Source organism: Triticum urartu, chromosome 5, assembly GCF_003073215.2.
Source record: "Triticum urartu cultivar G1812 chromosome 5, Tu2.1, whole genome shotgun sequence".
NCBI lineage: Eukaryota > Viridiplantae > Streptophyta > Magnoliopsida > Poales > Poaceae > Triticum > Triticum urartu.
Window position 1 is genome coordinate 365,076,823 of NC_053026.1, and position 70,699 is coordinate 365,147,521.

At 40.9% G+C, this 70,699-nt stretch overlaps 4 protein-coding genes across 8 annotated transcripts; 2 read left to right on the forward strand and 2 right to left on the reverse strand.

Moving 5' to 3' along the window:
• Nucleotides 1–25,694: 25,694 nt before the first annotated feature.
• LOC125509060 (mediator of RNA polymerase II transcription subunit 25) lies at nucleotides 25,695–35,086 on the forward strand. Its single transcript, XM_048673936.1, has 15 exons — nucleotides 25,695–25,958; nucleotides 26,840–26,870; nucleotides 26,972–27,035; nucleotides 27,163–27,293; nucleotides 27,965–28,174; nucleotides 28,274–28,339; nucleotides 28,832–29,042; nucleotides 30,263–30,309; nucleotides 30,393–31,169; nucleotides 31,925–31,978; nucleotides 33,075–33,103; nucleotides 33,742–33,810; nucleotides 33,924–34,008; nucleotides 34,132–34,218; nucleotides 34,309–35,086. The coding sequence occupies exons 1-15, from the start codon at nucleotides 25,846–25,848 to the stop codon at nucleotides 34,816–34,818; spliced, it is 2,484 nt and encodes an 827-aa protein (XP_048529893.1). The 5' UTR covers nucleotides 25,695–25,845; the 3' UTR covers nucleotides 34,819–35,086.
• A 708-nt stretch (nucleotides 35,087–35,794) lies between these two features.
• On the reverse strand, nucleotides 35,795–41,821 carry LOC125509061. Its single transcript, XM_048673937.1, has 14 exons — nucleotides 41,678–41,821; nucleotides 40,507–40,605; nucleotides 39,720–40,328; nucleotides 39,454–39,603; nucleotides 39,184–39,300; nucleotides 38,540–39,026; nucleotides 38,291–38,419; nucleotides 37,526–38,160; nucleotides 37,221–37,419; nucleotides 36,999–37,097; nucleotides 36,640–36,878; nucleotides 36,445–36,517; nucleotides 36,193–36,294; nucleotides 35,795–36,048 (listed from the first exon to the last, which is right to left on the reverse strand). The coding sequence occupies exons 8-14, from the start codon at nucleotides 37,933–37,935 to the stop codon at nucleotides 36,028–36,030; spliced, it is 1,143 nt and encodes a 380-aa protein (XP_048529894.1). The 5' UTR covers nucleotides 37,936–38,160; nucleotides 38,291–38,419; nucleotides 38,540–39,026; nucleotides 39,184–39,300; nucleotides 39,454–39,603; nucleotides 39,720–40,328; nucleotides 40,507–40,605; nucleotides 41,678–41,821; the 3' UTR covers nucleotides 35,795–36,027.
• Nucleotides 41,822–41,956: 135 nt separating this feature from the next.
• Nucleotides 41,957–46,641, forward strand: LOC125509062 (protein FAR1-RELATED SEQUENCE 1-like). 2 transcript variants are annotated; one of them, XM_048673938.1, is made up of 6 exons: nucleotides 41,957–42,195; nucleotides 43,138–43,257; nucleotides 43,416–43,481; nucleotides 43,586–43,758; nucleotides 43,862–43,999; nucleotides 44,266–46,641. In XM_048673938.1, exon 6 carries the CDS (start codon nucleotides 45,229–45,231, stop codon nucleotides 46,456–46,458), a length of 1,230 nt encoding a protein of 409 aa, XP_048529895.1. In that variant the 5' UTR covers nucleotides 41,957–42,195; nucleotides 43,138–43,257; nucleotides 43,416–43,481; nucleotides 43,586–43,758; nucleotides 43,862–43,999; nucleotides 44,266–45,228; the 3' UTR covers nucleotides 46,459–46,641. Both variants share the same exon structure in this region, with proteins under 2 accessions (XP_048529895.1, XP_048529896.1).
• A 4,694-nt stretch (nucleotides 46,642–51,335) lies between these two features.
• Nucleotides 51,336–57,445, reverse strand: LOC125509063. Of its 4 annotated transcripts, XR_007283941.1 has the most exons (11): nucleotides 57,188–57,443; nucleotides 56,327–56,431; nucleotides 55,879–55,971; nucleotides 54,827–55,509; nucleotides 54,526–54,687; nucleotides 54,340–54,411; nucleotides 54,097–54,246; nucleotides 53,788–53,856; nucleotides 53,420–53,634; nucleotides 53,150–53,283; nucleotides 52,889–53,075 (listed from the first exon to the last, which is right to left on the reverse strand). XR_007283941.1 is itself a non-coding variant. In XM_048673941.1 (10 exons), the coding sequence occupies exons 4-9, from the start codon at nucleotides 55,127–55,129 to the stop codon at nucleotides 53,491–53,493; spliced, it is 900 nt and encodes a 299-aa protein (XP_048529898.1). In that variant the 5' UTR covers nucleotides 55,130–55,509; nucleotides 55,879–55,971; nucleotides 56,327–56,431; nucleotides 57,188–57,445; the 3' UTR covers nucleotides 52,995–53,283; nucleotides 53,477–53,490. The 4 variants fall into 4 exon arrangements, 3 of the variants coding, with proteins under 3 accessions (XP_048529897.1, XP_048529899.1, XP_048529898.1); XM_048673941.1 differs by having other exon boundaries at nucleotides 52,995–53,283; nucleotides 53,477–53,634; nucleotides 57,188–57,445; XM_048673940.1 differs by lacking the exons at nucleotides 54,340–54,411; nucleotides 54,526–54,687; nucleotides 54,827–55,509; ... (1 more) ...; nucleotides 56,327–56,431; nucleotides 57,188–57,443 and adding exons at nucleotides 51,336–51,720; nucleotides 52,072–52,144; nucleotides 52,268–52,371; nucleotides 52,463–52,594; nucleotides 52,689–52,787 and having other exon boundaries at nucleotides 52,889–53,283; nucleotides 53,477–53,634; nucleotides 54,097–54,235.
• Between the last annotated feature and the right edge of the window lie 13,254 nt (nucleotides 57,446–70,699).

A 70,699-nucleotide genomic window follows, 5' to 3' on the forward strand; every position in this document is an offset into this window, starting at 1 on the left:
ACTTTTGCTGTAAACCAATTTTTTTACTCTAAACTAATTTTTGCTCTAACATCTACTACTTAACATCTTTTGCTCTAAACTAATTTTTTTGCTATAAACTAACTTTTTCTCTACTAATTTTTGCTCTAAAATGTAGAGAGAGAGGAGTGGTGGGGGGAGGGTGGGGGCTTACAGAGAGGAGAGAGACGGTGGCGGGGAGGTGCTCGGCGACGGAGGCAGGGGCGGGGAGGGCAGGCTCGGGCTCAGGCAGCAGCGGTCCTGGGCGGGCTCGGGCGGCGGTGAGGTCGAGGGCGGCCTCGGGCGGCGGCGGTGAGGCTGAGGGCGGCCTCAGGCGGCGGTGAGGATGAGGGCGGCCTCGGGGGGAGACGGTGAGGTTGCGGGCGTCCACACTGGCAGGAGACGGCGGCGAAGTGGGGCAAGGGATTTGGGGGAGAAGTGGTGGCCGGGGGGAGGGAAAGCGCTGGTTAAGTGAAACATAACGGTAGCGCGTTTCTAAAAACACGCTATAGCTAAGTTAGCTACAACGCGTTTTCAGAAACGCGCTGCAGCTATGCCTTTCTCCCTTTTTCCCTTTTTCATTTATTTTTCTTTACATTTTATTTGTTTCCTTTCTCCTTTTTCTATTTCTTTCATTTTCATTTACTTTTCTACTTGTTTTTCATTTCATTTTATTTTCGTTAGCAGTAGCGCCTTACACCTAAATGCTCGGCTACAACAATATTAGCGGTAGCGCTGTTTCTAAAAGACCGCTACTACTATGTGTAGCCTATCGGCTTAGTGGTGGGATTTTTAGTAGTAGCGCTTTTACCATGGGACGCGCTACTGCTATATATGTATCTGCAGCGCAGTTATTCTGCACGCGCTACTGCTGTGTAGCAGTAGCGTGCTTTTTTAACAAGCGCTAATGCTGAAGTTCTGTGTATAAGGTTTTCCTAGTAGTATATGGAGACCGCCGGGATGATGAAGATGGCCACCAGTGATGGTTTCCCCCTCCGACAGGGTGCCGAAACGGGCTCCCGATTGGTTTTTCATGGCTACAGAGGCTTGCGGCGGCGGAACTCCCGATCTAGGTTTATTTCTGGGGGTTTCTGGATTTATAGGAATTTTTGGCAGACAGAACTTTAGGGAAGATAGTGAGCCAAACCATCTTGAAGAGAGCGAGATGACCCCAAGGTCCTGTCTTGATGAAGACAGTGAGTCGAAGCTACTCACCAGCAGCTGTGAGACAACCTTTGTGAAGTTGCTGCCTCAATCAGTTTGACTTCTTTAGTCTCAACTTAAAGCGGAAAGGCTTGCTTCAGCTCAGCTCCGACTTGAAGTCAAAGATGCAATGAAGATCTCGGAGGACTGCTTTGCGCACTATGGTGCTATAAAGCTAGGGATGGAGCATCTAAGGTTGACACAACTGAGGTCTCATCAGCTTGTTCAGCTGCTTGTCGAGCCCGTCCTGGCCAGGCCTAGTGCCTTTTGAAGTGCTCTCAGTTTTGTATATTCTTTTGTTGGCGTGTTTATATGCACTAGTGGCGACCTTTGATACCCAGTGTATGTAATCCGCGGTCATGTTGCACTTTATTATCACCGCTAGCGAACTTTGATTCCCAGTGGATGTAATATGCCGTAATTTCTTTATTGTATAGTCTAGGTTTATTCTTGGTCAGTATGTTGTAATTTAGGCCGAAAGGTTCAGTGGATCTCAGTGTTGTCGGTCTTCAGGCCGGCCCGTTACTCATATGGGCCAAAACGTGGGCCTATAATCATCTTGGACCATTAGCAGGTCTAAACTTATAGTAGTTTCCCGCCTTTAACAGGTCGGGTAAAGTTCTGGCCAACTGGGCCAGAGAATACCATGGGCTTTTAACAGGCTAAAACGTAGACTGGGCTAGCGTTGAGCCGAAAAATTCATGAGCCAATACAGGACGAAACTGCCTAAGGCCCATGTTTGGCCCAAATAGGACGAGCAATTAACAAGCCAAAATATATCTCGGGCCTGTTTGGCCCAATAAAATTATGGGTTTTAAGCAGGCTGGTATCCACATGGGCCACAAGCCCAAAAGTTTCACGGGCCATTATCAGATGGGCTGTAAGCAGGCCAGATTCAACGCGGGCTGTAATTAGGCCCAACTGTTACATGGGCCATTAACAGGCCGATAGGCCAGTTGGGCTGAAATTTATCCACGAAGACTACGGGCCGTTAAGAGGCCTAAAGTTACTTCGGACAAGAAATAGTCCAGTTTCTGCATGGGAAGTTAAATGCCCTAAAGTTAAACCGGGCCGACAGTGTCCCAAATGCACCACGGGCCACTAATAGACCGAAACTATTATCGGGTTGAACTGGTAAACAGGCATTTAACAGGCTGAAATACAAACCTGTCTTAGAATGGGCCCAAAAGAATAGTGGCCTGTTAACGGGCCTGATCCGATATGGGCCGTAATTTGGCCCAAAACACGGCAAGCTGTGAACGGGCCTGATCTGATATGAGCCTCAATTTGACCCAAAACATGGCAGGGTGTTAACGGGCCAGCCCACTAGTGTCTGAAAAAACATGGTGGGCCTTTACCTGGGCCGGCCTTTTTACCTAAAATGGGCCATTGATGGGTTGTGCCACGTGTCGACATATTATAGGCGTCTTCCGTCCATTGTAGGAATGACATCTGTCCCAACGATTAGCTGACACATGCATTATCCAACGAATGAGAATTTTACACGTGGAAAATCCCCATTGGTCGGGGCTATTAACGGGTTATCGGATCCAAACCGGAACCCGATAGCTTAATGGCGACCCGTTACGGTGGATGCGATGTGTCGGTCACCCTTGACGAAAGCACTTCTATGACGTGTGATTTATCGTCATGGAAGTGGACACTTCCGTGATGATAATTTTGGTAATGTCATGGAACACTTCTACGACAAACAGGTATGACTATCTTGATTCTGTCATAAAATCGTCATGGATATACATACATGACAGAAAACGCGGCCTACTGTGACAAACACATATCATCACGGAAGTGTACCTTTTTTGTAGTGAAGCAATCTAGCACACAAGCAAACAAAAAACAAAAGAAAAGACGAACGAAAGAAGGCAATAAAATGGCAATTTTTTGGCGTTTTTTTGAAAACATTTTAGAAGTGGGGGAGAGGAAAACGAGAGGTAAATGGCAAATAATGTAAGTGCAAGAGATGAGAGTTCATGATAGGTACTTGGTAGGCTTGATGTAGAACCTCCCCGACAACGGCGCTAGAAATTCTTCCTACTACTTCTTGAGCTTTCGTTGATTTTTTCCTTGAAGAGGAAAGGGTGATGCAGCAAAGTAGAGATAAGTATTTCCCTCAGTTAAGAACCAAGGTATCAATCCAGTAGGAGGCACAAGCAAGTCCCTAATAGATGCACCTGCACAAACTAACAAACACTTGCACACAACGCGAAAAAGGGTTGTTAATCCCTTCACGGTCACTAGCGAGAGTGAGATCTAATAGAGATAGATATAAAAGATAAGTAAAAGGCAAAATAAAGTAAATATAAATAAATTGTAGCAAGATATTTTTGGGTTTTTGGTTTTATAGATCTAAAAGTATGTGATGAGAAATAGACCCGTGGACCATAGTTTTCACTAGAGGCTTCTCACTCGAAAGAACACATACGGTGGGTGAACAAATTACTTTTGAGCAATTGATAGAAAAGCGCATAGTTATGACGATGTCTGAGGCAATGATCATGAATTTAGGCATCACGTCCGTGACAAGTAGACTGACTTCTGCCTGCATCTACTACTATTACTCCACACATCGACCGCTATCCAGTATGCATCTAGTGTATTAAGTTATCAAGAATGGAGTAACGCCTTAAGGAATATGACATGATGTAGAGGGATAGATCCAATCAATATGGTAAAAATCCCATCTTTTTATCCTTAATGGCAACAATATAAATACATGCCTCGCTACCCCTACTGTCACTGGGTGAGGACACTTCAAGATTGAATCCATCACAAAGCACCTCTCCCATTGCAAGAAAAATCAATCTAGTCGGCCAAACCAAATCGATAGATCGGAAAGAAATACAAAGCTATCTTAATCATGCATAAAAGAGTTCAGAGAAGACTCAAATAATATTCATAGATAATCTGATCATAAATCCACAATTCATCGGATCTCAACAAATGCACCACAAAAGAAGATTACAACGAATAGATCTCCAAGAACATCGAGGAGAACATTGTATTGAAGATCAAAGAGAGAGAACAAGCCATCTAGCTACTAGCTATGGACACGTAGGTCTATGATAAACTACTCACACATCATCGGAAGGGCAGAAAGGTTGGTGTAGAGGCCCTCCGTGATCGAGTCCCCCTCCGGTAGAGTGCCATGAAAGGCCCCAAGATGGGATCTCACGAGAACAGAAGCTTTCGGCGGTGAAAAAGCATTTTTGGTGTGCCCTCTAACGTAAGGGGAATATTTGGGTATTTATAGAGCTGAGATTAGGGTTAGGAGGGCTAAGAGGGGCCCACAAGCCCTAAGGGCGCGCCCCCCTAGGGCGCGGCCAGGAGGCTTGTGGCCTCCTCATGGCTCTTCTGGCCTCCTCCCGAAGTTTCGTGTGTTGGGGATCGTAGCAGAAATTTAAAATTTTCTACGCATCACCAAGATCAATCTATGGAGTAATCTAGCAATGAGGGTAAGGGGAGTGCATCTACATACCCTTGTAGATCGCTAAGTGGAAGCGTTGCAAGAACGCGGATGAAGGAGTCGTACTCGCAGCGATTCAGATCGCGGTTGATTCCGATCTAAGCGCCGAACAACGGCGCCTCCGCGTTCAACACACGTGCAGCCCGGTGACGTCTCCCACGCCTTGATCCAGCAAGGGGAGAAGGAGAGGTTGGGGAAGACTCCATCCAGCAGCAGCACGACGGCGTGGTGGTGAAGGAGGAGCGTGGCAATCCTGGAGGGCTTCGCCAAGCACCGCGGGAGAGGAGGAGGACTTGGGAGAGGGGGAGGGCTGCGCCAGAACTTGGGTGTGGCTGCCCTCCCACCCCCACATATATATAGGGGCAAGGGAGAGGGGGGCCGGCCCCCTCAGATCCAATCTGAGGAGGGGGCAGCGGCCAAGGGGGTTGCCTTGCGCCCCAAGGCAAGGGGGCGCCCCCCTTTAGGGTTCCCCCAAACCCTAGGCGCCTGGGCCCTAGGGGGGAGGCGCCCAGCCCACTAAGGGGCTGGTCCCTCTCCACACACAGCCCATAGGGCCCTCCGGGGGAGGTGGACCCTCCCGGTGGACCCCCGGAACCCCTTCGGTGGTCCCGGTACAATACCGGTAACCCCCCCCCCCCCCGAATTGTTCCGATGACCGTATGATGACTTCCCATATATAAATCTTTACCTCCGGACCATTCCGGAACTCCTCGTGACGTCCGGGATCTCATCCGGGACTCCAAACAACATTCGGTAACCACGTACATCTATTCCCTATAACCCTAGCGTCATCGAACCTTAAGTGTGTAGACCCTACGGGCTCGGGAGTCATGCAGACATGGCCGAGACAACTCTCCGGTCAATAACCAACAGCGGGATCTGGATACCCATGTTGGCTCCCACATGCTCCACGATGATCTCATCGGATGAACCACGATGTCAAGGATTCAATCAATCCCGTATACAATTCCCTTTGTCTGTCGGTACGATACTTGCTCGAGATTCAATCGTCGGTATCCCGATACCTTGTTTAATATCATTACCGGCAAGTCTCTTTACTTGTTCCGTAACACATCATCCCGTGATCAACTCCTTGGTCACATTGTGCACATTATGATGATGTCCTACCGAGTGGGCCCAGAGATACCTCTCCGTTACACGGAGTGACAAATCCCAGTCTCGATTCGTGCCAACCCAACAGACACTTTCGGAGATACCCATAGTTCACCTTTATAGCCACCCAGTTACGTTGTGACGTTTGGCACACCCAAAGCACTCCTACGGTACCCGGGAGTTGCACAATCTCATGGTCTAAGGAAATGATACTTGACATTATAAAAGCTTTAGCATACGAACTACACGATCTTGTGCTAGGCTTAGGATTGGGTCTTGTCCATCACATCATTCTCCTAATGATGTGATCCCGTTATCAACGACATCCAATGTCCATGGTCAGGAAACCGTAACCATCTATTGATCAACGAGCTAGTCAACTAGAGGCTTACTAGGGACATGGTGTTGTCTATGTATCCACACATGTATCTGAGTTTCCTATCAATACAATTCTAGCATGGATAATAAATGATTATCATGAACAATGAAATATAATATAATAATAACTAATTTATTATTGCCTCTAGGGCATATTTCCAACAGTCTCCCACTTGCACTAGAGTCAATAATCTAGTTCACATCGCCATGTGATTAACACTCACAGGTCGCATCACCATGTGACCAACATCCAAAGAGTTTACTAGACTCAATAATCTAGTTCACATCACTATGTGATTAACACTCAATGAGTTCTGGGTTTGATCATGTTATGCTTGTGAGAGAGGTTGTAGTCAACGGGTCTGCAATATTCAGATCCCTATGTATTTCGCAAAACTTTATGTCATATCGTAGATGTTGCTACCACGTTCCACTTGGAGCTACTCCAAATTGTTGCTCCATTATACGTATCCGGTATAGGTGTTAAGCTTGCATCGACGTAACTCTTTACGTCGAACTCTTTATCACCTCCATAACCGAGAAACATTTCCTTATTCCTCTAAGAATAATTTTGACCGCTATCTGGTGATCCACTCCTAGATCACCTTTGTACCCTCTTGCCAGACATGTGGCAAGGCACACATCTGGTGCGGTACTCAGCATGGCATACCGTATAGAGCCTATGACAAAAGCATAGGGGACGACCTTCGTACTTCCTCTTTCTTCTGCTGTTGTCAATCTTTGAGTCTTACTCAACTTCACACCTTACAACTCAGGTAAGAATCCCTTCTTTGACTGATCTATTTTGAACTCCTTCAAGGTGTGCATTCTTTGAAAGTATCATCAGGCGTCTTGATCTATCTCTATAGATCTTGATGCCCAATATGTAAGCAGCTTTATCCAGGTCTTCCTTTGAAAATCACTCTTCAAACAACCGTTTATGCTTTCCAGAAATTATACATTATTTCGGATCAACAATATGTCATCCACATATACTTATCAGAAATGTTGTAGTGCTCCCACTCACTTTCTTGTAAATACAAGTTTCTAGCAAACATTGTATAAACCTAAAAGCTTTGATCACTCCATCAAAGCATATATTCTGACCCCGAGATGCTTGCTCTAGTCCATAGAAGGATCGCTGGAGCCAGCATACCTTTTAGCATCCTTAGGATCGACAAAACTTTGATTGTATCACATACAACTCTTTCTTATGAAAAACTGGTAAGAAAACTTGTTTTTGACATCCATCTGTCAGATTTCATAATAAAAAAATACAGCTAATGCTAACATGATTCCGACGGACTTAAGCATCGCTACGGGTGAGAAATTCTCATCGTAGTCAACTCCTTGAACTTGTGAAAAGACTCTTTCCCACAAGTCGAGCTTCATAGACGGTAACATTACCGCCCACGTCCGTCTTCTTCTTAAAGATCCATTTATCTCAATGGCTTGCCGATCATCGGGCAAGTCCACCAAAGTCCATACTTTGTTCTGATACATGGATCCTATCTCGGATTTCATGGCTTCTAACCATTTGTCAGAATACGGGCCCACCATCGCTTCTCCATAGCTCGTAGGTTCATTGTTGTCTAACAACATGATATCTAAGACAGGATTACCGTACCACTCAGGAGTAGTACATATCCTTGTCGACCTACGAGGTTCGATAGCAACTTGATCCGAAGCTTCATGATCACTATCATTAACTTCCTATTCAACAGACGTAGGCGCCACAGAAAACATCTTTCTGTGTTGCATCACTCTCTGGTTGAAGTAAAGGTTCGACAACCTCATCAAGTTCTATCTTCCTCCCACTCAATTCTTTCGAGAGAAACTCCTTCTCGAGAAAGGACCCATTCTTAGCGACAAACAATTTGCCCTCGGATCTGAGATAGAAGGTATACCCAACTGTCACCTTTGGGTATCCTATGAAGATGTGTTTGTCCGCTTTTGGGTTCGAGCTTCTCTGGCTGAAGCCTTAAGCATCGCAGCCCCAAACATTAAGAAACGACAACTTTGGTTTCTTGCCAAACCATATTCATACGACGTCATCTTAACAGACTTAGATGGTGTCCTATCTAAAGTGAATGCAGTTGTCTCTAATGCATAACCTCAAAATAATAGCGGTAGATCGGTAAGAGACATCATAGATCGCACCATATCTCATAAGGTTCAACTATGATGTCCGGACACACCATTACGCTATGGTGTTCCAGGTGGCTTCAACTGTGAAACAATTCCACAATGTCTCAAGTGATTGCCAAACTCATAACTCAAAAAATCCCCCTTTGATCAGATCGTAGGAACATGATCTTCTTGTTATGATGATTCTTAACTTCACTCTGAAATCGCTTGAACTTTTCAAACGTTTCAGACTTGCACTTCATTAAGTAAATATACCTATATCTACTCAAATCATCAATGAAGATGAGAAAATAGCGATATCCACCGCACGCTTCAATTCTCATTGGATCACACACATCAGCATGTATGATTTCCAACAAGTCAATTGCCCATTTCATTGTACCTGAAAACGGGGTCTTAGTCATCCTGCCCATGAAGCATGGCTCGCATGTGTCAAGCGATTCAAAATCAAGTGACTCCAAACATCCATCGACATGGAGTTTCTTCATGCATCTTACACCAATATGACCTAAGCGGCAGTTCCACAAGAAAGTGGTACTATCATTATTAACTCTACATCTTTTGGCGTGAACATGCGTATTACCACGACCGAGATTCAATGAACCATTCACATAGGGTGCATGACCATGAAAGGTATTATTCATGTAAACAGAATAACCATTATTCTCTAACTTAAATGAATAACCGTATTGCAATGAACATGATCTAATCATATTCATGCTCAACGTAGACACCTGATAACATTTATCTAGGTTCAATACTAATCCCAAAGGCAGATGGAGCGTGCGATGGTGATCTCATCAACTTTGGAAACACTTCCAACACACATCGTCACCTCGCCCTTAGCCAGTCTCCGTTTAGTCCGTAGCTTTTGCTTCAAGTCACCAATAATAGCAACTGAACCGGTATCCAGTACCTAGGTGCTACCAGGAGTACTAGTGAGGTACACATTAATAACACGTATATACTTTGTTGAAGTTGCCAGTCTTCTTATCTACCATGCATTTGGGGTAATTCCGCTACCAGTGACCATTCCCCTTACAATAGAAGCACTTAGTCTCAGGTTTGGGTTCAACCTTGGGTTCCTTCACTTGATCGGTAACTGGTTTGCCATTCATGAAGTTTCCCTTCTAGCCCTTGCCCTTCTTGAAACCAGTGGTCTTGTTAAACCATCAACACTTGATGCTCCTTCTTGATTTCTACCTTTTGCAGTTTTAAGCACCGCGAACAGCTCCGGGATCAACTCCATCCCTTGCATGTCATAGTTCATCACGAAGATCTAGTAGCTTAGTGATAGTGACTAGAGAACTCTATCAATCACTATCTTATCTGGAAGTTTAACTCCCACCTGATTTAAGTGATTGTAGCACCCAGACATTCTGAGCACATGCTCACTAGATGAGCTATTCTCCTCCATCTTGTTGTCAAAAGAACTTGTCAGAGGTCTCATACCTCTCAACACGGGCATGAGCCTGAAATCCCAATTTCAGCTCTTGGAACATCTCATATGTCTTATGGCGTTCAAAACGTCATTGGAATCCCGATTCTAAGCCGTAAAGTATGGTGCACTAAACTATCAAGTAGTCATCAGGATGTGTCTGTCAGGTGTTCACAACATCCACAAACGACGTTGTAGGGGTTTGCACATCGAGCGGTGCATCAAAGACGTAAGCCTTCTGTGTAGCAGTGAGGACACTCCTCAGACTACGGACCCAGTCCGCATCATTGCTTACCATATCTTTCAACTTAGTCTTTCTCTAGGAACATATTGAACCAGGGAGCTGTTGGAAATATGCCCTAGAGGCAATAATAAATTGATTATTATTATATTTCCTTGTTCATGATAATCGTTTATTATCCATGCTAGAATTGTATTGATAGGAAACTCAGATACATGTGTGGATACATAGACAACACCATGTCCCTAGTAAGCCTCTAGTTGACTAGCTCGTTGATCAATAGATGGTTACGGTTTCCTGACCATGGACATTGGATGTCGTTGATAACGGGATCACATCATTGGGAGAATGATGTGATGGACAAGACCCAATCCTAAGCCTAGCACAAAGATCGTGTAGTTCGTATGCTAAAGCTTTTCTAATGTCAAGTATCATTTCCTTAGAACATGAGATTGTGCAACTCCCGGATACCGTAGGAATACTTTGGGTGTGCCAAACGTCACAACATAACTGGGTGGCTATAAAAGTACACTACAGGTATCTCCGAAAGTGTCTGTTGGGTTGGCACGAATCGAGACTGGGATTTGTCACTCCGTGTAAACGGAGAGGTATCTCTGGGCCCACTCGGTAGGACATCATCATAATGTGCACAATGTGATCAAGGAGTTGATCACGGGATGATGTGTTACGGAACGAGTAAAAGAGACTTGCCGGTAACGAGATTGAACAAGGTATCGGGATACCGACGATCGAATCTCGGGCAAGTACAATACCGATAGACAAAGGGAATTGTATACGGGATTGATCGAATCCTCGACATCGTGGTTCATCCGATGAGATCATCATGGAACATGTGGGAACCAACATGGGTATCCAGATCCCGATGTTGGTTATTGACCGGAGAACGTCTCGGTCATGTCTGCATGGTTCTCGAACCCGTAGGGTCTACACACTTAAGGTTCGATGACGCTAGGGTTATAAAGGAAGTTTGTATGTGGTTACCGAATTGTTGTTCGGAGTCCCGGATGAGATCCCGGACGTCACGAGGAGTTCCGGAATGGTCCGGAGGTAAAGATTTATATATGGGAAGTCCTGTTTTGGTCACCGGAAAAGTTTCGGGTTTTACCGGTAGTGTACCGGGACCACCGGAGGGGTCCGGGGGTCCACCAAGTGGGGCCACCAGCCCCGGAGGGCTGCATGGGCCAAGTGTGGGAGGGGACCAGCCCCAGGTGGGCTGGTGCGCCCCCCCACCAAGGCCCAAGGCGCCTCCAAGAGGGAAGGGGGCAAACCCTAGGGCAGATGGGCCCTAAGGCCCACCCCAGGTGCGCCTCCCCCTCTCCCCCTTGTGGCCGCCACCCAGATGGGATCTGGGGGCTGCCGCCACCCCTAGGGAGGGAACCCTAGGTGGGGGCGCAGCCCCTCCCCTCCCCCTATATATACTTGAGGTTTGGGCTGCCCAAGACACACGAGTTCCTCTCCTTCTTGGCGCAGCCCTACCCCTCTCCCTCCTCGTCTCTTGCGATGCTTAGCGAAGCCCTGCTGGAGTACCACGCTCCTCCACCACCACCATGCCGTTGTGCTGCTGCTGGATGGAGTCTTCCTCAACCTCTCCCTCTCTCCTTGCTGGATCAAGGCATGGGAGACGTCGTCGGGCTGTACGTGTGTTGAACGCGGAGGTGCCGTCTGTTCAGCACTAGGATCTCTGGTGATTTGGATCACGACGAGTACAACTCCTTCAACCCCGTTCTCTTGAACGATTCCGCATAGAGATCTACAAGGGTATGTAGATGCACTCTCCTTCCCCTCGTTGCTGGTTTCTCCATAGATAGATCTTGGTGACACGTAGGAAAATTTTGAATTTCTGCTACGTTCCCCAACAGTGGCATCATGAGCTAGGTCTATTGCATAGATTCTATGCATGAGTAGAACACAAAGTAGTTGTGGGCATTGATTTTGTTCAATATGCTTACCGTTACTAGTACAATCTTGATTCGGCGGCATTGTGGGATGAAGCGGCCCGGACCGACCTTACACGTACTCTTACGTGAGATTGGTTCCACCGACTGACATGCACTAGTTGCATATGGTGGCTAGCGGGTGTCTGTCTCTCCCACTTCAGTCGAAACGGATTCGATGAAAAGGGTCCTTATGAAGGGTAAATAGCAATTGGCATATCACGTTGTGGTTTTGCGTAGGTAAGAAACGTTCTTGCTAGAAACCCATAGCAGCCACGTAAAACATGCAAACAACAATTAGAGGACGTCTAACTTGTTTTTGCAGGGTATGATATGTGATGTGATATGGCCAAGAAGAATGTGATGAATGATATGTGATGTATGAGATTGATCATGTTCTTGTAATAGGAATCACGACTTGCATGTCGATGAGTATGACAACCGGCAGGAGCCATAGGAGTTGTCTTTATTTATTTATGACCTGCGTGTCAACTTAAACGTCATGTAATTACTTTAATTTATTGCTAAAGCGTTAGCCATAGTAGTAGAAGTAATAGATGAAGAGACAACTTCAAGAAGACACGATGATGGAGATCATGATGATGGAGATCATGGTGTCATGCCGGTGACAAGATGATCATGGAGCCCCAAGATGGAGATCAAAGGAGCTATATGATATTGGCCATATCATGTCACTATTATTTGATTGCATGTGATGTTTATCATGTTTTTGCATCTTGTTTACTTAGAACGACGGTAGTAAATAAGATGATCCCTCATAATAATTTCAAGAAGGTGTTCCCCCTAACTGTGCACCGTTGCGACAGTTCGTTGTTTGGAAGCACCACATGATGATCGGGTGTGGTAGATTCTAACGTTCACATACAACGGGTGTAAGACAGATTTACACACGCGAAACACTTAGGTTGACTTGACGAGCCTAGCATGTACAGACATGGCCTCGGAACACAAGAGACCGAAAGGTCGAGCATGAGTCGTATGGTAGATACGATCAACATGAAGATGTTCACCGATGATGACTAGTCCGTCTCACATGATGATCGGACACGGCCTAGTTGACTCGGATCATGTAATCACTTAGATGACTAGAGGGATGTCTATCTGAGTGGGAGTTCATAAGATGAACTTAATTATCCTGAACATAGTCAAAAAGGTCTTCGCAAATTATGTCGTGGCTCGCGCTTTAGTTCTACTATTTAGATATGTTCCTAGAGAAAATTTAGTTGAAAGTTGGTAGTAGCAATTATGCGGACTAGGTCCCTAAACTGAGGATTGTCCTCATTGCTTCATAGAAGGCTTATGTCCTTAATGCACCGCTCAGTGTGCTGAACCTCGAACGTCGTCTGTGGATGTTGCGAACATCTGACATACACATTTTGATAACTACGTGATAGTTCAGTTAAACGGTTTAGAATTGAGGCACCGAAGACGTTTTTGAAACGTCGCGAAACATATGAGATGTTTCGAGGGCTGAAATTGGGATTTCAGGCTCGTGCCCACGTCAAGAGGTATGAGACCTCCGACGATTTTCTTAGCCTGCAAACTAAGGAGAAAAGCTCAATTGTTGAGCTTGTGCTTAGATTGTCTGAGTACAACAATCATTTGAATCGAGTGGGAGTTGATCTTCCAGATGAGATATTGATGTTTCTCTGAAGTCATTACCACCAAGCTGCTAGAGCTTCGTGATGAACTATAATGTATCATGGACATATATGATGATCCTTGAGATATTCGCGATGTTTGACACCACAAAAGTAGAAATCAAGAAGGAGCATCAATTGTTAATGGTTGGTGAAACCACTAGTTTCAAGAAGGGCAAGGGCAAAAAGGGATGCTTCATGAAACGGCAAATCAGCTGCTGCTCTAGTGAAGAAACCCAAGGTTGAACCCAAACCCGAGACTAAGTGCTTCTGTAATAAGGGGAACAGCCACTGGAGCAGAATTACCCTAGATACTTGGTAGATGAGAAGGCTGTCGATAGAAGTATATTGGATATACATTATGTTAACGTGTACTTTACTAGTACTCCTAGTAGCACCAGGGTATTAGATACCGGTTCGGTTACTAAGTGTTAGTAACTCGAAACAAAAGCTACGGAATAAACGGAGACTAGCTAAAGGTGAGATGACGATATGTGTTGGAAGTATTTCCAAGGTTGATCAAATATCGTACACTCCCTCTACCATCGAGATTGGTGTTTGCGTTGAGCATAGACATGATTGGATTATGTCTATCGCAATACGGTTATTCATTTAAGGAGAATAATGGTTACTCTGTTTATTTGAATAATACCTTTAATGGTCTTACACCTAAAATGAATGGTTTATTGAATCTCGATCGTAGTGATACACATGTTCATGCCAAAAGATAGTAATGATAGTACCACCTACTTGTGGCACTGCCACGTAAGTCATATCGGTATAAAACGCATGAAGAAGCTCCATGTTGATGGATCTTTGGGCTCACTCGTTTTTGAAAAGTTTGAGGCATGCGAACCATGTCTATTGGTGTATATGCATGAAGAAACTCCATGCAAATGGACCGTTTGGACTCACTTGATTTTGAATCACTTGAGACATGCAAATCATACCACATGGGCAAGATGACTGAAAGCCTCGTTTTTCAGTAAAATGGAACTAGAAAGCAACTTGTTGGAAGTAATACATTTTGATGTGTGCAGTCCAATGAGTGTTGAGGCGTGTAGTGGATATCGTTATGTTCTTACTTCACAGATGATTTGAGTAGATGTTGAGTACATTTACTTGATGAATCACGAGTCTGAATTATTGAAAGGTTCAAGTAATTTCAGGGTGAAGTTGAAAGATCGTCGTGACAAGAGGATAAAATATCTATGATATGATCATAGAGATGAATATCTGAATTACGAGTTTGGCACAGAATTAAGACATTGTGGAAATTGTTTCACAACTAATACAGCCTGAAACACCATAGTATGATGGTGTGTCCGAACATCATAACTGCACCCTATTGGATATGATGCATACTATGATGTCTCTTATCGAATTACCACGATAGTTTATGGGTTAGGCATTAGAGACAACCACATTCACTTTAAATAGGGCACCACGTAATTCTGATGAGATGACACCGTATGAACTATGGTTTAGAGAAACCTAAGATGTCATTTCTTAAAAGTTTGGGGCTGCGACGCTTATGTGAAAAAGTTTCAGGCTGATAAGCTCAAACCCAAAGCGGATAAATGCATCTTCATAGGACACCCAAAAACAGTTGGGTATACCTCCTGTCTCAGATCCGAAAGCAATAAGGGATTGTTTCTAGAATCGGGTCCTTTCTCGAGGAAAAGTTTCTCTCGAAAGAATTGAGTGGGAGGATGGTGGAGACTTGATGAGGTTGTTGAACTGTCTCTTCAACTAGTGTGTGGCAGGGCACAGGAAGTTGTTCCTGTGGAACCTACATCAATTGAAGTGGAAGCTTATGATAGTGATCATGAAACTTCAGATCAAGTCACTACCAAACCTCGTGGGATGACAAGGATGCGTACTACTTCAGAGTGGTACGTGATCCTGTCTTGGAAGTCATGTTGCTAGACAACAATGAACCTACGAGCTATGGAGAAGCGATGGTGGGCCCGGATTCCGATAAATGGCTCGAGGCCATAAAATCCGAGAGAGGATCCATGTATGAAAACAAAGTGTAGACTTTGGCAGAACGGCTCGATGGTCGTAAGGCTGTTGAGTACAGATGGATTTTAAAAGGAAGGCGGACAATGATGCTAAGTATCACCATCAAGAAAGCTCGACTTGTCGTTAAGATGTTTTCCGAAAAGTTCAAGGATTTGACTACGATGAGACTTTCTCACTCGTAGCGATGCTAAGAGTCTGTTGGAATTATATTAGCGATTACTGCATTGTTTATGAAATCTTGCAGATAGGATGTCAAAAACATTGTTTTCTCAACGATTTTCTTGAGGAAAGGTTGTATGTGATACAACTGGAAGGTTTTGTTAATCCTGAAAGATGCTAATAAGTATGCAAAGCTCCAGCAATCCTTCTAAGGACTGGAGTAAGCATCTCGGAGTTGGAATGTATGCTTTGATGAGATGATCAAAGATTTTGCGTGTATACAAAGTTTATGAGAAACTTGTATTTCCAAAGAAGTGAGTGGGAGCACTATAGAATTTCTGATCAATATATGTTGTTGACATGTTGATCAGAAATGACGTAGAATTTCTGGAAAGCATATAGGGTTATTTGGAAAGTGTTTTTCAATGGAAAGCCTGGATTAAGCTACTTGAACATTGAGCATCAAGATCTTTAAGGATAGATCAAAACGCTTAAGGATACTTTCAAATGAGCACATACCTTGACATGATCTTGAAGGTGTTCAAGATGGATCAGTCAAAGAAGGAGTACTTGCCTGAGTTGTAAGGTATGAAGTTAAGACTTAAAGCTCGACCACGGCAGAAGAAAGAGAAAGGACGAATGTCGTCCCCTATGCTTTTGTCATAGGCTCTATACGGTATGCCATGCTGAGTACCGCACCTGATGTGTGCCTTGCCACATGTCTGGCAAGAGGGTACAAAGGTGATCCAGGAGTGGATCACTAGACAGCGGTCAAAATTTTCCTTGGAGTAATAAGGACATGTTTCTCAATTATGGAGGTGATAAAGAGTTCGGCGTAAAGAGTTACGTCGATGCAAGCTTAACACCTATCCGGATAGCTCTGAGTAGAGATACCGGATACGTATAATGGAGCAACAATTTAGAATAGCTCCAAGTAGAACAGTTATTTGTAATGGCTCCAAATGTAGCGTAGTAGTTGCATCTACAAGATGACATAGAAATTTGCGAAGTACATATGAATCGAATGTTGCAGACCCGTTGACTAAAACCTCTCTCACAAGCAAAACATGATCAAACCCAGAACTCATTGAGTCTTAATCACATGATGATGTGAACTAGTTTAGACACTCTAGTAAACTCTTTGGATGTTGGTCACATGGCGATGTGACCTGTGAGTGTTAATCACATGGCGATGTGAACTAGATTATTGACTCTAGTGCAAGTGGGAGACTGTTGGAAATATGCCCTAGAGGCAATAATAAATTAGTTATTATTATATTTCCTTGTTCATGATAATCGTTTATTATCCATGCTAGAATTGTATTGATAGGAAACTCAGATACATGTGTGGATACATAGACAACACCATGTCCCTAGTAAGCCTCTAGTTGACTAGCTCGTTGATCAATAGATGGTTACGGTTTCCTGACCATGGACATTGGATGTCATTGATAACGGGATCACATCATTGGGAGAATGATGTGATGGACAAGACCCAATCCTAAGCCTAGCACAAAGATCGTGTAGTTCGTATGCTAAAGCTTTTCTAATGTCAAGTATCATTTCCTTAGACCATGAGATTGTGCAACTCCCGGATACCGTAGGAATACTTTGGGTGTGCCAAACGTCACAACGTAACTGGGTGGCTATAAAGGTACACTACAGGTATCTCCGAAAGTGTCTGTTGGGTTGGCACGAATCGAGACTGGGATTTGTCACTCCGTGTAAACGGAGAGGTATCTCTGGGCCCACTCGGTAGGACATCATCATAATGTGCACAATGTGATCAAGGAGTTGATCACGGGATGATGTGTTACGGAACGAGTAAAAGAGACTTGCCGGTAACGAGATTGAACAAGGTATCGGGATACCGACGATCGAATCTCGGGCAAGTACAATACCGATAGACAAAGGGAATTGTATACGGGATTGATCGAATCCTCGACATCGTGGTTCATCCGATGAGATCATCATGGAACATGTGGGAACCAACATGGGTATCCAGATCCCGATGTTGGTTATTGACCGGAGAACGTCTCGGTCATGTCTGCATGGTTCTCGAACCCGTAGGGTCTACACACTTAAGGTTCGATGACGCTAGGGTTATAAAGGAAGTTTGTATGTGGTTACCGAATGTTGTTCGGAGTCCCGGATGAGATCCCGGACGTCACGAGGAGTTCCGGAATGGTCCGGAGGTAAAGATTTATATATGGGAAGTCCTGTTTTGGTCACCGGAAAAGTTTCAGGTTTTACCGGTAGTGTACCGGGACCACCGGAGGGGTCCGGAGGTCCACCAAGTGGGGCCACCAGCCCCGGAGGGCTGAATGGGACAAGTGTGGGAGGGGACCAGCCCCAGGTGGGCTGGTGCGCCCCCCCACCAAGGCCCAAGGCGCCTCCAAGAGGGAAGGGGGGCAAACCCTAGGGCAGATGGGCCCTAAGGCCCACCCCAGGTGCGCCTCCCCCTCTCCCCCTTGTGGCCGCCACCCAGATGGGATCTGGGGGGCTGCCGCCACCCCTAAGGGAGGGAACCCTAGGTGGGGGCGCAGCCCCTCCCCTCCCCCTATATATACTTGAGGTTTGGGCTGCCCAAGACACACGAGTTCCTCTCCTTCTTGGCGCAGCCCTACTCCTCTCCCTCCTCGTCTCTTGCGATGCTTGGCGAAGCCCTGCTGGAGTACCACGCTCATCCACCACCACCATGCCGTTGTGCTGCTGTTGGATGGAGTCTTCCTCAACCTCTCCCTCTCTCCTTGCTGGATCAAGGCATGGGAGACATCGTCGGGCTGTACGTGTGTTGAACGCGGAGGTGCCGTCCATTCGGCACTAGGATCTCCGGTGATTTGGATCACGACGAGTATGACTCCTTCAACCCCGTTCTCTTGAACGCTTCTGCATAGCGATCTACAAGGGTATGTAGATGCACTCTCTTTCCCCTCGTTGCTGGTTTCTCCATAGATAGATCTTGGTGACACGTAGGAAAATTTTGAATTTCTGCTACGTTCCCCAACAGGAGCTACAACGTGAGCTATTTATCTACAACCTATTTGCAAATACAATTTAGACTATGTTCATGATAATTAAGTTCATTTAATCGAATTATTTAATGAACTCCCACTCAGATAGACATCCCTCTAGTCATTTAAGTGATACATGATCCGAGTCAACTAGGCCGTGTCCGATCATCTCGTGAGACGGACTAGTCATCATCAGTGAACATCTTCATGTTGATCGTATCTTCTATACGACTCATGTTCGACCTTTCGGTCTTCCGTGTTCCGAGGCCATGTTTGTACATGCTAGGCTCGTCAAGTCAACCTAAGTGTATTGCGTGTGTAAATTTGGCTTACACCCGTTGTATTCGAACGTTAGAATCTATCACACCCGATCATCACGTGGTGCTTCGAAACAACGAACCTTCGTAACGGTGAATAGTTAGGGGGAACACTTTCTTGAAATTATTGCGAGGGATCATCTTATTTAAGCTACCGTCGTTCTAAGAAAATAAGATGTAAAAACATGATAAACATCACATGCAATCAAATAGTGACATGATATGGCCAATATCATTTTGCTCCTTCTGATCTCCATCTTCGGGGCTCCATGATCATCATCGTCACCGGCATGACACCATGATCTTCATCATCATGATCTCCATCATCGTGTCTTCATGAAGTCGTCTCGTCAACTATTACTTCTACTACTATGGCTAACGGTTTAGCAATAAAGTAAAGTAATTACATGACGTTTAAGTTGACACGCAGGTCATAAATAAATTAAGACAACTCCTATGGCTCCTGCCGGTTGTCATACTCATCGACATGCAAGTCGTGATTCCTATTACAAGAACATGATCAATCTCACACATCACATATATCATTCATCACATCCTTTTGGCCATATCACATCACAAGGCATATGCTGCAAAAACAAGTTAGACGTCCTCTAATTGTTGTTGCAAATTTTTACGTGGCTGCTATAGGTTTCTAGCAAGAACATTTCTTACCTACGCCAAAACCACAACGTGATATGCCAATTTCTATTTACCCTTCATAAGGACCCTTTTCATCGAATCCGATCCGACTAAAGTGGGAGAGACAGACACCCGCTAGCCACCTTATGCAACTAGTGCATGTCAGTCAGTGGTACCAGTCTCACGTAAGAATATGTGTAAGGTCGGTCCGGGCCGCTTCATCCCACGATGCCGCCGAATCAAGATAAGATTAGTAACGGCAATTAAATTGACAAAATCGACGCCCACAACAACTTGTGTTCTACTCGTGCATAGAAACTATGCATAGACCTAGCTCATGATGCCACTTTTGGGGATCGTAGCAGAAATTTAAAATTTTCTACGCATCACCAAGATCAATCTATGGAGTAATCTAGCAACGAGGGTAAGGGGAGTGCATCTACATACCCTTGTAGATCGCTAAGCGGAAGCGTTGCAAGAACGCGGATGAAGGAGTCGTACTCGCAGCGATTCAGATCGCGGTTGATTCTGATCTAAGCGCCGAACAACGGCGCCTCCGCGTTCAACAGACGTGCAGCCCGGTGACGTCTCCCACGCCTTGATCCAGCAAGGGGAGAAGGAGAGGTTGGGGAAGACTCCATCCAGCAACAGCACGACGACGTGGTGGTGAAGGAGGAGCGTGGCAATCCTGCAGGGCTTCGCCAAGCACCGCGGGAGAGGAGGAGGACTTGGGAGAGGAGGAGGGCTGCGCTAGAACTTGGGTGCGGCTGCCCTCCCACCCCCACATATACATAGGGGCAAGGGAGAGGGGGCCGGTGAAGGAAATATGCCCTAGAGGCAATAATAAAGTTATTATTTATTTCCTTATATATCATGATAAAAGTTTATTATTCATGCTAGAATTGTATTAACCGGAAACATGATACATGTGTGAATACATAGACAAACAGAGTGTCACTAGTATGCCTCTACTAGACTAGCTTGTTAATCAAAGATGGTTATGTTTCCTAACCATGGACAAAGAGTTGTTATTTGATTAACGGGATCACATCATTAGTTGAATGATCTGATTGACATGACCCATTCCATTAGCTTAGCACCCGATCGTTCAGTATGTTGCTATTGCTTTCTTCATGACTTATACATGTTCCTATGACTATGAGATTATGCAACTCCCGTTTGCCAGAGGAACACTTTGTGTGCTACCAAACGTCACAACGTAACTGGGTGATTATAAAGGAGCTCTACAGGTGTCTCCAAAGGTACATGTTGGGTTGGCGTATTTCGAGATTAGGATTTGTCACTCCGATTGTCGGAGAGGTATCTCTGGGCCCTCTCGGTAATGCACATCACTTAAGCCTTGCAAGCATTGCAACTAATGAGTTAGTTGCGGGATGATGTATTACAGAACGAGTAAAGAGACTTGCCAGTAACGAGATTAAACTAGGTATGGGATACCGACGATCGAATCTCGGGCAAGTAACATACCGATGACAAAGGGAACAACGTATGTTGTTATGCGGTCTAACCGATAAAAGATCTTCGTAGAATATGTAGGAGCCAATATGAGCATCCAGGTTCCGCTATTGGTTATTGACCGGAGACGTGTCTCGGTCATGTCTACATTGTTCTCGAACCCGTAGGGTCCGCACGCTTAAGGTTACGATGACAGTTATATTATGAGTTTATGCATTTTGATGTACCGAAGGTTGTTCGGAGTCCCGGATGTGATCACGGACATGACGAGGAGTCTCGAAATGGTCAAGACATAAAGATTGATATATTGGAAGCCTATGTTTGGATATCGGAAGTGTTCCGGGTGAAATCGGGATTTTACCGGAATACCGGGAGGTTACCGGAACCCCCGGGAGGTATATGGGCCTTAGTGGGCCTTAGTGGAAGAAGAGAAGAGGTAGCCAGGGCTGGGCCGCGCGCCCCTCCACCCCTAGTCCGAATAGGACAAGGAGAGAGGGGGCCGGCGCCCCCCTCCTTCTCTCTCTCTCTCTCTCTCTCTCTTTTCCCACCCCACGAATCCTATTCCAACTAGGAAAGGGGGGAGTCCTACTCCCTCTGGGAGTAGGACTCCTCCTGGCGCGCCTCTCCTGGCCGGCCGGCCCCCTCCCTTTAACCTTTATATACGGAGGTAGGGGCACCCCCTAGAGATACAAGTTGATCCACGTGATCATATTCTTAGCCGTGTGCGGTGCCCCTTCCACCATAGCCCTCGATAATATTGTAGCGGTGCTTAGGCGAAGCCCTGCGACGGTAGTACATCAAGATCGTCACCACGCCGTCGTGCTGACGGAACTCTTCCCCGACACTTTGCTGGATCGGAGTCCGGGGATCGTCATCGAGCTGAACGTGTGCTAGAACTCGGAGGTGCCGTAGTTTCGGTGCTTGATCGGTCGGGCCGTGGAGACGTACGACTACGTCAACCGAGTTAACGCTTCCGTTGTCGATCTACAAGGGTACGTAGATCACACTCTCCCCCTCTCGTTGCTATGCATCACCATGATCCTGCGTGTGCGTAGGCATTTTTTTGAAATTACTACAAAACCCAACAGCCGGGCCCCTCAGATCCAATCTGAGGAGGGGGCGGCGGCCAAGGGGGTTGCCTTGCCCCCCAAGGCAAGGGGGGCGCCCCCCTTTAGGGTTCCCCCAAACCCTAGGCGCATGGGCCCTAGGGGGGAGGTGCCCAGCCCACTAAGGGGCTGGTCCCTCTCCACACACAGCCCATAGGGCCCTCCGGGGCAGGTGGACCCTCCCGGTGGACCCCCGGAACCCCTTCGGTGGTCCCGGTACAATACCGGTAACCCCCCGAATTGTTCCGGTGACCGTATGATGACTTCCCATATATAAATCTTTACCTCCGGGCCATTCCAGAACTCCTCGTGACGTCCGGGATCTCATCCGGGACTCCAAACAACATTCGTTAACCACGTACATCTATTCCCTATAACCCTAGCGTCATCGAACCTTAAGTGTGTAGACCCTACGGGCTCGGGAGTCATGCAGACATGGTCGAGACAACTCTCCAGTCAATAACCAATAGCGGGATCTGGATACCCATGTTGGCTCCCACATGCTCCAGGATGATCTCATCGGATGAAACACGATGTCAAGGATTCAATCAATCCCGTATACAATTCCCTTTGTCTATCGGTATGATACTTGCCTGAGATTCGATCATCGGTATCCCGATACCTTGTTCAATCTCGTTACCGGCAAGTCTCTTTACTCGTTCCGTAACACATCATCCCGTGATCAACTCCTTGGTCACATTGTGCACATTATGATGATGTCCTACCGAGTGGGCCCAGAGATACCTCTCCGTTACACGGAGTGACAAATCCCAGTCTCGATTCGTGCCAACCCAACAGACACTTTCGGAGATACCCATAGTGCACCTTTATAGCCACCCAGTTACGTTGTGACGTTTGGCACACCTAAAGCACTCCTACGGTATCCTGGGGTTGCACAATCTCATGGTCTAAGGAAATGATACTTGACATTAGAAAAGCTTTAGCATACGAACTACACGATCTTGTGCTAGGCTTAGGATTGGGTCTTGTCCATCACATCATTCTCCTAATGATGTGATCCCGTTATCAATGACATCCAATGTCCATGGTCAGGAAACCGTAACCATCTATTGATCAACGAGCTAGTCAACTAGAGGCTTACTAGGGATATGGTGTTGTCTATGTATCCACACATGTATCTGAGTTTCCTATCAATACAATTCTAGCATGGATAATAAACGATTATCATGAACAATGAAATATAATATAATAATAACTAATTTATTATTGCCTCTAGGGCATATTTCCAACATCGTGGTTGTCTTCTGGTCCAAGAAAATCCTCAAAAAAAATCATTCCGTTTGGTATTGATTTTTGGTAGAAGACAAAAATAAGGAAAAAACAGCAATTGGCACTGGGCACTAGGTTAATAGGTTAGTCCCCAAAAATGATATGAAATAGCATATTAATGCATCTAAAACATCCAAGATAGATATTATAATAGCATGGAACAATAAAAAAATTATAGATACGTTGGAGACGTATCAGTACCATCTCGAGTTGTTGCAAATCTTGCTAGGAGCTTGCCCAATTGGTGCCTTGATCATCTCTCATCCGAGCTCTCGAATAGCATACAAGACTTGCTTGAAATATTAGAAATGGTCTCAATTGATCTCCTGAACATGCTGTGAATAACCCTTAACATCTGATTATGACTTATAACATGAAGAAACATGGCAATTTGCTCGTCCACAAAGGTGTGGATGTTGTCTTCTATACGCCCCATGATCATAAACGTCTCCATACACTTGGCAAAAGGTGCTCTTCACATTCGAAGCATCTACAAAGCCTCCATGTCATGGCAGTTGTAGATGTAGTTCAGATTCGCTATCATATCTCTATCTCGGATTAACATTGGACCATAATGGAGGATAGGCTTATCACTCCGATGAACAACTGTCTTGTGGACCAACATGACCCAATTTTAAGTCACAACTATAAGTGTTGTTGCCTGAACAAGTAGCTTCATCCTTTCATCCATAAACCTAACAGTCGACATCAACGGTGCGGTGAACAATGGCAAAATTGACCATACACCTTATCTAATAATGACCAAACAAAGGAGAGGGGTTGCATGCTGCTTACCCTCTTTGGAGCCGACGACCCGCATATGGCGCAAACGAGGAGGACGAGACGGAGCCGGAGACGAAGGGGACAAAAGCAGGTCCTGCTGTCGAAGGTTGAAGTCGCCGCCACTGCTTCTACAGACATGAGTCACCGTCACCAACCAAGGCAAGGACTAAGCTTGGGTTTGTCTTAGAGCTCGATGTGAGCGAGTAAATGGGAGGGGTGATGCTAGATTTCGCGCCATCCTGTGCAGCCGATTTTCGTCTTCCGTCATCTCCGAGTCGCCCCCCTGCACCGCCACATACGCCGAGCCCCACTTTTGTGCTCGACCCCAGTATGGATCGCTAGAAATGGACGATTCGGGCGTTCCTAGCGAGCCAGCCTATGGGCTGCTTTAAGGTCTGTGCGCGTGCGAGACAGGACTTCGTGTATGTTACCAAAAGGGTTTTCCCTGCACCTAGTGGGCGTCTTTGGGGATGTTGCAGGCTACCAAACGTGTTATACGTGTCCTTCGACCACACACAACTATAGTTGTATGTTTGTTGGCTATGTGCATCTGCGTGTCCATCGACCATGCACCATCTTTGCTTCTGAACAGAACCTACAATCAAATAAATTGTCCCAAGGGCGTCATATTCTAGGTACACTCATCAACTGTGTGTGACTTCATGTTCATAGGCCGCACCACAAAAAATGTCGATAGCCTCTAAAGGGACGTGAGTGCTAAAGAATGAGGAGGTAGAAGAGTCAACGAGAAACATGTTATATTTAGTAGTCCTATAATAATTTTATGTAACAAATCTCATGAGTGACGAACTAATTCAATAAATAACAACCATTGAATGAACAAATAAATTAGAAATCTGCAAATAGCGTGCTCCCGAAATAATAGCAACCTCTAAAAGCGTATCAAACCACACCAACTAAACATAATTATTAAGAAATAGATAAATACTTATCTGCAACAAATAAATAAAAAGTTTTCTAGAAGAAAATAAATAAGTACTCCCTTCGTTCGAAAATACTTATCATCAAAATGGATAAAAATGGATGTATCTAAAACTAAAATATGTCTAGATGCATCTTTTTTTATTTATTTTGATAACAAATATTTCTGGACGGAGGAAATACTACAAGAAATTACCAATGTATGCCGGTCTCTCCGTGAAAACCCCGGAGGGCCCAGCCGCCCAGGGTTGCCATAAAAAGAGAAGGGTAGGGACTGAACGGGCTCTCGGCCCTGGGCCTTATAAAACCCAGACCCGTTTACTTTCTTGACCGTGCCCGTCGTCCTCTCTTTCTCCGCACACAACAGAGAACCCGCATTCAGCAAAGGGGGGTTGTGGGTGGTGGCCGCCGGTCGGGGAGAGAAATTCGAGCGGATTCGCGAGGGCGAGGCCAAGGGGATTCGTCGAGGTTCTGCGATGGTGGAGGGGATGGCTTCGGAGAGGCAGCTGGTGGTGGTCGTCGAGGGCACGGCGGCGCTGGGGCCGTACTGGCCCGCCATTGCGGCCGAGTACGTCGAGAAGATCGTTCGGTACGCCTGCGCCGCCTTCTGCTTTTAGGGTTTCGGCGTGGAATTTAGGAGTGGTTGTAGGGGCGAGAGCAGGCTGGTAGGGGAATTCGAGCTCTTCTTCGTGACCCCCGGTTAGGTTTTCCGTGTGCAAACTGCCAAGTAACTGGAGATGGGGTGTTTGTGAGGAGAACGACCTTCCGATTCTAGTTCTGGTGGCTCGACCTGTCGAGTAAATTCGATTACTATAACTTCGGTTGAATATGCCTTTCTCGGATTCCCCCTTGATCCATTTGAAAGCGTGCCTCCTCGAGTGTAGTTCACTTGATCCTGATGTAAAATTGGGTTGGTTAATATGGGTTTTCATGATAGTAGTTTATTAGCTTTACTTGGTGTTTTGATACGGAAGAAAAAAATCATCTAGTGCCAGAGTTCATCTTATTTGAAAGGAAAACGTGATTCAACTTTTGGTATGCTGCTGATTGTGCCCCATTCTTTTGTACAACCACTACCACGGTCATGTCTGTTTGGCTACCTTTGTTGGTTAAGTGAAGTCTATTTTGTACTTCTGCTGTTGCTTCCGCTTGGTTGAACTTCAGGTTTTCATTAGTGGTATGTCTTTCTTCAGATTGATTGTTTGTCATGTTAGTCATTTTTTCTTCTTGTTGTGGTCAATCATGTTGAACTTGATGTAGGTGCAAGGTTTTCTTTTTCTTTTAGTATTTTTATTACTGTTTTAGATGGAGGTGAGTCAGGTCGTTGACAATTTTTAGTTCACTCTGTATTCTCAGATGTCCATAGCTCTATAATAGCTCTTCTTTTTGATTTATCTCGAATATGCTCTCACATGATTTTGTCAAAAAAATATTATCACTAATTCATGAAGCATTTTAAAATTTGTGCAGGAGTTTTTGTTCTACTGAGCTATCAGGGCAGGTAACTCCCTCCCTCCTGATCGTTTTTTATCAGAATTTTTAGTTGATCCATTCTTCTTGAATTCTGTCAAAGTTTAACTTATTTTTCGATGATCCCCGCAGAAGCTTGCAGGGGTACCACCTGAGCTTGCATTAGTTGTCTTCCATACCCATGGACCTTACAGTGGTACGATTTGATATCCATTAATCCTCCATGCCCTTATCATTTAACATTATGATTTATCTCAATGCTTTCATGTTTAGTTCTGTATAAAATAGCTAATTTATGAAAATGTGCTCCTGTTGCAATGCAGCCTTTATTGTACAACGCAGCGGTTGGACAAAAGATATGGATGCTTTTCTTTCATGGTTATCAGGAATATCATTTAGTGGTGGAGGCTTCAGTGAAGCTGCTATTTGTGAAGGTCTTGCTGAAGCACTGATGGTATTGATGTGTTAACATTGTTCACAATCATAACTCTATAAGTTGCTTTATTGTTTATGTTCAAATAGTTCTAAAGTCTGAGTAGTGCAGATAATTTTCTATTGAATAATGTAGTTATAATGAAAATCCGCGCCTAGTAGCATAACACAATACATTAAGTTCACCTACAATTTTGCTGGGTTGAGCCCATTTTCGTGGGACATTTCCTACAGATTGGTAAGTGAGGTCTCATTTTTTTCTATGATCTGCTCTTGTATTTCTTCCATATTAAGGCATAAGCACTGGAAATAGTTACTGGACCTGCACATGTGTTTCTTGCATTTGTACTTCTTTTATCGTCATATTTCATGCTGTCTAAACTCCAGCTTTATTAATTACTTTGTTATATTTTCTAGAAAGTGATTTTGTATATTTGTGTTGCTAGTGTTTCCAATATGGTCCAGAATCTCTTCTATTTTTTTTCTTGCACAAGCTATGGTTTGAATGAGAAACTATGGAAGTGTTTGACCTGAACTGCAGTTATGGGGCTATGGTTGTGGTTGGATTATGTAATAGACATCAGTAGTTACTCTCAATGAGACTGACACGTGAATGGTCTTTTGTGAATGTATTGTATTGGTTATTAGTTTGTTATTGCCATGATGCTTATTTCATTTCATTTATGCAACTAGATACTCCAAGGCAGTCCTGGTAGCAGCCAGAATCATCAAAATCGTGAACTTCAAAAGCATTGCCTACTTGTTGCTGCAAGTAATCCTTACCCGCTGCCTACACCTGTCTACCGCCCTTCTGTTCAAAGTAGTGATCACAAAAAGAGCAACGAAGCAACAAAGGAATCATGTCTTGCTGATGCTGAGGCTGTTGCAGTCTCATTTGCTCAGGTGCTGAATAAATACTACTATCTTGCATTATATTCATTGTGTATCTCAATGGAGTGCTAAGCAGTACTTGGTTGGATCTAATTAATTTTGTGGTTGCAGTCCTCTGTATCGTTGTCGGTGGTATCTCCTAAACAGCTACCAACACTGAAGGCAATATACAACGCGGTAATACATTTGTTGTGTCAAACTTGATAAACTGTTTGAAAGCCTACAATCTTGTACTTGCTTCTTTATTTTGGTTTGTCCAAAAGGAATCTTGAATGGTCCTAAATGTCCACTCCACTCTGCTAGTAGCCTGCTTAATTGCCTAGTCCACTCCACTTGTTGCGAATAGTTTAGATGTCCTTGTAATTGCTTACTTTATGGTCCTAAATGTCCTCTTTTCTAGTAGTTTGTAAAATAAATGCCTTAGAAATTCAAGTGTCACACCACATAACTTGGTTGTGGATTAGAAAAAAATCCACCCACGTCAAATCATCATAGTATTTAGCACAATGGATGAAATTTCAAGATAATGCCTTTCCCTGATCTCCACATTCCTCCACTTCTGTCATGACGGGCGTTGTAAACTTACATGATTTGAAGCTGACCTTAGGCAAATCCTTGTTTGTTATGTGAATAGGCACTGAATACTGATACTACACGTATTTATTGCAGGGAAAGAGGAATCCTCAAGCTTCTGATCCATCAGTTGATCATGCCAAAAATCCACATTTTCTTGTTTTGCTGTCTGAGAGTTTCATGGAGGCTCGAACCGCTCTAAGCCATCCTTTACCCGGGAACCTTGTCCCAAACCACACCATTACAAAAATGGATACCGCACCTGCAGCTACTGTGCCAGGACCACCTTCGAATGCCACTCCCTCAGGTTGAACAAATGCTAATGTTAGGCTAGTTTCACTGTGAGGTTTTAGCCTTTGATTGTTCCTGTTTTCATGAAACTTGTGGCTTGTGCTGTTGTTATGATGTCTGCATGGGCGGGATGTAGAGAAAGCTTTAAAAAAAGAATTATAGGAGTTTCCCCTAATTTTGTGTGAGTTGGTGCAACAAATCCCAGCCGCAATTTGATTAAAGAAAAAGAATGGTAGATTTAAGTAAAAATGCAATCTGGACATTGCCATTTGGGTTGGGACCACAAATAAAAAACACTGATAAACACTTCTTGCTGCATATGCTGGAAGTGCTGACTATGTAATTGCAGGCAAACAAGGCTTGGAGAATGCCCTTATGGGACCCTTTGCATAAAACCTACCTATACTAATAAATCTTAGCAGAAAAGCACGTGAGAGCCCTCATATACTAAATTTCAAAGCAGTAAACTAAATGTGCACCTGAATACTTATACCAAAGAGGCACTTGAAATATTTGATGTTTCAAATTGCATGTGGCCATGATGTTATGTACTGAAATACCCTACTTACTTGTCTAGTTGAAATACTTTGAGCCAGAGCTGAAGGAAAATGATGTACTGGACCTAGAAGTTAAATGCTCATCTTTCATAACAGCTTGTAGTACTACTGGCTTCATATTTGTTTTTCTATGTGTATGATGAATGTTCTGTGACTTGTGATAGTGAATCATCCTAAATAATGGTGTATCTGACCATTGGCTAAGATGTCAGCAGCTAATTGTTTGAGTTGTTGGTCAGCCATTAGACTAACTTAGTCATGTCTGAAATTGCACCTATATGCCTATCATATGCAATGCAGACATCACATGGTATTAGAAGTATCCATACAGATACCAGGTGCTTTTTTCGATGTATATGAGTGTTGATGTTGTTCCTCATTTGTTTCATGAAGTACATTTCACAATCGCACATTCTAAAATGCTGGGTTTTTAGCTCCTATATATATATATATATATATATATATATATATTCAACGTTGCTATGGATCATAATTGTGACTAAGTTCGCCTATCTATTGAATTAGGGTGGCACATTTCTGATTTTGTTTACATGTTCCAAGTATAACTAAAAACTCACTGAATAATATTGCAATGTGTTTTTTTTTCTGCTCTTACTCATCATTTCGTTATATAACCCTACTAAATTGTCATGACTAAAAAAAGTTGTTATATCTCCAGTGAATGGAACGATGATGGGACGGCAACCGACTGCAAATGTTAAAGTGGTAGGCTACAAAAATATGTTATTATTTTACTATTTCTATATGCCTTTTCATTATAACCGTACCTTAACGATTTGCATTTTCAGGAGCCGACAACTATACCACCAATGGTTTCTGCACCTGCATTCTCTCATATGACACCTATTTCAAATGTTGCTTCTCAAGGTGTATCAGCAATGCAAACTTCTTCACCATCGATTATTTCACAAGAAACAAATGTTGCAAATGAAATATTGCAAGAGCATAAGCCTTTAGTAAACCCTATCCAACAACAGGTTCGGCCTGGTGGCCCAGCAAATGTTAGCATCCTAAACAATCTGTCACAACATCGACACTCTTTAACAGCAGCTACCTCAATGGGACCTAACATGGGAGCAACACCTATACAAGTGCACATGTCAAACATGATATCGAGTGGAATGACATCAACTCCCGCTGTCATATCTTCTATATCTGGAACAGTACAGCCAATTGGTGCTCAACAGTTGGTACAGAACACAGCTCTCGGTTCTTTTGGGTCAAACACTTCTACTGTATCTGGTAATTCAAATATTGCCGTATCGTCTTCTTTGGCTAACATACAAAGCAACATGGCCATGGGACAATCAGTGCCTTCTATGGCACAAGGTGGTCTGATGGCTGGTCCACAATCAGGACAAGGTGGAATTGGTACGAACCAAAACATGATAAATAACCTTGGGACTACAGCTATCTCTTCTACGCCTACAATGATGCCAACACCAGGAATGGTCCAGCAGACAGGAGTAAATGCTCTTAGCGCGAACAACAGTTCTGCTATGAATATGCCTCTGGCACAACATCCTAATGGCCAGCAACCATCGAAGTATGTCAAAATTTGGGAGGTAAAGATTTCAGTTTGCGTTTCATGCTCCTTGCGATAGTAGCTTTGCAATATAGGTTGCTAAATGCAGCATTTACATAGCGGTATGTATGAAACTTAATATAGCATCCGAGCCAAGAGGTTTCAGGTTCAAGTTTCGGATTTCACAATTTAAATGAAGAAAATTGCTTGCCCTCTTTCTGTCCATGTTTAGGCCTTATCAAGCCACGCATGAGAGGGGGTGTTGAAGTATATGCAGATTGCCCAACCTTGTCAATTTTTTTTTGTTCTACTGGTCAGTGCATGAAATTTAATGGAAAATACGTTTGTAAAAGTTACTCCCTCCGTCCCGAATTAGTTGTCTTAGATTTGTTTAGATACGGATGTATCTAGACACGTTTTAGTGTTAGCTACATCCGTATCTAGACAAATCTAATCTAAGACAAGTAATTTGGGACGGAGGTAATACATATTTATGCAATATGAGTTAAGAGTGTCAAGCAGACAACTGAACAAATATTTGTAATGATTTTGAACTTCCGGATATATATTTCTCAAAAAGTACAGGGTTACAAGATCATGGCTAGCCGTGAGGAGAGGTAGACAGGCGGCTACCTTATCAGCCTGTTCTTTAAACCGAAGAGCCCAAAGTTCAAAATCATTACAAATATTGTGAATAGTGGTAGCACTTAATTCATGATAATCTTGCTCATGTTGTCTGGTGTCTTTGCCTAGGAGTACAATTCAGGACATGATTTTCTTCTGTTCATATTTCAGGGAACTTTGTCTGGGCAAAGGCAAGGACAACCTGTATTTATTTGTAAACTTGAAGTAAGTTCCTATTTGTATGGCTTAACCCTCACACTTCCTGATATAGTAACAGTTTTTATGCTCTCTGTTGATCTGTATGCGATCTGAAAAGAGACCATTCCTTTTATGGAAAGACAGTTCAGTCCATTTCATCCAAACATGGCATATGTTGTTTTACTTTATTTTCTGTTTATACTACCCAATGATTGCCTGCAACTGTTCATTACTGCCTATTTAATTAATCATTCATGACAAAAATAGCTCTTTCAAGTGTTCTCTATTCTTGAGGCCGTTGGAAAGTCAATGCTTAGAAAGAACATACTTTTTTTTATCCGAACAACAGGCGACAATCCTACTGAGTATTATGTGTATTAGTAATCAAGATCCAAAATAAGAATTTACAAAGAAACAATTGATAGAATCTAAAAGATAAATCAATAAAATAGATCACAATGGACATATTAATGTCCAACCATTTGACCCCCTGACATCTTAGATGAGATCGTGATTTGCAATTATTTCAAATCCAGAAGCAACATTCTGTTTCATCTAAGCTTATTTTATGAATGTGTACTTTGTTTCTCTGGATCCAACATTCTGAATGAACCAGAGCATTGTTATTATTAGCTCCTTGAAGAATAGGCTTGGTTGAACCAGCCTGATTTCTAGCCGAGGCAAACATATCCAAGATATATAAAGGATTTGTTCCAAGAGGTTTAAATCAAAATAGAGATAGTGCCCAATCTTCTGAAACCTGATTAATGCAAAGAGCACCAACTTAACTTCCTCCACGTCAAAAGTCTTACTCTCCAATCCTTGTGTTAACTTCTCCATGAAGTATTGTTGAGAAAAACAACTTACTATGCATTAAAATCTGCACCAAGATACACTTTGTTTTTCTGAACCTACTGAAAATTTTGTGAAGCATGGAACAGAATATCAGTTTATGCTGCCAATGCTCATTGTTTTCACGGTCTACACCTTCAAAGCTGAAACCAATTGTTATAATTTCGGATTGTATACTGTAATTTGCTATCCTCTTAAATATACCATACCATATTCTATCCTTGCAAAGCATTTCAATGTTGTATTTCTCATCCTATCATCTGTGTTGCAGGGTTATAGGAGTGGAACAGCGTCTGACACGTAAGTCTTTAAACTGTTGCAATACTATTTTTGTGATGAATGAGATTAGGAAATTTTACAGCTAGGTATTATTGTTGCTCTTTTTCTTGAAAATGAATTGCTTTACAAGAAATATTGAATTTTTAGTGGACACCTACACCCTGTTCGTGAAGTCATTCTCATTATACTATCTGTAATACATCCTGTGCGTCCAGTAACTTATCTGAACACACCTATCAGCTATAGGAGTATGGAATGCTAAGGTTAGTTGCAAACCAACTAAATACCAGTCTTCTAGGTTGGTATGTCATATTTGGTTTCTTTGGCAGCACCTTTCAAATTTTACTAGTGTACTGATTGCCAGATATATTCACGAATGTTCTAGGTTGCTATATTCTTGAATTTTACCTGCTGTTCAAGCGTAATTTCAGTTGGAAACCTGACAACGTTCCTGAGTTCTAATATGATACGCCCAGTGAAGAAACTTCTTGTTTTCCTGCACTTTGTTGGGCAACTTTGAATGCCATTTGCCTTCACTCAATAAAATCTATCATCGTGTCTTATTTTTCTCCTTAAGTCTTATGATAGCGCTTTCATACAATCTGCAAATCATACCATCAGTCTGCCTAAAGAAACTGAAGCTGTACTTTTATATTCAGACTTGCTTCAGACTGGCCAGAAACGATGCAGATCGTGCGCCTCATAGCCCAAGAGCATATGAACAACAAGTTTGTCGCTCAACTAGCCCATGCTTTTCCTTGTTAAAACCGCTGCATTATTGTGTGTTGTTCCTAATATCATTCCTGCTCAACTTTGGTTGTTCGATCATGTAATTGTACAGGCAGTATGTTGGCAAGGCAGACTTTCTAGTATTTCGAACATTGAATCAGCATGGTTTCCTCGGACAACTACAAGAGAAGAAATTGGTGAGTCGCTCAGTGCTTGTTTTAACCTTGTGGAATATTTATGATCTCAGTTTGAACTGCACTTAATTAAGCATGGTATCATACATTTACTTCTTTTAATGTTCAAGTGGTTCATTGCTTCAGTGTGCAGTGATTCAGCTACCTTCACAAACTTTGCTGTTGTCAGTGTCTGACAAAGCTGGGCGCCTCATAGGAATGCTGTTCCCAGGGGTATGTTTATAACTAATTGAGAGATTACCGCAATTTGTCTATTGTAGTATTCATCTAAATCAACACAATTCTCTGCCGAGTTTCCCCCAGGATATGGTGGTATTCAAACCACAGGTCTCAACTCAGCAGCCACAGATGCAGCCACAGCAGCAGCAGCAGCAGCTACAACAGCAGCAGCACCAAATACAGCAGCAACAGCAGCAACTACAGCAACTGCAACAGCAGCAACTACAACAGCACCAAATGCAAATGCAGCCTCAAGGCCAGCAACTTCAGCAGCAGCAGCAGATGCAGCAAATGCAACAGCAACAACAACAGATGCAGCAAATGCAACATCAACAGCAGCAGCAGCAGCAGCAGATTCAGCAGCAGCAGCAGATGCAGCAGCAGCAGCAGCAGCAACAGCAACAACAGATGCAGCAAATGCAACAGCAGCAGCAGCAGCAGCCTCAACAACTCCAGCAGCAGCCGCAGATGGTGGGTACAGGGATGGGTCAGCAACAATTCATGCAGGGGCATGGTCGGGCGGTGCAGATGATGCAAGGAAAGATCGCGCCACAGGGCCCAGGCAACATGTCTGGAGGAGGCTACCTATCTTGAAAATATCGCGTGCTAGCAGGACACTCCTTGGGTTCATGAGGCTCCTTGGAGATTTGGCACACCCAATTAGTGTGGTGGTTTTGTGCTTATGTACAGAGCATTGCGAGTCTGTCAGCTAGGAGGAGTTTGCTTACTATCTCATGTCTAGCCTGTAGCTGAGGTATTCATCATCCTATTGGATGGTACATTAGAAGAACATATTCAGAGGATTGATTGGAGAGGGACCTATAATCTGGAATGATTTGCTAAAGATAAAGTTACATTTTCACACCGTTGGACCGAACATGCATTCGAATCTTCATATGTCCAATAACTTTCTGTATTTCCTACTTATCCATGCTAAATGGAGGCGCTGGGGAGGAGGCATGGTGGTGTGTTAGGAAGAATCCTGATTGCTGGGTCAGGTAGAGATGCGTCCCACAAATGTTTTACGAGCCGGGCCGTTTTTACGATATCTGCTCAGGCTATTTTTTTTGTCCGCCCTGTAAAACCGTCGGAAAAGGCACCCAGCCAGGTTATAGGGAGCTCCTAACCGGCGCCTTCAGCGCTGGTTCGGTCTCCTGGCGCCCACTGAGGTGCCCGTACTGGCTTTTGATTGGAAGCCCATTTTACTCGTTATGTCGGTCTCTGGTTCGCTACCCTGTTTTCGTGCTTCGCTGTCCTGTTTCTCCTCTACTGTTTATGTGCTTCGTTGCCCTTCTGTTTCGCTGTTTCGTTTTCATTGCCGTTTGTTTATTAGAAAATTCCTTTCGTTTGGTTGTAGCTTTTTTTTGACGTCAGCAAGCACTCCTATTTTTTGTTTTAAAAAAGTTTTTTTGTCTCGTCTTTTAGATAAATAAAAAAATACAAAGAGTGAATAAAAATAAAGAAATTGAATTTTCTTATTAAATATTTTGAAAGAAAAGTAAGCAGATTTTGCTCGTGCCTCTGTTTTGGAGAAGTAATTATTAAACAAAAAATGACTATTTTTAGTATAGTTAAGGTAATCAAACATAGAAGGAAGCATTGAATGTTTAGTACAGCAGAACAAAAAAAAAATATTCAGACTTGTTTTGAACAATGACCCCCTCAACATTTTCTTCATTCAAGTAGCACGAGAAGGAAATAAGTTCTCGTTTGGTAGAGCAAAAAGTAAAATGGAGAAAATTGTTTATGCGATGAAAATGTGGTCATCTTGTATCTTGAACCTGGGTTAAGCTGAGTATTGATTCACCTGAATAGCCGGAAACCCTGTTTGTAAAAAAATAGAAGAAGTTTGGTCAGTTTATTTAAGTAGAAAAAGAAAAACTTTAGTTTCTGGTTGTAGTTGAATATTATTATTTAATGTATTAAATTTAAAAATGTAGGGGGAGGTTTTCGAATGGCGGAACTAACGTGATTTTGTTGGAAAGCTTTGACCAATGGTAGTTGAACTTCACTGTTGGAACAAGTCGCAATTTCGTAGAGAAAAATTTCTCTTAAGGCCTGTAGGTCATGCTGCAAAAAATAAAAAGAAAGTAATTGTATTAGACACTCTCATTCTTTTTTTGAAAAAAATGTACGTTGAGTTTTATTTATTTGGAATGTCAAGCATATACTTTTTTAGATCAACAAATTATTTACATGGGCAGCTTGAAAAGAACTTACAGTTGTGAATCCTGGCACTCCCATCCCCCGGTATGTTTTTAGAATTTGCAGGAGGAATATGCCGGTGTCGTACCTGAGTGATAAGAAAGAGAATTTACTAGGAGTTAGGAGTGCACAAAAATATTATAAAGTGAAGAAAAATTAATTTGAAGTACAGTGCACAGAAAAAAAATGATTCTTTTCTTTCTTTTCTACCTGAAATGAGTCCGGGGTACTGGAACGAAACGGTAGTCAAATTCTTTTATGTTGAATGCGATGCAATTTGGGTATGTTTTCGCAAACAGACTCTTGAAGTTGAATGTAACAGTGCTGATAATTGAAGTGAATTTGTTGTTTCCAGATCCATCAGGGTTCATTATATCAAAGAATTTGCCACTGTCAAAGTTAGCAGTGATTACAATCCACTGTTTGTCATTGAAGCAAGGCAGATGAACCTGTTAGAGAAAAAGAGAAGAAAGTACAGACATATTAGTAGAAATTGAAGAGTGGAACATAAAAATTTGGTGTTTCGGTTTTCTCTTTAGAATGATTTGCTCGAAAAGATAGTTTCATACGAAGTTTGCGTTCTGTAAACTGAACCCAACGGTTGCTTCGCTTAACATGTCTGCGCATATTGGATCTGAATGGTTTAGTAAGGGTCTCATTAGAAGTTCCTGATGAAAAATGGAAAAATGAGAGTAAGTTTGTATAAATGTGTAGATTAAAAAAGTACATTAATTACTCATGTCTTCTTTGTGTGATGAAAGACCAAGATAGGATAGAAGAAGAAAAATTACCATGTCTTCTGTGCCGACTATATGGACAATAGGTTCGTTGCTTGGTATTAGACCCTGCCTTCCCCGATTGAGTAGATCTGTGTTGAGCATTTTAGAATAGCAATCCAAAGTGTGTGGGTTCATCCAGCCGCCTGGCCTCATTGAAACAGTCAAAGTTTTTTGATCGACCCACACGTTATCTATTTGGAATATCCTTTGGCTGTATAGAATAGAGTAAGTAATTTCAGGATTGGTAGTAATGAAGCATGGTGGTGAAAATTAGTGAACAGAAAAAGAATACAGAACCATGTACATAATATTTTCACCTGATGTCTATATGAGGTAGAAGTGACGACATCATTTTGAAGAAATCTGCTTGAGCTGCTGTTGAGAAAATAACTTGTTCCGAATTGAGCTGAGTTGTTATGTGCAATTTTGATGCTGAAGAGAAGTTCTGCAGTGGTGGCTGCTCTGCTGCTGCTTTATCTCTGAGCAAACATTCAGCTTCATAATCTTCCAGGACTTGGTACATGATAGGGTCTGGTATAGGTGTACCGAATCTATTGGCTGCTTTTTCTAAAGAATTGTGATAGCACCTAAGCGGGCTGTTGCTATAGAGGAACTGATTGTTGCTACCTGAATTCCTTACAAGAGATTCATAGTTGGTTTTGGGAAGGATTGATGAACAACTAGGAGGTGAATAATTTGCTTGGTAATTGTTTGGGACTTCTTGCATAGGGACTAAATTTCAGGCTGTCTGTTATAGCGGTAAAAGAAGGGATGTCAATATCTGAATTTTGTGGTTCACACGCATTGGATGTACTACCCAGGTTGTAGTTTTGAGTGGTTGGAAAACTTCTGGTAGGAGGTGCTGATTACGAGCATTTCATATTCCTGGAAACATCTAGGGCAACCGTAGTTGTTGAATCCGTACCTTGTTGCAAACAGTACAGTTTGCTATCTGATTGCATGATAGAAAAAGTCATTAGAAAAAGAAAAGGAACACTGTATTAAGGATAAAAATGGTGCAAACAAAAAAAACTAAAAATGCAGAAATTCTAAGGAAAAAAGGGGGTAGTGAAGAAATAAACCTCTGCAGTTATGATTAGGTCTAACGAATTTCATTTGGGTCAAACAGAATTTCTCTTTTGTGCAATCAATTTTGTCTGTTTCTTGCATCCCATTCGCTTCTGTGTGTGTATAGATGTAATCTTTGAGTACTGCATATAGATTTAGAAAAAAACGAAGAGAAAATGTGTTAGATCTTGTTTCAACCTATGTAGAAAAAAGGAGAAACATGCTGGAAAAGAAAAGATTTTAATTGAAAAAATTGGAATTACCTTGGAGGAAATCAATATCTGGGTAGTCATATTGTTTATTTATTTTATCAATGACGAACAAATCTTCAAAGGTTGGTGACCTTTTCTGAAACAGGTCATCAATGCCTGATGAGTTTTCTAAAAGGAGGCACTGTGAGAATTTCTTGTCCAACCATTGAATAGATGAATCTCCATCTTCCTTTTCCCAGTTTGGAGGATTACTGTAAGGCATTGCGAAATCCAGGAAATCATGTGACGATAAAAAAGTTGTTGGATCCTTGAAGTATTTGTTTGAGTAGATTTGTTCAGCTTGCTGGTGTAATGAAATGTGGTTGTTCGGGGATGTAATTTGTTCATTTGCAGACTCTGTCATTTCATTGTTGATGTGGGTGAAACTCTTGGAGATTGTCGAATGGAGATCATCAATGTATCTTTCCGTTGTTGGAATGGAGTTTGATATTATCGTTTGCCAAAATTTCTTGGTCATATCTTCAAGCAGTGCCTTCTCCTGAAAGGTATTCACATTAATAAAAATTACTTTGCATATATATGTGCGTGACATGTCAATAGATCAGCAAAAAATATAAAACCGTATTGAAAATGATGAATGTCTCATACATGATAAGAAGAAAAATGGAAGAATGAAAGAATGAAAAGTTTCCAACCTGTAAGTTGTAGATTGACGGAAATTTGGAACTGATGTACTGTAGAATACATGTAGGGAGTTTGTTTATTCCTTCATTTGATATATTGTTGAATGGAGTTGATGAAATATGTTTCAACTGTTTTGCATCATAAATGAACCGAAAAAAATGTTAGAGAACAGTCCTACGCAGAATACATATATGTGGTGGACAAAAAAATGTAAAAGAAAGGAAAGTCTGATTGCAAAATTATTAGAGAAGGTAAAGAGTTTTTGTTGTAAAAACACTTACCGGAAGTCTTCCGAACTGAAGGTGTACACCGTGCATTGTGTCTAGGGCTGTGAAAGTTTTTAGCAAGCTAGATGACCAAAATGGGAGTCTTGGCAGTATGTCGATAGGGAACTTGAATTCAGAAGTAATTAAGAATTCGAAGTGCGCAACCTGATATTAGGAACAATATTTGTAAGTTAAAATTGTTTAAAAGAAAGAGTTGGATGCAGTAAAAAATTAAAGGAAGAAAAAGTGATCTTAGGTTCATAATTTTAATATAAACTTACCACCAAGATTAGTTTGCATCCTCCAGGATAAAATGCCTTCTTCTAGTGATGACCTGACTTAATTTTTTATATTTGATGTACTAGGTAGGATAGAGTTGAAAGGCACCAGTTGTATTTGCCAGCAGAACTAATGTTTTGCAGAGCACTGTAGAATTTCTTTGATGGGGAACCTTTCGCATTAGGAGCAATCAAGCTTGAGATAGTGAGGAGCAAGAATATAGTAGAGAAAATTTCTTCGGAAATGTTGTCCGTAATCATCGCAATAAGATGCTCTGTAGTAGGTGCTGATGATTGTACAAAGTTATTGATAATATCTACACATTCTTTGGTTGGTGTAGAATTTATTAGTAAGCCACCAGCAGGAATTCCAAGGATTTTATGAACAATAGATGTGTTGAATTCAAAATTGAATCCATTCCTCAGCTCCAGAGTGCATGTTGCAGTATTGAATTGTAATGCAAGCCACATGAAAATATCATCAATGTTGCAGGCACAGCTGATTTGTAGCAGTGAAGCGAAGCCAAGTTTTCGAACTATGTTCTTCTGAGTATCATTAAGTTCAGACAGAAATTTAACAAACAACTGGAGGTTGTCTTCATTGCTGACATCCTACATAGGGAATAGATAGGTTGTGTGTTAGTTTTTTGTTTTTTTATGTGTATGTACTGAATAATAAATTGTAAAAATTATGTACGGTTACTATTTATTAAAAAAATGAAACGGGTGTCAGTGAAAAAACTGAGTCAGTAGTAGCCCCCTGGTAGTTGTTTTTCTGGCCTACATGTACCTTCTTTCTTTTGGGAGGATTATTCCCATTCTCTTCATTTGGAAGTAGATGTTGGTTGTTCCTCTTCCTTGCTGACATTTCTTCCATTTAGTTGAATTCCTAGAAAATTGAATAACTGAACAAATTAGGAGTTGTGTTCTTCTAAAGAAAAAAGGACAACATTACTATAGTTGTATTTATAGTACTTGTTTGCAGGTATGAAAAGTAACAAAAAATGCGTTTCACTAATTTTGTGCGGATTGTCAAAAGAGGTTTTTCCTTTGTTCATTTGTCCTGTTTTACATATAGAGAAGAACTTAAAACAAGAAGTAATTCCGTTGGACTGCAGTACATTCTCAAAAATGGGATTTATGTTGTTCCCAACTCATATCTACAGAGGAAAAAACTTTTTATAAAAAAGGTAAAAATTAAGTGATGTATTCCGAAGTGATATCTCATAGGTTTGTTCGTAAATTCGTAAATTCAGAAAGAAATTAGGGTGTATACTACATTCAGAAAGAAAAATGTTTGTGGCTCGTACTATAATGAACTAGACCTCATAGTTGGTTCGTCTGTTTCGCAGTAAGGTTTAAAAACTCGGATAAAAATCATAGTCGCAGTAGTAGAGCCACGACGCGAATGCAACTCACATGCCATGGACCAGCTTCTCTGTCATCACGATGAGGAAACAGTCCAAACATGATTGGATAGCGTGGAGGCCGACAGAGAAGAGGAGCCTGGCCTTGCAAATCGATCAGATGGTTGAGGGGTCACGGTGGCCATGGATGGCCGGGGGAGACGAATAATCTAGCATCTTGTAAAAGGAATGAAATACTTTGTTGGCCACGTTTAAAGTCAGAGACCTCTCTAAGATGATGTGAAAATAGGAAACATCAAAATAGCTACTTAATGTTTTAGCTCAGAGACCTAAATGATGCTAGCTGCCATGGCAATTCCCATAGATACACGCAGGGGAAGAAACAGAGCTTCCACGCACACGGTCGACGGATCAACGGACTACCGCTCGACAGCGGAGCTGCCGGATAGCAGTGACGGCACACATCGGGCGCGCACGGTGTGCACAAATCCAACGCCCCGCATGAACGTGAATCAAAAGCTATAGAAAATCAAAATGCAAAAAAGGGAGCGGAATCATGACCGTAGTGGTAAGAAAAGGGATTGGGTGAATTACCTTTTGGATCCGATATTGGGAACTTAGTTGAAGCCGAGGATCTAGTTCATGATGCAGAACCTGGGGAAAAAATCGCCAGAGAGCGGAGTTTTGGATGAAGAAAGGGGAAAGTGGATTCTAGTTTGCAATTAGACCCCTTTGATAGTCGGCCACAAGTTGGTCCCACCTGTAAGACTTCCTTCCGAGGTGGTTTAGTCGCTGAAACAGTGACCCCACATTACTTTAAAAAATTTACAGAAAGAACGGGGAGGAAAATAGAAAGAGTCTTATATATGTTTCTTTACTGGTAGAAATAGGAAGATACGCGGAGGACTCAGGGGAGGCGGCGGCGGCTGCTTCTAGGTCGCTCGCCAGATTTGCCACCCCGTAGAAATCAACCAGTGGATTATATCTTCTTTGTTGACGGGATGACAGAATCAGGTGGGGCGCTGCCGGCGAGTCTTAATCGATCTACCACAGGCGATGATGGGGGCGTAGCTAGCCAGAAGGCAGATCCAGCCGGCCGTGGAGCTACTCTGGTGATTCTTCTAACTAGATTATTTCTTCTATACTTGATCGTGTAGTTTATTTTCTTTTTTGAGTACCCAAAAATTGCTGCAATGCTTTATTAGAAAGCAATCATCCCGTTTGCTAGACAGGAACAAAAAAAATGAAAAATAATTAAAAATAAAAAACATTATAGTCGATAGGTTATATAATTGCTCTAATTTTGGTATATAGTGACTGGTCAATGGAAATTAATTCAGGTTCAGAACTAGAAAAACATGTCTATTGAAATCTAGAAGTAAAGTTTGTCTTGGGTATTTGGATATATTTTATGTATATGTTTGAAGATTTTTGGAAAAACAAATTAGTATTGTTTATGAAAATAAACTAGCAGGTTCTCATATTTTCTTTTGAACAAAATTCTCTGGTTTACTTGTGTTGTTCTCACATTTAGTTGTGATAAAAAGAACATTTATATGGCACCGGTGCCTTTTACTGCAGTGGTTCAAAGTAGTCTGAAATCTTCCCCCATGCCTTGTACAGAAGTTTACCTCATGAAATTCATTTATGTTGCCTGGAGACTGTTTGACGCTACAGATCTTGTTTCCCCCTATAGGAAATCAGACAAGAATTTCGTCCGACTCAGACACGCTTTCACCGGTGGTTGTCTTGGTGTTGTTGTATTATTGAAAGAGATGAATGCAGTACAATATATCAAACCGAGCATCATAATGAATGTGTTTTTTTCCAGAACACTGATAAAAACACACACCCTAACAACAAATCTGTATGGTTAAAAACACTTATATATAGGCAAACCGAATTGTTCTTAGTAGGTTCTTTTTTGTCCAGTTAATTTCAAAGTGTGTGAGCATTCTTACTTTGGGAGTCTGAATATTTTCATCTGTTTTACTTGTGTGGTTCTTGCCTTTTTGCTATGGTAGTCTGATTATTTTTAACTTGTTTCTTTGCAGGTTCTTTCCAAAAGGAAATTACCAGCAGTTCGAAAACGGAAAGGGATGAACCAAAAAGAAACACCACAGAGTTTACGTGAGCCTGGGAAAGAAAGTATTGAACTGAAGGAATCATCTGGGGTGAGTATGAAAAAAACATGTCTCTAAAAAATCCTGTTAGAAGGTGACCTAAACTGAATTTTTTTGTGCACTATATATCAGGAATGAAGTGGTACTGTATATTAGAAAATGTTCTTTATGTTTACTAAAAAGTATGTCGCTTGTTTTTTCATGACCAGGTTTGCGATGTGATGCTTGAATTTGACCAATTTGTGCAGTACCATGAGATGAAGAAGAAAACAGAGGTTTGTACCGTGAGAAATTAGTTGAAAAGAACACCAAAAAAATTTGTTGAACTGTTTTTCTTTCTTTTTGGTTTGCTAATTCTCATAAATATTATATTGCACAGGAATTTGTTAGTAGTCAAGACAAAATTGTGAGCCAAGGAACACTCAGTAGCAGCCAGGAAGAAGACCAGCGAACTCAGATCGAAAAAAATGATAGGTTCAGATGCATAAAGTGATACAGTGTGAGAAGTATGATGATGTTATTCTGATAGCAAATGATACTGGCAGTGAAGATGTGAGAATAGTTTCTTCAAAAACTTTGCTTGGTTTTCTTTTCTACTAATATTGATATTGGCAGTTTATGAATTGAATATTGATGAATGAATGTTTTTGAATAGGTCCGAAACAGTTATGTTGACGAATCAGGTTCTACATCGGCTGTCATAATTGTGAACACAGAGACTTTGAATGGGAAAAATCTTTGTTCTACAAGCACAGAAAGGGGGAAAGATGATGTGGGACATCCTAGTGAACAGGTAAATAGCCTTATTTAATTCAAAAAAAGAATGCCAGCACTTGTGGGTTTAAAAAATCTTGCTGTTACATGAATAAAAAATTATTTGTGTTAAGAATGATAGAAAAAAAAGTTGAGCATTAATTTAGATTAGATAATTGTTGCTTGCACGTGTAAAATAAATTAGTGCTATAAAAATTTAAAAGATTTTTTCCTAAACAGTATTTATATCTTAGTCTATGGTGTGATATGGATTGGTTGTATTTACTGTTTGTAATGTTCTTCCAGGAACAGCATTATAGTGAGGACGCTTGTGTCCCTTCAGATGATTGCATGAGCAAAAAAGATTCTGATGATGAGTTAACTGAAAATGAATCAAAACCAGAAGAGTACTTGTTCCCTACGCCAGATGAGATGGAGAATACAAGTACACCTGAAGTAGGGAAAGTATTCTCTAGTCTAGAAGAGGCTGTCAGATTTGTCAACATTTATGCTCATATCAGTGGGTTTGGTATCAAAAAAGGGAGGAATTACCGAAACAGGAAGATTACCATTTGCTGCTGCAAAAGTAGAAAAACAGAGCCCAATGCAGCAGGTGTGAGGAAGAGCAGGAGGAATGTGGTCGTTAGGACAAACTGTCAGATGCATGTTACAGTAAGCTTACAAGACGGCAGATGGATTATTACTTCCCAAGATCTTGCACATAATCATGATTTGGTATGTTCGCCTACATTGACCAAATTCTTCCTAAGTCATAGGAGCATGAATGAAGCTGAAAAACTTCTCTCGAGGCTGTTACAAGAACATAGAATTAAGCCAAGGAAGATAATGAGTATTTTTAGGAAGCTGTCTGGTGGAAAATTGGGTAACATTACATTCGATGTTAAGAAGCTTGACAACCTGAAACAGGAAGATCGTGAAAAGAGAAGGAACACGGACATTGAACACACTCTGGAGTATATTGAAAAACTGCAGATTGACAAACCTGGTTTTGTATACAAGGCTCAAAGAAACGCATCCAACTCAGTGCTTAGCTTGTTCTGGACAGACTCAAGATCAAGGCTGGACTATTTGCTGTTTGGAGACATAATATCATTTGATACAACGTTCAGCACTAATAAGTACAATATGCCCTTTGCACCGATTATTGGAGTTAATGGCCACTCGAGAACAATTGTTTTTGGTTGGGCCCTTTTGCAGAATGAGTAGGCAGACACATTTAAATGGTTGTTTGAAACTTTTGTTGAAGTGATGGGTGGAAAAAAACCGAGAGTAGTACTTACTGATCAAGATGCTGCAATGAAGAAAGTTGTTCCAAAAGTGTTCCCAGATGCATTCCATAGGTTCTGTATTTGGCATGTTAGAAGGAAAGCAAGAGAAAATTTGGGTGCATACATGTCAATTAAGAAAGGAATGGAACAAGACCTTGACTATTGTATCATGCAGTCCATGACTGTTGAAGAGTTTGAAATGAATTGGAAAGAAATGGAGCTGAAGCATAGTTGTGGAAGACATGCTCACATTAAGCGCATGTGGGAGAATAGAGAGTACTTTGTTCCTGCTTATTTCCAAGAAGTGTTCTGCCCGTTCATTAGGTCTACCAGCAGAAGTGAGAGCTTCAATTCAAATTTCAAGGACTATGTTTTGCGAAAGGATACAATAGAAACTTTCCTTCGTCAGTATGAATTATTCCAGGAAAATGTGATGCACATAGAGGATCAAGATAGGTTCTTGTCTAATGAAAAAGTACCTATCATGTGGGGATATCAGCGGGTTGAGCGTCATGCAGCTGAAATTTACACCAGAGCTATATATACCAAGTTCTTGACTGAAATGTTAAATTCAACTGCTTTCGGGGTTAATGAGATTGTGAAGAATGAATCATATGAATTAAAGAGGAACTTTCCATACGAAAATCCAGAGTTTGACAGGGAAATCTTTGCTGTGCAAGTAAATCGAGAAAAGGAAGAATTTGTGTGCAATTGTGGGAAGTTTCAGAGGGATGGTATTCTTTGTTGCCACATCCTTAGATTGTTTACGCAGTTTGACATGCTCAAGATACCTGACCAGTATATTGTTCCTAGATGGACTAGAGAATTTAGGGAGAAGGAATTGCAGAAACACAAGTCTAGTGCCCTTGGTATTAATGGAGAAGACCAGTCACACAATGCTGTCAGATATGCCATCATGATGAATACAGTGGGGGAGGTATGCTCTGACATAAGTCATGATTCACGTTTTTGTCAAGAGCTGATGGATGCAGTTAATGCTGTTCATAGTAAGTATCTTCTAGGCAAGCAACAAACTGCAGAAGGGGATAAAACTTATGAACAAACAGTGAACAAAGCATGTGTGAGTGAGCCTTTGAAAGATCCTGCTGTAATAAACAACAAGTCAGTGAGGAAAGGGAACAGATTGAAGAGCCGATCCGAGAGAGAAGGGTGGAAAAAGGCTGCTGATAAACGGAAGAAATCTATTTGAAGATAATTATTGAATAGAATTAAGAAAGTGAATTAGAACTTGTTTACAATGGTTCATTTGAAAATGTGTTTCCATTTTTGAGGATTTTTATTTTTACCTAGAATTTTCTCTGTTTACAGTAGCAGTTTTGGTTTGATGGTTCACATAGTAGTATAATTAATGAGAATGGACAAAATACATTGAAAGGTTTTTGCCTGGTGTTATCACGTTTGAAATTTTTTTAGGTGTACATAGTTTATTTTTGGTTTTTGCCTGATGTTATTACGTTGGAACTGTTGTGTTATGAAATAGATTTCTACAATCCAGTTTAATCGTAATGTTTTTGTCTAAAAAAATGTAGTCTGCTGCTGTTCAAGTTTGAAACTATTAGTGCGACGTGTCATCAAATGTACTTTAAAAAAATTGTAGAATTTATATAGGAAGAAATTTTCCTTTTGTCTTGACTAGTGAAGGAGACCTTCATGTATAGATTCTTTTCTGTTTATACTGTATAAGTGAAGGAAACCTGTCGTGATTAGTACCATTACATGCGCTCTGCCTCGGTGTTATTTCGTCCTTAGCTTATCTTATCCTTTGTGTGGTTATGATCCCAGTGAAAAGCGAAGCTATATTTCGGTTCGTGAACTGGGAAAAAACCTAGGAACTATTAGCATTGTCATGTGCTAGACATTTCAGTGTGTATTGCACTGTTTTAGTTTGCCAAAGTGTTGTGCAAAATCTGGGATTAATTCTTCTTTGCCAGTGCATGTACAAAGAGCTATGTTTTGATGAAAACTAGGGAAACTAGCTTGTCATGCAGCATTGTTTTGGTTTTCCTTTTGTGTTAGGGATTATTTGGCTCAAAGAAAGCACCGGGTTACAAAAAGATTTTAACAAACTTTGTAAACCTGTTGATATGCCAGGTTGTTCATAACAATCTTTGTATGTGCAAGTGTTGTGCTTCTGGAAAGATGTATGTGCATAGTATTTCATTCTGCTTTCTCTGCACATTATGCTCATGCAAAATATCAACGAGTATTACTCCTTTCTTTGACCTGAAAATTTCCGTCATAGTAAACCCCTCAAGTTTGGGATGGTAGGAACTTTGGCCAAGTTAGTGAACATTACTTCGTTGAACTATTGAACTAAAATAAAATCCAAGTGAACTAAAATAATTCGGATTGTAGTAAACTAAAAAAAACAAAAAAATAGTGAACTAAAATAATTCGGATTGTAGTGAACTAAAAAAAGAAAAAAATAGTGAACTAGATTTGAATCAAAGTGAGCTAAAAATCTTTTTGATTGTACTGAACTAAATGAACTTATTATCAAAATCGATGAACTCTTTTTTCAAATTCGACGAACTTTTTTATTCGAAATCAACGAGCACTTTTCATAATTGATGAACTCTTTTTTCAATACCGATGAACTTATTTCCAAATCGATGAACTCTTTTTCAAAATCGATGAACTTTTTTCCTAATCGGTGAACTCTTTTTCAAAATCGATAAACTTTTTTGAAAAATCTCGCGCTTGGCGGATTTTTAAAAATGTTGGATTCGGTGAACTAGTGAACTTTTCTCAAAATAAATCAATGTGAACTAAAATTTTCTATTCTTGTTCACTAAAATTATGCTGAACTAAAAAAAAGTTTGGATTCGGTGAACTAAAAAAAGAATCCCAACTGAAGTAAATTATTTTGGATTTTAGTTCACTAAATTTTTAACTAGTGAACTAAATTTGAATTTAGTAAAATAGTGAGCTATATTTGAATCAAAGTGAACTAAAAATCATTTTGATTGTAGTGAACTAAAATTTGAAAACTATTGAACTAAATTTGAATCGAATCCAAGTGAACTAAAAAATTGGACTGTAGTGAACTAAAAATTATGATGAACTAAAAAAAGTTTGAATTCAGTTAACTAAAAAAATAATCCGAAGTGAACTAATTTTTTTCAATTTTTAGTTAACTAAAATTTTAAAACTAGTAAACTAAATTTGAAAAAAGTGAACTGTATTTGAAATCAGATGATTTTTTTAACGGAACTAGTGAACTAGATTTTGAATTACATTAAGTTGGGATTTGAACAATAAATAAATGTGTTTCACTAAATAAAAAAAATGTATTTCATTTTGATTGTAGTGAAAATTTGAAAACTATTGAACTAATTCTGAATCGAAACCAAGTGAACTAAAAAAATTGGATTGTAGTGAACTAAAATTATGTTGAACTAAAAAGGTTTGAATTCAGTGAAACTAGTGAACTAAATTTGAATTAAGTCATCTATATTTGAAATTAGATGATTTTTCTAAAAAGGAACTAGTCAACTAGATTTGAATCAAGGTGAACTAAAAAACTTTTTGATTGTAGTGAACTAAAATATGAAAACTATTGAACTAAATTTGAATCGAATCCAAGTGAACTTTAAAAAAATGGACTGTAGTGAACTAAAAATTATGATGAACTAAAAAAAGTTTGAATTTAGTTAACTTAAAAAAAATCCGAAGTGAACTAATTTTTTTTGATTTTTAGTTAACTAAAATTTTGAAACTAGTGAAGTAAATTTGAAATAAGTGAACTGTATTTGAAATCAGATGATTTTTTTAACGGGACTAGTGAAGTAGATTTTGAATTACATTAAGTTGGGATTTGAACAATAAATAAATGTATTTCACTAAATAAAATAAAAATGTATTTCATTTTGATTGTAGTGAAAATTTGAAAAACTATTGAACTAATTTTGAATCGAAACCAAGTGAACTAAAATTATGTTGAACTAAAAAAAGTTTGAATTCAGTGAACTAAAAAAATGAATTCGAAGTGAACTAATTTTTTTGGATTTTTTAGTTCACTAAAATTTTGAAACTAGTGAACTAAATTTGAATTAAGTCATCTAAATTTGAATTCAGATGATTTTTTTAAAAAGGAACTAGTGAACTAGATTTGAATCAAAGTGAACTAATTTTTTTTGATTGTAGTGAACTAAAATATGAAAACTATTGAACTAAATTTGAATCAAATCCAAGTGAACTTAAAAAAATTGGACTGTAGTGAACTAAAAATTATGATGAACAAAAAAAAGTTTGAATTCAGTTAACTAAAAAAAGAATCCGAAGTGAACTAATTTTTTTGATTTTTAGTTAACTAAAATTTTGAAACTAGTGAACTAAATTTGAAATAATTGAACTGTATTTGAAATCAGATGATTTTTTAACGGAACTAGTGAACTAGATTTTGAATTACATTTATAAAAATAGTGAGCTATATTTGAATCAAAGTGAACTAAAATATGAAAACTATTGGACTAAATTTGAATCGAAACCAAGAGAACTAAAAAAATTGGATTGTAGTGAACTAAAATTATGTTGAACTAAAAAAGTTTGAATTTAGTGAATTAAAAAAATGAATTCGAAGTGAACTATTTTTTTTGGATTTTTTAGTTCACTAAAATTTTGAAACTAGTGAACTAAATTTGAATTAAGTCATCTATTTTTGAAATCATATGATTTTTTTTAAAAAAAGTAACTAGTCAACTAGATTTGAATCAAAAGTGAACTTAAAATTTTTGAAAACTATTGAACAAAATTTGAATCGAATCCAAGTGAACATAAAAAATTTCGATTCAATGAACTAAAAATTATAATGAACTAAAAAAAAGTTTGAATTCAGTGAACTAAAAAAATGAATCCAAAGTTAACAATTTTTTTCGATTTATAGTTAACTAAAATTTTGAAACTAGTGAACTAAATTTGAAATAAGTGAACTGTATTTGAAATCAGATGATTTTTTTAACGTAACTAGTGAACTAGATTTTTAATTACATTAGTTGGGATTTGAACAATAATAAATGTATTTCACTAAAATAAATCAAAAAATTAGTGAGCTATATTTGATTCAAAGTGAACTAAAAATCATTTTGATTGTAGTGAACTAAAATTTGAAAACTAGTGAACTAAAATTTGAAAAACTAGTGAACTAAAAACTAGATTTGAATCTAAATGAAAATGATTTTTGAAAATGAAAAGTTAATTAGGGGAGTGCACTAAAAAAATGAAGGTGAAGTATTTTTTTCTATTCTAGTGAACTAAAATTATGTTGAAGTAAAAAAAAAGTTGAAATTGAGTGAACTAAATAAATGAATGCAAAGTGAAGTAAATTATTTTGGATTTTAGTGAACTAAAAATTTTCAAACTAGTGAACTAAATGAAAATGTTTTTCGAAAATGAGAAGTTAAGTAGGGGAGTGCACTAAAAAAATCAAGGTGAAGTAATTTTTTCTATTCTAGTCAACTAAAAAAATGTTGAAGTAAAAAAAAGTTTGAAATTCAGTGAACTAAAAAAAATGAATCCCAAGCGAGGTAAGTTATTTTGGATTTTAGTGAACTAAGATTTTCAAACTAGTGAACTAAAATTTGAATTTAGTAAACTATATTGAATTTAGATGATTTTTTTTGAAAAAATCAGATCTAGTGAGCTAGATTTATATTGTAGTGAACTAAATTTAAAAATTATGATGAACTAAAAAAAAGTTTGAATTCGGTGAATTAAAAAAATGAATTCGAAGTGTACTATTTTTTTTTTTGCTTATTCAGGAACAAATTTTTTGAATTGAGTGAATTATATTTTAATTAAGATGATTTAAAAAAAGGAACTAGTGAAGAATATTTTGAATTACATTAATGTGGATTTTGAATGATAAAAAATGTAATTCACTAAAATGGAAAAAAAGTGAGCTATATCTGAACTAAAAATCTTTTTGATTGTAAAATGTAAAAGTATGTTGTAAAATGAACTAAAAATATTTTTTGATTGTAGTCAACTAAAATTTTGTTGTAAAATGAAATAAAATGTGGTGAACTAAAAATAAATTATGGTGAACTAAAAAAAAGTTCACTGCAGTTGTGGTGAATAAAAAAATTGCAATTGTGGTGAACTAAAAAAAGTTCACAGCAAAAAAATGTTCACTGCAATTCAGTACATACACACTGAATTAAGTATTTTGAACTATGTAGACCCACATGCAAGGGGGGTATCATTTTAAAAAGGACAAAAAGTACCACATGGCACATGTTCTTAGAAGCAAAAATCTCCTAGGAGAACTATTACACAGAATTGGTTTTCATATGTATGATGTCTATAGTTCATGTTTCCCTTCCAAAAAAAACTCTTCAATCTAAAGAAAAGGTGTTCACTGGGAGGTTGGCAGATCTTCCTCCTTTATCTTGTTGGGCGTGCTTTTGAAGAGACGGTAGGCTGATATCATTCTTTGCTTGGGTACATTCTCCTGTGTAGACAAAAAAGGGTGGTCTTGAAGTTGAAATGCACGAAAAAAACTGTATTAAAAAGACATAAAACGGATAGGTGTATGTACTGAAAAAATAAAAGTGTTATCATCTTGCATTGTGAGAAGGGGACCAAAAAATCTTCAATAATTATATAGATTTAGCATAACAGTACTTGTCAGCTTAAAAAAATGTTTATAAATTAAAATTAAATAAATGTGCATAGATTCATTCTGCGTATTTTTTCAATTAAACGTGCTGCGAAAATAAAAAGATTTCCTATTTCATTTTCAGTACGCTAATTTTTTGTAAAAAAATATACATCAGACAGTTGTGACAAAACAAAAAAATACCGTGCTGAAGCTTTTCATGACTTTGCCTTCAAAGTTGTCCATGTATAGGGGGAGGTAGTGACCTGAGTCATGCCTGTTGAAAAAAGAAACAACAAATGAATAGAGGCTTTCATATTGAGCCTGAGCAGGACAGAAATGTTTGAAAAAAATCAGAAAAAGATTGAAGATGAAAAAAATGAACAACATAACAACTTACATCAGACAGTTTGTTGGATAGTGCCCCACAGCTTGAAGCTTGAAGTTGAAGACATTCTTGAAAAGCTTATTACTGAGTTTGCAAAGCAGGTTGTAGTTGGAAACCTATTGCATAAATTAAGTACACCGATTTAAAAAAATAGTGTGTCCTGATGCTTTGTATTTAAAGACAAAACTTGATACAGGAAGAGCTTACCAACTTGTGGACAATTTGTTGTTGAGAATTTTCCTGGATTGTACCACATGGGTCGAAGAAGTGAGTCCTCTCAAATAGAGAGTTCATACAAACAATTACCCAGTGGTTTGACTTGATAGTGGGGAAAAACAACTGTGATAAAAAAACATGAAGGAGAGAAAAAAATTAGCACAAACAAACGAGAAAAAAAACTATTGTACAAGTCAGATGAGAGTCTCCATAGTACCAAATCCTTTTTCCATAGACTTTCTTCTGAATTTACTCTGTCAAACTCTGTTTTGCAGCTTACTGGGTCGAAAACTTCAGGGCTAACCAATAGTTTATTCTGGGAAAAAAAAGAACAGAAAACTAGTTAACAGTGAGGTTTCCTGAGTAGAAAAGAATGCCAAAATTATTGGATAAAAGAAGGAGACAGATAAAACTCACAGTGAAGCGCAAAGTGGAACAGAATTTTTTAATAAAAGGTTTTATCTGACATGAAGTCTTTGCTTCCAGGTTGAATGTTTGAATGAGTGAATCCATGACTTCATCTCCAATCTCACCCCTTGACTTGAATGAAGCGAAGAAGTTATCGTAACTAATGGGAAATCCCTCAATGTTGACAAAAAGAGTGCTGCAGACAGATTTTGAGCCGTGAAATTCTTTGAAGATTGGCTTCCTCAGAAATTTGGTGAAAAACAAATCCACCTCTCGAGGGATTTTCAGCCTCTTTGGTTCATCAGGAGATTGCACTTTAGCTGCTCTCTTTTTCCTATTCTTCTTCTCAATGGTATTTGGGCCTGTGCTTGATCTAGCTTGTGCATCATTGGTCCTAGATGAACCTGTGTGTGACATTTGAACAGCGAAAAAATGTTAGGCCAATCGTCGTTTGAAAAAAATGGGCTAGATAAATGAGAAAAAGGCAAACTTAGATAATTGCAAAGCAAGACAAGTGAAAAAAGGGCAAAAAGCTAAAACCTGATTGAAGAGCAACACCCATGTCTATGTATATTCCTGTGTTAGAATTAGCCTCACCAAATGGTCTCTCTTCACTGGTAGGTGCACAAGGCGTGAAAGGAGTCATAAATTATGATTGGAGTGCTACTGTAATGCTTCGCTCTTTCATTTGATAAGCTAGAACTGATGAGAACAAGACTCCTTTGGTTTATTTCAGTTATTGGGTCCAACTCTTCCTGGCGAGGTTAAGAATGTCTCAGTACAACAAATGTAGTATAGAAAAAAATATGGCTGATCAAAAAGGAATGCTTGGGATTTCATGGATAGTATGTCCAGAAAGTAAATAATCCTTGTATCAGGAAAGCAGAAAAATTAAGCTGGGTGGTTACCTCAACCTTCACATTGTTCTCAGCTTTTGGTGCAACGGGGTCTTGCTTGGTGTCAAGTACATCAGGGGTCTGCTCATGAAAAAGATAATAAAATATAAAAGACTATCTTTAGAAAACATGCCTCTAATTGGTACAAATAAAAGTATTTTACATTGGAAATAAAATGAAAAAGCATTTCAAATAACTAAACATGAGGTGTCAATTTGATGCAAAAAAAATTCATCAGAAAATGGAAAAATGTATTTTCATTATGATGTAAACTAATTAGTTAGAAAAAAACAATACAGGCAAAAAAAGATAAAAAAATACCTCTAATTTCGAATGCAGCTCTGGCTTCACTTTACAATCGATTTCATGTTTTGGAGTGAAACTTGTTCCTGCTGACTTGATATCTGGAGTGGTCAAGTTAATTGGGTTGTTTTCATTGATTGTTTCGTGGGCATTGCTGTGAAAATTGACCTGCGTTTTTGGAATGCAACAAATCTATGCTGTTTAGTATAACTGTGTGAAAAAGAATGCATCATAAAATAAGAAGAAAAAATAGAAAGAAACCTCTTGTTGAGTATCAGCAATGTTGCCAATAGGAACTGCATTTGCATACGGTGTTTGAGATATGTGTCTTATCTACAAAAAAATTTAGAATAAAAACATTTTAAAAGTTAGTCGGAAACGAGAAAGGAAGGCTGAATACATAAGCAAAGAAAAAAAGCCAAAAAGAAGAAAATAAAAGATACTTACTGGTAGTACTCCAAACGCTTTCCTAGACTCATAATTCCTATCAACCAAAGCTAGGTATTGGAAGTCAGCATTCTTAATGTGGCTGATCCGGGGTAGAGAATAATCAACAGTTGACTGGTGGTTCTCGATGACATCAAAGTCAACGAAATCCAGATAAATGATCTGTTATTAAAAAATGAAAAGAAGAAGCAGGTCAGTTTGGAATTGCGAACAAAAACTATGACAAAAGCAAAATAACTTTAGAAGTAAAAATATCTAAAAGAAGCAGAACAAGCAAGAAAAATGAAGGAAAAAGGATTAACCCCCAAATAGGAAGGCAACCGCCAATGTGGGAAGGCTTGTTCATTTCCTCAAGTGTTGGTCTGTTCATTATCATTTCGAAATGACGTTCTGATTCTTCAATCATAAAATCTAAAGCCAATTGCCCAAAGTCCAGTGAAGGGATTACAGACACATCTCTTAGAGAGAAGAGGAATTTGGTGTTGCCAAAACAGTATGACGCTGGGCAGAGTATAGATGATATGAAATAGAAAACGAAGCTCCTGATGAAACCATCTTCACTCTCGTCACTTAGCATCACTTCCTCAATCTTGTTGATAGGCATCTTGTTTCGATAATCAACATACCTGCTTCTTCACTGAGCAACTTCTGCTTTCACTTGAGGATCGTTGCTGCTGAATACAAAAGGAACAGTACCGCCAGGGAAATCAAAAATCTTGTCTACCATGTCTTTAGTGATCTTGATGACTTTGTTCTTGTGCTTGAAACAAGGCTCTGTAACACCAAAAATGTGCTGATCTAACCACTCAAGGAGATTCATCGGTATGTTTAGGTGATATGGCATGTGAAGCAGGGCATCCATTTTGTATTTGCTGATGTGCCCTAATTGAATCTCACTGAACTTTTTCACTGTCTTGCTGAAGCGCATTGTTGACAACCTAGATTTATAGGTGGGATTGCACAACTTCCTAGGATAAACTCTTGCTGCATAAATTAAAATGAATAACTATTCAGACAGTGAAGACAAGAAGATTTAGTGTAGAAAATAGTATGAAAACGCATAAAAAAACTCCTAAAACTACAGCACTGGATACTGATCAAAAAGAAAAAAAGTTTGATTTAAACATAATTCTTGTGTTTTGAACTTTTAGTTGATCAAGCTTTTTCTGCTGATGATTATAAAAAATAAATTTCAGTATAACGAGATTCTGCCTCAATATAGGACAAACCAAAAGAAATCAGCACCTTTTTCGAAGTACTTCGGCACTGGATGCAATTTAAGCCTTGAAAAAATCAAATCAGACAAACTAAGAACCTGACTCTACAGCTATGAGTGAACCAGGATGAACATACCGCCTTGACCATTCCGAAGACCTCGTGGTGGAGCTTGGAATGTTTCATCGCTTTCCGGTTCTTCAACGTGCGTGACTATGACACGTTGTTCAGCTGCAAAAATATAAAAAAACGAAAAACCTAGTTAGCAACATTTAACACTAACTAGAATAAATCATGTGCCAAAAAGATATCAATTCAAAAAGGAAAAATAAAACGCTCAGAAAAGTAACATATTAAGGAATGATTATGTATGAACATGACTGTACCAAAAAGAGAGGAATTATATACGGCGTGTTTAAGGTTGAAGGAAGTAAAAATTGACAAGAAAAACTAGAATACAAAAAAACGGGGGAAACAAAAAAACTAGAGCAGAAAACCTCCAATGGAATAACTAGTACATATCATTCCCGTAGGCATTTTTTTATTATATAAAAAAGAAGCTGCGTAAATGGGTCAGCTTGAGCACCTTGTACTGGCGTTTGGACTTCTTGATGCTGTTCCTGACCACCTTGCTCGACTGGTTGTGAATCAAGTTGTTCTTTCACTTTGCCATGTCCAATCCCTTCTTCTTCTGCAAAGCAAAAAAATGAAAAAAAAAATAAAGTGAGCATTAAGTGCATGAAAGAATGTTCATGTATGAACTAGTTTTCTGTAGTTGTTATCCACATTGATGATCTCTTCGTTAATAGAAAAAAATGGGACATACACAAAGAACTTGGACTTGACAGGGTAAAAAATGTGCATCAATGAGCATGCAAATAAACTCCCGAACCTCTATCATATCACAAAGTCAACAAAAGATCCAGCGAGCATTAGTAGCTTTCCTTTGAGCCTTTGACCTCCCAGATCGAAAAGTGCTTAACATATTTACATTTTATAACTGATAATCCTTTCAATTTGTTGTAGGACTCACAACCTAAAAAATTATTACAAGCACGAACCACTCCTAAAAAAATGAACCCTAGGCTGTGACGATCTGTTGGTCAGATTACTAAACATAAAAATCTAAAAACTAAAGGGACCGGTGTTCAACGCAGCATGATGAACCCTAGAAAAAATCATACTGAACGAATCCCCACAAACCTCACGCCCCCAACCTGCCCCGCCTCTCCCCCCCTCCCTTCACACCCCACCCCTGGGCGGATCCACGACAAAAAAAGGGAGGACGAATCCTAACAAACACAAAAAAACGTGCGCATCCTGCCAGGAAACATACCCAAACAAATTCGAGCGGAAAAACGACGAGCACTAATTTTAAATAAACCCTAGTGAGCGGATCCACGATCACTGTTAAAGGAAGGGGGGAAGGGAGAAAAAGAGCACGAACCAGCGGAAGCCATCGCGATCTCGCGCGTGAACCAGCGCGAGACAGGGAACGGATCCACTGCGCGAGACAGGGGACGGATTGATTGCTAGACGAAAACCCTAGAAATCGTAGACGCGGGGGAGACGAGATGTGGAAGGGGATAAGAGGGGGAGAGACGCGGAAGGAAAGAAGAAGAAGTCAAGGCGTAGAAGGATCGACTGCTAGAAGAAAACGGGCCGAGCCCGGTAAACCGCAGGGGGTGTGCGCCGCTTTGTGGAAATCGAAGAAACAGGCGCAACAGGCGCCGTTTAGGAAATGCCCGGGTTATACGCATCTGCTAGAGATGCTCCAATTAACCTGGGCACGTTGTGAAGTAAAAAAAAAAGTGGGCACGTTGTGCGCCATGACCCACAAGACGCCGAATCACGTTTAGGGGATCGGACGGCAACGCGAGCTGGTCGACGCACGCGGTAAAACCAAAACCGAATTTGAATTTGACTGGCCGACCACCTCAAGCACCATAAATGCGCTTTCCCATAAGCTAGGGCTGTCTTCCTCATTTGCGGGACGCAAGAAAAACAGAAAAGATCGCTTGCGGCATATGGCGTGCATCGCTGCCCCTGCCTCGTTTGCTCCCTCCTTTGCTCCTCTCTGTAGCAGGATCCCGTTTGCGCCTCCGCTCAGCTCCACCTCGTTGTCGGCCTCGTTCCATCCGAGCCGCATCATGTGAGGTGGGAGGCTCCTCCGATGGGCTGGTTGAAGCTAAACTTTGACGGATCCGTCTATCACGACGGGTCCGGCCGGGCGAGCATCGGCGGCGTTATCTGCGACTGCAACGGCCACGTCCTCGTCGCCTTCGCCGAGCCGACGGAGCACTCAACGGTGGGGATAGTGGAGGCGCCAGCACTGATCTGCGGGCTGCGGCTGGCGATGAGTTTCTTCCGTGGCGGGCTGGTGGTGGAAGGCGACGACCAGGTGCTGGTGGAGCTCCTGACCGGGAAGGAGACGCAGACCCGCATACCGCTTTCCATGCAACAGGAGATCCGCGCGCTGCTCAAGCATTTCTCGACGTACCAGCTGCAACACATATACCGCGAGGGCAACCAGGTCGCCCACGTCCTGTGCAAAGAAGCATACCAGCGGCCGGGGGTGTGGAGGAGCGGGATTGTGCCGCACGCCGTGTGGGAGAAGGCGCTGGAGGACATGCATGGCGTGGCGCATGAGCGGATCTGCAAGAAGAAGCAGCTGTGGTAGCTTCGAAGATGGGCGCGTACCAAGCCAAGCGCAAGCGGCGGCGTGGTGTCCGACCGGCCGGTCCAAGAACGTGGCCGGGGAGAAGGTGCTGGCTTCATCGACGTGATAAGCTTCGTCGAGATGGATCTACATAGCCCGTGGAGTCGACCGGGATTGTAGTGAGCGTAAATTGATCCTTTGTTTGTAGTCTTGTAGTAGAGTCATACGTGACGAGGTCTTTTACATTTGTCTCTTAATTACTTCGTAGTACATTTCACGACGATGTTTACTGTTGAAGCAGCTCTGCAGCGCTCACAGTAACATCGACCTCTGTGGCTTCGTTGTGCTATGCACATGTAGGGTACTAAAAGACATGATTCATTCACTCTGATTTCTTGAAGTAGCTGTGCACAAGTGCTAGTAGTCTTTCCACTTCAAAATGTGTAGTACTTCGCTGTTTGTAACGGGCAAATAGCTCCCATGCGACGTCGTTGGTGTAAATTGTCTCTCATACAACATCGTTGGTTCAAATGGCTCTCATGCGACATCTGCGTTGGAAAAAATAGCTGTCGTGCGACACTGCTGCCTAATCCAAAGACACATGTTTAAAACTCGAATCATGTGAGCGGGACCCACAGCATGAGACCCACTAACTTATCCAGCTCAGCATTAGTCAGGTGAGCGGGACCCACAGCGTGGGACCCACTAACTTATCCAGTCCAGCATTGGTACAAGAGGACACCGAGCCGTGCCCCGAGCCGTGCAGCACCCGAGCCCATCCTCCCCCTCCTCGACCGTTTTTGTTCTTCTTCTCCGGCGACGACGCGCAACAACGCCGTTCTGGGCCGTGACCTAGCAATGTCGAGCTCCGCTTCAACCTCTCACCGCTCATGGCCGCGCTATGGCGCAGCGCCCATGACAAGGTGCCCTGCATGCCCACGTACCACACCCCTGAAGCGGCTAGTCACAACGACCGACAAGAATGGCAACCTTGGGCGGGAATTCATGAAATGCGAGAGCAAACCAGAGTAGGGAAAGGTGAGATTTTACTTCTCAATATGCCAATTTTGGTTTTTGTCTCCCAATTTCATATTTGCCCATTTTTCATCGGATTTGGGATTTAGGGTTCATCTTGCCGATTTCAGAAATTGAAGCAATGCACCCATTTTGAGTGGCTAGATGAGTACATAGAGCGGATTCAACTGGAGGGTGCATCAGGGGAGCTCGATTTACCGTTGGAGGCGGAGAAGTTGGGCAAGTTTGGATTGGGCCCGTCTGGATCTGGGGCCCCTGGATCTGGCAATTCCATTGGGGGCGCCCATTCCATTGGTGCTACTGTGGGGGATGCAGGAGTGACGGCAGAGCTGAAGAAGCTGAACAAGCAGATGAAGAAACTCATCGAATTTCAGAAGCAGGGCAATTTGATGGGGCTGATGGCCGGACTTTTTTATGTTTGTGTAATTGCTCTCGCATTTGTTTATGTGATGATAATTAGTCGTAAGTGAATAGATTGGGCATCATTTGTAATCGTAATGATATGGATGTTTGAATAAAAGTGTTGCGCTATACGAATTCGGCATGTCTTCTCCACTCTGTTTCGGCCCCATTTTTTCAGTTCGTCATCAGTTTCAGTTTCAGTGGTAGAGGGAGAAAATGAAAAAAAAGGTTCGTCCACAGTTGCCCGAAAAGGCCAGGCCCATATAGGCAGGGCCGAATAGAACATATCTAGGCCCATTGATAAAAGAAGTGTAGCTAGTGCAAAAAAAGTGCACACGGTCATTGACATCGATATATCTTTTCGGCTTTAGGTTATTTCACAAATTGTAAGTTTCCTGCAGTCACCTTTTTTGAGATAACTCATCTGATAATTATTTGAGCTATTTTTATGCACAAGCTATCATGTCCGATGGTTGGGTCCCGTGTTGTTTCGGCTAAAAGGTTGGTTCTAGTTAGCAGTCTAACTTGTAGTCTTTGTGAACCAAAAAAGTTGCAATTGTTTGGTTCTAGTTTATTTCAACCAAGCACCATTTTTAAATTTTTTTGATTTGTGCTATGGTGTTTTCAAAGTTTTTACTCGTGTGTTTCAACCGAAAAAGGTTGTGCCCCTCTCAAAAAAAGAAGACATCTAGTGTGCCCCTAATAGCATCTCCTTACAACAGAGGGGCATCCCCTTACAACATATAGTGCATAAAACATAAAAGGAAGATAATTAACTAGACACGTGCTAACAACAACTTTTATGATTGGATCATGTCTTAGTGCATTTTTTAGTTCACATGGCCACAAAAATAAAATGCAATGGAGAAACTTTAGGCCAGAAAAAACATTAATAGATAGCGCGATAGAGGGGCATCGGGTACCCTAGTAGCATCCCCTTAGAGAACATATAGAGGGGCATCCCCTTACAACATATAGTGCATAAAACATGAAAGGAAAATAATTAAAACTAGACATATAGCTAGAAGACACGGGCACACACGCCCCAACCAACACAACACAAGCTAGATAGATAGAAAGACTCGCACTCGAACAACTCCTTGGCCCCTCCTTAGCCGGCGCCCCTCACTTGTCGTTCTCCGGCATCTGGTAGGGGAGGGTGTGCATGCCGTTGGGGTGGGGGAAGATGTGGTGGAAGTTGGTGAAGATGTTGTAGGTGGTGAACGCGATAAACTCGCATCCACACCAGAACACCTGGCCGAGGAGGTGGTGAGCATCGTAGGGGTTGGTGAAGGTGACGTAGAGGCCGATGAAGATGTCGTTGGCGTCACCATCGTACTGCTCGTGGAGGTGGAACATGGGCGGAGTGCCCGGAGGGAGGTGGCGGTAGCCGGCTTGGAGGAAGAAGCGAGCCAACTCTCTAGGGCCCCTCCACCTTGAGATGGCCCACACCCTCAGGCTATTCTTGACGATGACTCCGGCCGGGTACTCCCTCTCCGGCACGGTGCGAGGGCGACGGTAGGTAGGGCTGTAGAACTGCATGGTGGCTCGAGTGGTGGATTTGGCTCGAAAAGAAGAAGCGGAGGAGGCTTGAGAGATGAGTGTGAGAGGGATGAGGAAATGTCGCCCTTTTATAGCCACGTTGCACCTGTAGTCAATGTACACGATGCCTTCGATCGTTTTCTCTTCTCCGTTCGTGCTGGCATAAGTAATTGCGGGCATTAATTCAAAAACAGTGGGCAGAGCATCCAAAGAGGCACGGGCGGCACAGGCGAGATGCATCGTTTCGTGGACTTGCATCGGCGGTGACGCCGCGTGGGAAACAGGCCCGTTCATCCGCGCGTGACACTGAAAAAGGAGCTGCACCACCGACGCGTCCGTCCCGTGTCTCAGGTTCAAACATGCATTTGTTAAAATAGCTTAGATGGGACGTACCTATACGCTACGCCCCTGCCGCTGCTTTACTGCGTCGATGCATGCATGCAAGCCCGCATGCAAATGGCTAGGCTGTGTCCCAGCGTTCACGAGCACAGAATAGCTAGTCTGCGACGCTGTTGCATGGCATGCATGGGACAGGGATGGCCCACATGTCAGTGACCCTCTCGCATGCAGCCCATCCCCCCCTCTCGACGTCCGTGTGCACGCACGCCAGGCTCTGCCGGGCCCGATCCGCTCGGCCCAACGGTCACTGAGATGCTCCCCTGCTCAACGTTATCTGTTTGCCAGAGAAAAAAAACGGTGGCCAATCAGATTGGAGAATCAGGGCTCCCACGGATCGCCCCCGCGGAATCCTTCTAGAAGGCCTATCCGACGGCCGCAGATTGGCGTTAGGGTTAGATCGACGGTGGACGTTTGGTGCTAGGGTTACATGGGTTTTGGAGGCAGTCAACGGGGTTTTGAAAGGTTTGACCGAACATTCAAATGTGTATAACTAATTCAAAAAAAAATCTAAAAAAATGAAAAACCTACGCATATAGTCTTGTTATGTTACATAGTTATGATATAAAATGATAAACTTGATCTAATGATCTTTGCATGAAAAAACCTTCACAAATTGGACTATCTCGAGTGAGGTTGCATAGAGTTCAAAGGAGTGACAAGAGGGTTTGATGTTTTGAAAATGCCAAAAAATCAAAAACCTCACCTTAGCTTCATTTTGGAGTGACTAAGGAGGATCTGAAGTTATTTTTGCATTTAAATTTTTTAAACTTGTTTTATTGCTGACTTTGTATTAAAGGGTGTTTTTTAAAAATAAATTAATAATATGAATACTTATTCAAAAAAAGGTGACACTTCGTATTGATCCTATATAGGTATAATATAAGCTAAGAAAATCTTTTTGGGTGATTTTGAGAAGGTCGAAAAAAACTTGCTTAGAAATGGGGTCGTTTTCCCTTACTTTGGAGCCTGTTTGGACAACATTTTCAGTGACTATGAGTTGGACTTCACAAAAAGGGTTGGATTTTTGAACTAAAGTGCATATTAGTACATAAAACAATGCAGCATCACATAACAAACAAATGAACTCCAAAAATATTGGAGATAGGTTCAAATTTGAATGTCGGTTCAAATTTGAATTTTATTTCAAGTCAAATCAACATCATAGCACATAAGTTTTCACATCAAATGACAACAAACTTAAGTTCACATCAAATGACAACAAACTTAAGTTTTCACATCAAATTTGAATGATTTCGACTCTATTTCTTTTGCTTCTTTCTACCACACGATTTCTTCTCCTTTTTTCCACCGTTTGTTCCACGGCGCATAGTTTGTTGATGCTGATGCTCTTGCTTTTTGGCCCCTTGGTTTTCTTGCCAACTCCACTAGGCCCCCTCAACTTTTGCACCTGACCATGTCCCACTTCTTCAGTTTGCACTTCTGCAGATTGAGTAGATGGCACACATTGTTCAACTACTTCAGTTTGCAACTCAACACTTGGCAGCACAACCTCCAAACATGGCAACACATCTGTCAAAGCAGATTCGCATGGCAGCACAATAGTTGCTTCATCTGCAACAGTTTCAGATTGCCCTAGCGCCTGCAAAACAGATTCAGTATGCATCACATCGTCCAAAACAGAAACACTTAGCTCATGTTCAGCAGTATGATACGTCTCCGTCGTATCTACTTTTCCAAACACTTTTGCGCTTGTTTTGGACTCTAACTTGTATGATTTGAATTGAACTAACCCGGACTGACGCTGTTTTCAGCAGAATTGCCATGATGTTGTTTATGTGCAGAAAACAAAAGTTCTCGGAATGACCTGAAACTCCACGGAATATCTTACAATAAATAATAAAAAATCCTCGCCAAAGATGAAGACCAGGGGGCCCACACCCTTTCCACGAGGGTGGGGGGCGCGCCCCCTACCTCGTGGGCCCCCAGGAGACCTCCCGACTCCAACTCCAACTCTATATAACTGCTTTCGGGGAGAAAAAAATAGAAGAGAAGATTGCATCACGTTTTACGATACGGAGCCGCCGCCAAGCCCTAAAACCTCTCGGGAGGGCTGATCTGGAGTCCGTTCGGGGCTCCGGAGAGGGGGATTCGTCACCGTCGTCATCATCAACCATCCTCCATCATCAATTTCATGATGCTCACCGCCGTGCGTGAGTAATTCCATCGTAGGCTTGCTGGACGGTGATGGGTTGGATGAGATTTATCATGTAATCGAGTTAGTTTTGTTAGGGATTGATCCCTAGTATCCACTATGTTCTGAGATTGATGTTGCTATGACTTTGCTATGCTTAATGCTTGTCACTAGGGCCCGAGTGCCATGATTTCAGATCTGAACCTATTATGTTTTCATTAATATATGAGAGTTCTTGATCCTATCTTGCAAGTCTATAGTCACCTATTATGTGTTATGATCCGTTAACCCCGAAGTGACAATAATCGGGATACTTACCGGTGATGACCGTAGTTTGAGGAGTTCATGTATTCACTATGTGCTAATGCTTTGTTCCGGTTCTCTATTAAAAGGAGGCCTTAATATCCCTTAGTTTCCATTAGGACCCCGCTGCCACGGGAGGGTAGGACAAAAGATGTCATGCAAGTTCTTTTCCATAAGCACGTATGACTATATTCGGAATACATGCCTACATTACATTGACGAATTGGATCTAGTTCTGTGTCACCCTATGTTATGACTGTTACATGATGAACCACATCCGGCATAATTATCCATCACTGATCCGATGCCTACGAGCTTTCCATATACTGGTTCATGCTTATTTACTTTCTCGTTGCTATTTTTACAATCACTACATAATACCAAAAACATTACTTTGCTTTCATTACTCTTTTGTTACCATTACCACCACTATCGTATTACTTTGCTACTAAACACTCTGCTGCAGATACTAAGTTTCTAGGTGTGGTTGAATTGACAACTCAGCTGCTAATACTTGAGAATATTCTTTGGCTCCCCTTGTGTTGAATCAATAAATTTGGGTTGAATACTCTACCCTCGAAAGCTGTTGCGATCCCCTATACTTGTGGGTCATCAAGACTAATTTATGGCGCTGTTGCCGGGGAGCATAGCTCTATTATTTGAGTCACTTGGGATTTATATCTGCTTATCATTATGAAGAACTTGAAAGATCCAAGAACCAAGATTTATCCCTCAACTACGAGGGGAGGTAAGGAACTGCCATCTAGCTCTGCACTTGATTCACCTTCTGTTATGAGTAAGCTTGCGACACATAAACCTGCTTCTGCTATTCGCTCTGATATGTCGCATGTTAGTGATGATGCTACTTCTGCTATACATGATACTTATGATGAAACTACTTCTATGCTTGATACTACTGTGCCACTTGGTGATTTTCTCAAGGAATGACTTGCTAGGGCTAGAGAGATTGAAAATATTGAATCTGATTATGATGATGAAAGTGATGATGAAGAATCACTTGTTATTCCTGAGGGTTATTTATTTGATCAAGAAGCTTCTTTAGCTATTTTAGCTTGCAAAGATAGATATGAACTCAAAAGGTTATTAGCTAAATGGAATAAGCAATCTCTAAATGCTAGGATGAGACCTGACCTTGCTTTTGCTACTTCACCTATCTGTGTTACCGATAAGGATTATGAATTCTCTCTTGATCCTGATATAATTACTTTGGTTGAATCTGATCCTTTTCATGGCTATGAATCTAAAACTGTTGTGGCACATCTTACTAAATTAAATGATATAGCCACCATGTTCACTAATGATGAGAGATCTCGCTACTTTTATATCCTTAAAATATTTCCGTTCTCATTAAAGGGTGATGCTAAGATATGGTTTAATTCTCTTGATCCTGGTTGTGTGCGTAGTCCCCAAGATATGATTTACTACTTCTCTGCTAAATATTTCCCTGCTCATAAGAAACAAGCTGCTTTAAAGGAAATATACAACTTTGTGCAAATTAAAGAAGAGAGTCTTCCACAAGCCTGGGGGAGGCTTCTCAAGTTACTTAATGCTTTGCCTGATCATCCTCTTAAGAAAAATGAAATACTTGATATCTTTTACAATGGACTAACCGATGCTTCCAGAGATTACCTGGATAGTTGGCTGGTTCTCTTTTCAGGGAAAGAACACCGGATGAAGCTGAGATCTTATTGAATAATATGCTGACAAATGAAAATAATTGGGCACCTCCTAAGCCAGCTCCTGAGCCAGCTCTGGCTCCAATTAATGATCATATTCCTAAACCAACTCTGAAGAAGAGAGGTGTCCTATTTCTCAGTCCCGAAGATATGCAAGAGGCAAAGAAATCTATGAAAGAAAAAGGTATTAAAGCTGAAGATGTTAAGAATTTACCTCCTATTGAAGAAATACATGGTCTTAATTTACCGCCTATTGAAGGAACATATGATCTTAATCCTTTATTTATTGAAGAACCTCCAGACCCCGATAACCCAACACAGGTAGTAAAGGTAAATTCTCTCTATAGATATGATAAAGCTGAAATCCCTCCTACTAAAATTGCTAGTCAATGCTTGGATGAGTTTGATAATTTTATGTTTAAGAAAGAAGACTTCAATGCTTATTTTGGTAGACAATTAAAACAAGAGGCTGATATGATTAAATACTTGGGTGATTATATGGCTAATATTAGAGGTGAACTTAAACTTGTTAGCAAACATGCTTCTATGGTTACCACTGAAGTAGAACAAGTACTTAAAGCTCAAAAGGAATTGATCAATGAGATGAATAGTAAGAAAAATAATTATGTTGTTAAAGTGGCTACTAGAACTGGTAGAATGACTCAGGAACCTTTGTATCCTGAAGGCCACCCTAAGAGAATTGAGCAAGATTCTCAAAGAAATAAAATTGATGCACCTAGTTCTTCTAAAAAGAAGAAAAAGAAAAATGATAGAACTGTGCAAACTTCTAGTGAACCTATTGCTGAACCACCTGATAATCCAAATGATATCTCTATGTCTAATGCTGAAACACAATCTGGCAATGAACACGAACCTAATGAAAATGTTAATGATGATGTTCATAGTAATGCTCAACCTAGTAATGATAATGATGTAGAAATTGAACCTGCTGTTGATCTTGATAACCCACAATCAAATAATCAACGTTATGATAAGAAATACTTTGTTGCTAGGAAACATGGTAAAGAAAGAGAACCTTGGGTTCAGGAATCCATGCCTTTTCCTCCCAAACCATCCAAGAAAAAGGATGATGAGGATTTTCAGCGCTTTGCTGAAATGATTAGACCTATCTTTTTGCGTATGCGATTGACTGATATGCTCAAAATGAATCCTTATGCTAAGTACATGAAAGATATTGTTACAAATAAAAGAAATATACCAGAAGCTGAAACTTTCACCATGCTTGCTAATTATACTTTTAAGGGTGGAATACCAAAGAAACTTGGAGATCCAGGAGTACCTACTATACCATGCTCCATTAAAAGAAACTATGTTAAAACTGCTTTATGTGATCTTGGAGCCGGTGTTAGTGTTATGCCTCTCTCTTTATATCGTAGACTTGACTTGAATAAGTTGACACCTACTAAAATATCTTTGCAAATGGCTGATAAATCAACTGCTATACCTGTCGGTATTTGTGAGGATGTGCTTGTTATGGTTGTAGACGGTACTATTTTAACGGACTTTGTTATTCTTGATATTCCCGAGGATGATAGTATGTCTATTATTCTTGGAAGACCTTTTCTTAATACTGCAGGGGCTGTTATTGATTGCAACAAAGGCAATGTCACTTTTCATGTTAATGGTAATGAGCATATGGTACACTTTCCGAGGAAACAACCTCAAGTTCATAGTATCAATTCTATCGGAAAAATTCCATCGATTATATTTGGAGGTTTTGAATTTCCTCTTCCTACTGTCAAGAAGAAATATGATATACTTATTATTGGGGATGTGCATATCCCCGTTGAGGTAACCTAGTGTTATTCAAAATTTCTCCGATTTAATGTTAAACGGAATGAGTTTGTTAACAAGACTTGATCAACCTTGTTAGTGGATTCCTTTTGACGAGCATGAGATGGATGAAATTAGAAGCACAACCTTCTGTACCCTCTCTATACTTTCTGTTATTTAGTTGAAATAAAGTAAAAACAAATAATTTTCTGTCTGTTATCTGATTATCCATGCAATATAAAAATATCTCGAAAAATAAAAGTTCTCCAAATGCCCTAAAAATTAAATATGATTTTTTCTAGAATATTTGAGGATTTATGGAACAAAGAACACACCAGGGGGCCAACCACCTTGCCACGAGGGTGGAGGGCGCGCCCACCCCCCTAGGGCGCGCCCTCCTGCCTCGTGGGCCCACGGTGGCCCTCCTCCACTTATTCCTGCACCCATCCTCTTCTTCTTCCTCCCACAAACATGAAAAACCAACTCAATCACGAGTTCCAGCCCTCTTTGCTGCCATTTTCGATCTCCTTGTTCAAAGCACCTCTCACAAAACTGCCTGGGGAGATTGTTCCTTGGTATGTGACTCCTCCATTGGTCCAATTAGTTTTTGTTCTAGTGCTTTATTCATTGCAAATTTTTGCTTCTTAGGTGACCCTGTTCTTAAGCTTGCATGTCAAATTTATATGGTCAAAAGTAGTTTTGATGCATGATATAGGCCCTAGGCACTTGTAGGAGTGGTTGCTATCAATATTATTGAGTTTGGTTTACTTTTATTTTGAAGTTACTAAAAATTTCAGATTTTTTCAGAAAATGATGAGGAGATTATTGAGGGGATCATCGAGCCAAAGCTCGAAGGAAAAGGCACCGAAGCCTAAGTATAATTTGCCGCGCACCATGGAGGTTCGGGCATGTGAATGGCCTTCCGAGGATTTCTTGAGAGCAGCCGAGATTTATGAAGATTTTCATGAATTGGCTCATGATGCAGGCCTCACCGCTTTCCTCCACGACCAATGCGATCAGTATCTCTTAATCACAAATACCTTTGTGCAAAACTTTCATTTTCATTCTAGGAATGCACCACCTACGGTGGAGTTTCATTTATATGATGAGCATAAGGAGATGTCACTTTATGATTTCTGTCGGATTTGTTTAGTCCCTTTTGGGGGCAAGACAGAAGAACCACATCATGATGATGTGGAGGGGTTTATTGATACTATCACTATAGGAGAAACTAGGAAGGTTTCCGATGCACGAATCACTAGCATACGTTTTCCTGTTTTACGTTACTTTGCATTATTTGCTAGTCGTTGTTTAATTGGACGCGGAAACCATGGAAACCTTAGTATCCCTGATATAATTATTCTGCTCCATGGTTTATACAGTGATAACACTTTTAGTATGGGCGGTATTATTACTAAACGGTTAAGTCTGAACTGTACAAAGGGCCCCATCTTTGGAGGCATCTATGCTACACGTCTAGCTGCACATTTTAACATACCTATTAGGCATGCTGAAAAGGAAGAAAAAGTGCTGCCTCGTGTTTATCTAGATTATAAAAGTATGGTGGCACATGATTTTATTATTAAGAATAGGGCAGGAGAGCTTAAATATCAATTGTTCTTTAATAAAACATCATCCTGAGACTATTACCTTGATTGCTCCTTCTTTGTTTGATTTGACTGTAGGCACGCACCTTGTTCCGTTGACGGCTATCCACGCCTACCGGAACCTTGCACCAGCCGAGGAGCCAGAACCGGAACCACAATTTGATCCTTCACGACAGTCTAACTATCAGTGGGATCCGGAGATGATTGCCAGCCAGTGGCAATCGGAGCCTTCTTCTTCCTCATCGCAGTACGACCCCAACTATTATTATGGATATCAGCCAGGCCAGCCGTGGCCATAGACCAACTTAGGCCAAAAGCCTAAGCTTGGGGGAGTACGTATTTCTCACCGACATTACATTTATGTTCACACACACTCATTGCTAGATGTCGGTGTTCATACTGTTTCATTGTATCATCCATGCTAGTTTATTTCCTTTTATTCTTTCTTCTTGTGTGTTTAATAAACCTTAAGAAAAAAACAAAAAAAATTAGTTGTAGCTTTTAATTAATTTACTTTCCATGCTTGTAGTAGTAATTAAAAAGAAAATCCAAAAAGATTTCCCGTTCTTCTTTTGCTTGTTGGGAGCTTTCCCATGTAAATAGTTTTATTTCTTTTCTTTTGGGGCCGATAGGAGAAGACCATGATTAAATTGTTGAAGTGGCTCTTATATGCTTTATTGTTGATTTAACCAAGAGCCCATATTGCTTTGTCTTCTCCTGTTTATTGAATGTTCGCAGATTCCAGCTTAGTCCAATGCACGTGCACTCTTATTATTATTCACATCGTTCGGTCGTGCAAGTGAAAGGCAATTATGATGATATATGATGGACTGACTGAGATGAGAAAAGCTGGTACGAACTCGACCTCTTTTGTTTTTGTAAATATGATGAGTTCATCATTCTTGATTCAGCTTGTTACGAATAAACATGTTCGCAATGACAATTAGAGATCATAGTTGCTTGTGCCATGCTTGATTAGCTATGAGTTATAATGGTTTACCTTGCGTGCCAACATGCTATTAAAATGGTTATGATGTGGTATGATAGGGTGGTATCCTCCTCTGAATGATTTAAGTGACTTGACTTGGCACATGTTCACGCATGTAGTTAAAACAAATCAACATAGCCTTCATGATATTTATGTTCATGGTGGATTATATCCTACTCATGCTTGCATCCAATGTTTATTAATTTTAATGCATGTACATGGCTATTTTCACTCTCTAGTTGGTCGCTTCCCAGTCTTTTGCTAGCCTTCACCTGTACTAAGCGGGAATACTACTTGTGCATCCAATCCCTTAAACCCCAAAGTTATTCCAGATGAGTCCACTATACCTTCCTATATGCGGTATCTACCTGCCATTCCAAG

What these genes read in the sequence shown, in the direction of transcription:
- LOC125509060 (XM_048673936.1), top strand. Translation starts at nt 25,846, where the DNA reads ATGGTGGAGGGGATGGCTTCGGAGAGGCAGCTGGTGGTGGTCGTCGAG. An exon ending in CTACTGAGCTATCAGGGCAG is followed by an intron (nt 26,871 to 26,971) that starts GTAACTCCCTCC and finishes TGATCCCCGCAG; the next exon opens with AAGCTTGCAGGGGTACCACC. An exon ending in TTCGAATGCCACTCCCTCAG is followed by an intron (nt 29,043 to 30,262) that starts GTTGAACAAATG and finishes TTATATCTCCAG; the next exon opens with TGAATGGAACGATGATGGGA.
- LOC125509061 (XM_048673937.1), bottom strand. Translation starts at nt 37,935, where the DNA reads ATGCAAGAAGTCCCAAACAATTACCAAGCAAATTATTCACCTCCTAGT. An exon ending in GTTTACAGAACGCAAACTTC is followed by an intron (nt 36,879 to 36,998) that starts GTATGAAACTAT and finishes TTTCTCTAACAG; the next exon opens with GTTCATCTGCCTTGCTTCAA. An exon ending in AAGCTTTCCAACAAAATCAC is followed by an intron (nt 36,049 to 36,192) that starts GTTAGTTCCGCC and finishes TTTTACAAACAG; the next exon opens with GGTTTCCGGCTATTCAGGTG.
- LOC125509062 (XM_048673938.1), top strand. Translation starts at nt 45,229, where the DNA reads ATGGGTGGAAAAAAACCGAGAGTAGTACTTACTGATCAAGATGCTGCA.
- LOC125509063 (XM_048673940.1), bottom strand. Translation starts at nt 53,525, where the DNA reads ATGACTCCTTTCACGCCTTGTGCACCTACCAGTGAAGAGAGACCATTT. An exon ending in GTTCCACTTTGCGCTTCACT is followed by an intron (nt 52,788 to 52,888) that starts GTGAGTTTTATC and finishes TTTTTTTCCCAG; the next exon opens with AATAAACTATTGGTTAGCCC. An exon ending in GTCTATGGAAAAAGGATTTG is followed by an intron (nt 52,595 to 52,688) that starts GTACTATGGAGA and finishes TTTTTATCACAG; the next exon opens with TTGTTTTTCCCCACTATCAA.